At 44.7% G+C, this 60948-nt stretch overlaps 1 protein-coding gene and 1 non-coding gene across 2 annotated transcripts; one reads left to right on the top strand and one right to left on the bottom strand.

The window, feature by feature from the left end:
• Nucleotides 1-3379: 3379 nt before the first annotated feature.
• On the bottom strand, nucleotides 3380-3507 carry LOC125358890. The gene has a single exon (XR_007212418.1). It is a non-coding gene; the product is annotated as a small nucleolar RNA SNORA40 (small nucleolar RNA).
• A 12102-nt stretch (nucleotides 3508-15609) lies between these two features.
• Eif4e3 (eukaryotic translation initiation factor 4E family member 3) lies at nucleotides 15610-53347 on the top strand. Its single transcript, XM_048356154.1, is given in 8 exon segments — nucleotides 15610-15802; nucleotides 29956-29972; nucleotides 29975-30027; nucleotides 38928-39022; nucleotides 40403-40463; nucleotides 43276-43342; nucleotides 47313-47468; nucleotides 51777-53347. Coding segments are annotated over 8 exon segments (666 nt in total). The 5' UTR covers nucleotides 15610-15632; the 3' UTR covers nucleotides 51824-53347.
• The last annotated feature ends 7601 nt before the right edge of the window (nucleotides 53348-60948 follow it).

Here is a 60948-nt window from a genome sequence, read left to right as displayed (position 1 = left end):
GCTCCTTGTGGTTTGTTGTGGTGGCTTGCCTCTTTAAGATGTGCAATAATGCAGGCAAATGCACACATTTCAGAATATATACAGCCCTTTAAGTGTGTGTGTGAGAGAGAGAGAGAAAGAGAGAATGGGAGAGAGAGATTTCTTACCTGATATTGGATCGTCTGCTGCCATGTTGTTCCTGTTTTTAGCCATTGTGGTTTTCCGTGTAGGGTCTGAGAATCTGGACTGAGCGTGTCACATACCTATGGTAGTAAATATGTCCACAGCCATTACTCATGGCAGTGTGTATTGGCAATGACCTGGAGAAGGGAGTTCATACAATGCTGGTGGGAGTGAACTATCCCACAGCTCCTTTAGGATATGTTTGAACGGCTCCTCAAAATGTTAAACATAGCCTTGCCTTGTAACCCAGCAGTTCTGTTCCTAGATATATACCCAAGACACATGAAAACATGTCCACACAGAAACCTGTGCATGAATATTCATAGAAGCCATAATCATACTAACCCAAAGGAAGAAACAGTGCAAGTGCTCATGAAGAATGAATGAGTGGGTGGCTCCATAACCCATGCTTGTAATCTTAGAGAAGCTGCGATCTGAGGATTGTGGTTCAGTGCCAGCTTAAGAAGGAATGTCCATGAGACTCTTTAATTAACCGCCAGAAAGCCAGAGTGGAGCTATGGCTCAAGTGATAGAGTGCTAGCTTGAGGGGAAAAAAAATTGCACCCAGGCTTTAAATTCAAGCCCCAGACCCGACACACATATGCACATGCACATACACACATACCCACATACACACACAAGTGAGTGAACAAAAGTCACCCATCCATGTGGTGTCATTCATAAGAAGGAATGAAGAGCTGTTCCATAATGTTCCAACTTGTGTGAACCTTGCAAATGTTATGCCGAGTGAGAGAAACAAAAATTTAAAAGTCTAGGTATTGAGCTGGGAACATGGCCTAGTGGTAGAGTGCTTGCCTAGCACTCTAGCACCAAGCCCTGGGTTCAGTTCTTCAGGGCCACATAAACAGAAAAAGCCAGAATTTGAACTATGGTTCAAATGGTAGAGTGCTAGCCTTGAGCAAAAGAAGCTCAGAGACAATGCCCAGACCCTGAGTTCAAACCCCAGAACTGACACACACACACACACACACACACATACACACACACCCTACAGTCTATGTATCATGTAAATAATCTATATGAAATACCCAGAAGCAAGTGGTAAACCCATAGATTCATATTTGTCAGTGATTGGAAAAGGACTGTTTAGGGGTATTGTGTTGGACTTGAGGTGCTAAAAATGCCAGTTAAAAAAAAAACAATAGGTGGTGGTGATAGTTGTGCAGTTCTGTAAGTGTCCTAAGACAATTTGGAATTGTACAAAATAATGCATAACCAAGCGAAGTGATGTCTGTGGCCTTTTGTGGTGCCTTTATTGAAAGGTGGGTAGGGAGTGAAAGTGACCCAAACTTCTGGCTGTGATTTTATAAGCAAACAGAGACCAGTGAGGTCTGTTTCCTTGCACCTTCTCAAGGGCTGGCTGCATGGTGTCTTGAGGCCAGGGGAACCCTGGGTGAACTTCTGCATTTCTGGCTTCAGGGCATTCCCGCAAAAGTGGGCTTGGTTAGAGGGATGAAAGAGTTCATATTTTGCCGATGCCTTTATACTGCAGTGTATTTACTAGAAAAGTGACTTTTTGGTGGTTTTGTTATTTTGGTAATACTAGAGCTTTAACTCAAGGCCTTGTGCTTGTTAGGCAAGCATTCTGCCATTGGAGCCATGCCTCCAGTCCCAGAGCCACTTTTGTTGTTGGTGGTGGTGGTGGTTGGTTAATGTGCTAAAGTAACTTGCATTCATTGATTAATGTATGCTAGGGCACTAGGGACCCCATGTTCCAGAGGTAGAACTTGAGTTGAGCACTAATTAGAGCACAGGGCCATGCAGTATAAAGTGGCAGGGCAAGGTGGAAATTGAGGCTGTTTGACGTGCAAGTCTGACTTCTTGGTGTGTTGGGGTGAGGGTAGGGGGTTAAACTTAGGGCCTGGATTCTGCACTTAGTCTTTTCAGTCCCGGCCAGCACTCTACCACTTGTGCCACAGCTCTGCTTTTGGCTTGTCTGACTTCTTGGTGAAGGGGTGGTATTGAGGAATACACGACAGAAGAAAAGCCTATCAACACAATTGCAATATAGCAAGTTGGGGATTGCCCAATTCAAGTACAAAATGGAGAATACCCACTCTGTCACTGGCAGTGTTTTGGTCGCCTGAAACTGAACACCTTCAGTATTAAAAAGAATCTAACCAGGAGTCAACATTAATCTATTATCACCACTTAAAATTCTGTTGTTACTTCGTTGATAAAATGTTTCCTGTGTCTTAAAGCCATAGCTCTGTGTGATGAACCGTTTTCTATTACACTCAGTGGCTGTTGGAGCTCCCTCTAGTGGCTGAGCTAGCTATGGTTGTGATCTCCATTTTCACGCACCCTCCCCCCAAACCCCCCTCCCCAGGTGCTGCTCTGAGTGTCAAACTAGTTATTCCAGGCTCACTGTGTGCCTGACTTAAAGGCGTGATTGACATGTCTAGGCTGCTGTTCTGTGTCCTCACTTCTGCTGCCGTTCTGCCTTCACTCAACAATCCAGTCACTATTGGTCAGTTGCCAAGATTTCCTAAGGTACAGATTTTCCAGGCCCACCCTTTTAAAGCATCCTGTATTATAGAGTGGAGGCCTACAACATAGGTCTTTAAGGATATAGCATCTGCTTCTTGACTTACCTAGTCTATTGCCTTGGTTTGGATAAGGTTTGTGTTCCCCAGACCTTCATGTATTGGGATGGAAGGAACCCTTAAGAGGCAGAGGCTAGGACTGAGGTATGGCTCAAGCAGTGGTTGGAAGGTACCGGGACCACTCAGTCCCCAGTACCATCAGAAGACAGGTAAAGGAAAGGAGGGAGTTTGGTGGGGAGTGATTAGGCCATTGTCTTTGCTATAATCAACCGCTTCATTTTTTAGCCTATTTTTTTCCATAGATAATAGATTTTCTTATTTACTTTTGAGAATTCTGTGTGCATTGTAGACTCAAGTTCTTTTCCAGCTGTATTGTTTGCACATATTTTCTCCTGATACTTTCTCCTTTTTGTTCTTTTAATGCGGATTTTGGAAAACAAAAGGCTATAATTTTGAGACCTCTGCTTTACCCATTTGGATTATTAGATAAATCATGCTTTTTGGAGAATTCTCATTTAACCCAGAGTCATAAAGATTTTTCTCCTACCAATTTTATTATCTTAGATTCTTTAATTTAGTGTTATGTTTCATTCTTAAATTTTATAAATGGTGTGAGATAGAGGTTGAAAATCATGTAGGGTTTCTTTTTTCATACTCTTTCTTTCATGTGCCCAAACCTCATACTCAACAATGAGTTCTGGGTTGCAAAAGAGGATTTCCTGTTTGCACCTATCTGTAAGGCGTTGTTACAAATTAAAAACAAATACACACAAACACACGTGCTATGTATAGTTTTTCAAACATGGATATCCAGTTGTTCAAGCCCTCTCCCTTTTTTTTGTGCCTGTACTGGGGCTTGAACTCAGGGCCTGGGCACTATTCCTTGCGTTTTTCCACTCAAGGCTGGCACTTTCCACTTGAGCTACCCGTCAACTTTTGGCTTTTTGATGGTTAATTGGAAATAAGTGTCTCACAGACTTTCCTAACCTGCTGGCTCTGAACTGCAATTCTCAGATTTCAGCCTCCTAAATATCTAAGATTATAAGCATGAGCCATTGGTGCCTGGCTTTGTTCCAGCACTATATAAAAATTTTATTACTCACTAAATCTTGTTTGTGCTTCTGTTGAGAACTAGTTTTCCATTTATGTGTGGATCTACTTCTCTAAGAATCTCAAAAGGTTGTAGTCTCAAGGAATCTGTTTGGTGTCATTGATTTTTCTCTAATGTTTTTCTATTTTATTTTTTTTTCCTTCTACTTAATTTGAATTGAGATTGCCTTTGTTTTTACTCCCTGTCCATTCAACTTTCTATACTGAAAATTGAACCTAAGTCTTTGCATATGTTAGGCAAGGACTCAATCCACATTCTTCACCCTTCAAAACTTTCTTGTTTTGACACAGTGTCTCACAAACTGGAAATTCTTCTGGCTCAGACTCCAGAGCAGCTGGGATTACAAGTGTGTGCTACCACACCCAAATTGGGAGCTGAGTTCATTGGGTTAATGTCTAGATTTCATCATGTGAGTTATGAATTGACTTCCAAAAATCCATTAAGCAACATCCCATAAAGTTGATACGTGTATTCTTAGGTTCACTCATTTCAGAATCCTTTCTAATTTCCCTTCTTATTTCTTTGTTTTTCCCCAATTGGTCCCTAGGTTATGTAGAAGTAGGCTATTCTGATATAATCCCATTGTGTCAGAATGTAGTTACATGCCCTGGATCCTGAGACTTGCACTACTGGGACAGACCGCTCTGGGTCTTAGGTGGAGTCATCTATGACTATCAGACAAAGTTGTTTGATAGTGGTGTTTAAAATCTTTCCTGTTCCCTCTGACTTTTTTCTCTCTGTGTGTGTTCTACCAATTTTTGAAGAGGAGTATTGAAATTTCTGGCTATAATTAGGGTTTTGTATGTTTCTCCTTTTCTAGCAATGTTTGCTTTATGCATTTTGGAGGGCTGCTATCAGGAGTAAAATGTGTGGGATGACTATTCCTCTATGTGAATCCACTCTTGTCTTACTAGTTAGCTCTCTCATTCCTTGCCATATTTTGTTTTGAGATTTACTGAAGGAGACTCTCCAGCTTGCTTTTTAATGGTATACTTTTCTCCATTCAGTTTTTAATTTCAAAAATTATTGTGGGCTATCATCATAAAATCAAACAAAAGATCATATTGTTTACACCAAATTCTGGGATTTCAGGGTGTGATTGTTTATGTTTGCACATGTGTACAAGCATGTGGTTTGGCACACATTAGAAAGTTTCTGCATGTTATGTGTAGAAAAATAAATACACACTTTGGGATTTACTTTTAACTCATATCTGTCTCTTATTTAACGTGCACTGCTTGTTGCAGGCAGCAGTATTTTGGGGCCTTGCTTTTTAATCCAGTTTAACAATCCTTAGCAGTGGGGTTATGGACACTGTTTATATCTAGCATGGTAAGATGTAAATCTAGTTGTTTGATTTTTGTTTGTCTTATGTGTCCTTTGTTCCCTTTCCTCTCTATTCATACTCTTCTTTAGATCATTACTTGTGATTGCTCTGAGTTCTTTTCTTGGATTATTAGCTGTTATTCTTTGTTTTGTCATTTTAGTGTTTTACTGAGGGTTTATAGCACTCATCTTTAGCATATGGCAATCTATGTTAAATTGATCTGTCTCTTCACAAACTTCGAAGGCTTACAATAGTTCATACAACCTTTGTGCTGTTGTTTCATATATTGCTTTTATTTGTGTTGTATTAACCCAGTCTGTGTTCTGACTTGAATATAAAATGTTTCTGAAAGCTTGGTCCCTAGTTTATGGACCAGTAAAGAGGTGACTGGATCACAAGGTTGCCAATCTCATCAGCCAATCTCATCTATTGGTCGGCTCACAGCTGGATGGGCTATTAGGAGGGGGAGCTTGCTTAGATGAAGTAAGGCCACATGGGGTGGGACTTTGCCCCTTTTTTGCCCCTTTTTAATGTCATCTTATATTTGGCTTATCTATAATACCCAAACTTTTTCACTGTACTCAAGGGCCAATTGTAAAAGTGTGTTTATGCTCTTTTTCTTGTAGATATTTTTTCCATTGTTTTTGAAAAGATATTTCACTGGGTATAGAATTTTAGTGTGGCAGTGTTTATTTTCTTCTTAGACTATCAAAGATAATACTCCTTTATCTCTTTATCTATTATATTTCCTCTGGAAAAAAGAAACTCTCTGTCCTTGTTTCTGTTGCTTTATAGTATGTATGTGTGCGCACACGCGTGCTCATGTTTTCCTTTCGTATGGTGCAATTTGATTTTACTCTATCTTGGGTGATTGATTTTTTTCATGTGTTTTAGTGTTTCGATTCATTGCAGTTATTACCAGAACTCTTCCCTAAGTCAAGGCTGACCTCATTTCTGAATGATAGGGATGCTGTCAGAGGGATGAACCACACCTTCCACAGACTGGGGCAATGTTAGGAGCAGAAGCACGAAAACAGACAGACAGATGAGGGCTGCACTCCAGGCCTCCTGCCAAGGGATGGGCATTTAACCATCTTGGCCCAGTATAGATAAGCTTACCTACTTTTAAGGCTGATGTATGGATTAGTATGGAACATAATTAGGGACTCACAAAATGGTAGCTATTATTTCCAGTCATATTTTTCATTAATTGGTTTTTACATTTTTTAAATTTTTGAGTAGTTGTATAAAGGGCTTTACCTTAGTAAGTCAGATTTTGAGTACAATGCATATTGATCAGCGTTGCTCCTTCTGTTGTTCTTCCCCTTCTCTCCTAGCTCAACCTGTCTTTGGCAGGACTCGGGTTTACCTACACTGGCTCAGCAAACAGTATACCACTTGAACCACATCACCAGACCTTTTTTGCTTTAGTGTTTTTTAGTTTGATTTTGGGGTGTTTTTTAAAATTTATCATTTTGTTGGTGCCGGGGCTGGGGTTTGAACTCAAGGCCTAGATGCTATCTCTTGAGCTGTTTTGCCCAAGGTTAGCACTCAGCACCACTTGAGCCACAGCTCCACTTCTGGGTTTTTGCTGCTAGTTGGAGAAGAGAGTCTCACAGACTTTCCTATCCAGGTTAGTTTTCCAGTGCAACCCTCAAATCTTAGCCTCCTGACTAGCTAGGATTACAAGTGTGAGCCAGCAGCACCTGGCTGAGTCTTGCGCTTTTATCTACCTAGAGCATCCCTTGGACTACAGTCCACCTACCCCTGTCTCCTTTTGAAACTGGTATTATTGCCTTATACTGCCATCCCTAGCTTGTTTTCTGTGATAGGGTGTGGTGCGGTGGTAGAGCACTTATCTGAGCATGTGCAAGGCTCTGGGTTCCATCACTAAGGCACCACAGGAAGTGCCTGCTCACCACTGCTCTGCCTTTCTTCTGCAGCTCTGTAAGAATCTGTGGACTTATGGGCTAGGGTGGCACATGCTTGTAATCATAGCATATAGGAGGCAAAAGTAGAGGATAGTGCAAGGCTAGCCTGGGCTAGACTAGCATAGCAAGACTTTGCCGCGATAAAAAAAAAAAGAAAGAAAGGAAAGGAAGGAAGGAAGGAGGGAGGGAAGGAGGGAGGGAGGGAGGGAAGGGAAGGAGGAAGGGAGGAAGGAAGGAAGGAAGGAAGGGAAGGGAAGGGAAGGGAAGGAGGAAGGGAGGAAGGAAGGAAGGAAGGAAGGAAGGAAGGAAGGAAGGAAGGAAGGAAGGAAGGAAGGAAGGAAGGGAAGGGAAGGGAAGGGAAGGGAAGGGAAGGGAAGGAAGGAAGGAAAATGAAAGAATCGGATCTGTGGGCTGACAGGAGTCTGTTGTTATCAGTGGAGACACTGAATTGGCTAGCCAGTCACCTCAACTTGCAGAGAACTCTCATGGCCCAGATCATTCTGTGGGAAGTAGTTGCAAACGCTACTGAGGATTGATATTGTCCCTCGTAGGAGACGGAGGTGTTATACCATCCCATTCCCCGCACGTCAGAGGATTTATACTATGAGATTCATTTTCATTGTGTGTCCTTTTATTTACACACCATTTCCTTCACAAGTAATTTTAATTCTCTGTTTTATGAGAGTATCTCTCTATGTGTTCCTATATAAAAGAAAGGAACTGATTGTTGTTAACGCAGATTTGAAAGGAACATAATGGATTTCAGCTACGACAATTTCACCTCACTTGGAAGAGATGAACACCTAGTCAAATGAAGAACGTCATTCCTCATATGATTTGAATACATCCTGTTTCCATGACAACTTGTAGTTATCAGCTAGCCTCCTAAAAGAAGTATTTCAGTTCCCTCCTTGATAAAAGACTTGACCAAACACTAGGGTTTCTGCTTCTTAATTCTGATTATTTCCATTTGGGGGGCTAGTTTTCTTTTTAAATATGGGCTGCTTGGGAAGGTTAGCCAATTAGAGGCAAATTCACCTTCAAAATAAAACAAGAGGATTCATAGGCCAGATGCTAATGAGCATAGGAAATGAAGATGTTCTTGCAGGTCATAATCATTCTCTGATATCTTCCAGTTTAATTAAATCAACAGAGATGATGCAGCAACTTATTAAGATGTGATTTGATTTGACAAAGAGTGATTTGGTTCTTTATTTCCATCTGGACATTGCAATCAGGCTGTTTCTTCACTGCTAATTTATATCTTGCCATTATGGGCGGTTTGTGTCTTCTCATAGCTAAATTTCTAGTCTTGCAAGGGATATGGCTTTATTAACGATTTCCTCTCAGAATGAAAAATTAGAAATTATTTGGATCATTAAGTATGCTTTTGCAAAATCTAAAAAATACAGTACTGCATTTTATTGACAAGATTATCCTTAATGTAACATCAACACTTTAAGTCCAATACAGTAAGAAGACAAGGCCCTTGGGCATTTTAGGAATGATAAGGACTTAGCCAAATTCAGGATGATTCAGAGTATAATTCTGAAGGGTCTGACAGGTTTGGAAAGGACAACAGTGATCAGTGATATTCTCTCTGTCTCTGTCTCTGTCTCTCTCTTTCTCTCTGTGCAAATACTGGGGTTTGAACTCAGGCCTTGTTTTGCTTGCTTCTTTTTTTTTTTTCTCAAGACTAGTACTCTGCCACTTGAGCTCACAGTTCTACGTCCAGCTTTTTGCTGGTTAATTGGAAATAGGAGTCTCACAACTTTTCTTCCTGGGCTAGCTTTGAATCTCCATCTTTAGATCTTAGCCTTCTGAGTAGCTAGGATTGTAGGGTGAGTCACCTATGCCCGGGCAAAACCAATTCTTAAGGATCTCCCACCTCACTGCCTGTGGCAGTAACTGTTTGCCATGAAACATTCAGGACAAAGGCACCTGAGGGGCATCTTATTTGTCAAGCCCTCCAGGAGAGCTCAGATTTTGTAACTGAATCATGTCAAGAAGTAAATAGCTTTAGCTCTGGAAACATGGTAGCATCTTACCACCAAGGTTAAGAAAGCTTAAAAGCAATTGCATGATATGTAACTTACCATTATATACGTACTAAGTAACAAAGGACAATGAGGAAGGAGTAAGGAGTTGGACCCCACCCTTCCTGGCTGCTCCCAGCTGATGTTTGTAAAGGAAAATGGACTTAGCAACTGCCATGGCTTCCCCAGGCTATGTGTGTTCTACATGTGTTGCAGAGTATCTTTGTGAATCTGAAGACAGCACTTTGCTTGAGTTATGCAGTCACAACTGATTTTGGAGAGCAAATAACATGGCTTCATTTCAAAATTTGCTTAATGTCTCTTTAATAATTGCCCATCTTTTGATAATGACTTCTCAAATTTTAGTGGGCTTAGCTCTCAAAAAGCAAATGATTTATAAGCCAGGCAAGCAGTTCCATGCCTGTGACCCCAGCATTTGGGAGGCTGAGGCCGTATGACTCCAAGTTCCAGGCCAGCCTGGGCTACAAAGTGAGACTGTGTTGAAGAACAAAACAATGGCAACAAACCCAAACAACCAAACAAGGTGCTTTAATTCTAGAAAAGTTTATTACTCAGATATCTTTCAAAGTCCACTCCATGATCATTATTTTGTGGTTCTCAGAACCTGCAAAGGGAAGCTCTCCCCCCATGCAGAGACCCCCACAATCCATCAGCAGAGAGCAGTTGGGTTGGCTTTCTAGTGGCGGGGGGGCGGTGAGGAAGCCACCACCAGCACCGCCTCTTGACAGCCCGGCCAGCTGCCCTGCTTCTGCCCTCCTGAGGGCACTGAGCACGCTCATTTTCCCCTTGACAAGGAGGCTCACGGAGCCCCAAGCATGCACAAAGCTCTGAAGCACAGACTCCGGCACACATTTTTAGGTTCTCCTTTGGTCACATTCCCTCCTTAGTGTTACTGCAGACCAAGCTAAGGCCTGCCAGCTTGTCTGTTAGCCCATTTCTTACATCTAGGCCTCTGATTGGCTGACCCCAGACATGTTTGGGTAGGATGCAGAGCTACATGATAAACACAAACCCCTTGTTGGAAAAGGAAACAAGCTGATCATTTGAATCACTGTATCTCTCTCAGTGGAATACCATGCAGCCTTATAATTTAGAGTTCTTAGACTAGTCATAAAATCCAGCATTTCTGAAATCAGTGGGACTTCTTGTAAGGAAGAAGAAGCCTGGTTTCTTTTCACCAGTCCCTCTGCCAAGGTTTCTGGAGGAAAGCATGAGTTTGGGGGTCCTGCTCTGCCGTGACTCCAGATCTCTGTATCTCGAGTCCCGTTCTGCAGTGTGCTAGAGATGGTTCTCCTGTGATGGTTCTTTTCCAGGCCCTTCAAGGATCATGAGAGAAAGTGGCTTGGCAGAGAGGAAAGGTTTCACCCTAGAATGTGGGGGCCAGGTGTGTGTGGGGGGGGGCAGGCCCGTCATTGGTTCAGCAGAGCAGATTGTTCCATGCCTGCAGACTGTTGAGAATGGAGGATCCGATGACTGGGGTTAGGCCTGTCCTCAGAAGCTCACATTGTGCCAACAGAGAGGTCGCCTCAAGGGATTAGGGGGCAATTCTGTTTGGATTTATTCATATAAATGTATACCTACACGTTCTTAAGTCTATGTAAATATAGCTATACACGCACACACATATCTACGTCTGAGCATATTTGGAAATAGACTTGCAGCTGTATTGGGAAAGGTGTGAAGGATTTTAGATGCTCCTCTGGGGATTTCAGACGCCAACCACTAGAAGCAGTTGAGGACAAGGACTGGAAGTGAGGAGAGCGTTACAGTAGCTGTCCAGGAGGTAACAGCCAGGAGTGGGGAACACCACTGAGGGTGACAGAGGAAGACCAGCCCCAGGGGTGCCAGGCAGAATAGGATGCAGTGGGCAGGGGTGAGGATGTGGAGGGTGGAACTACCTAACCCTGATGCCAGTTTCTAGGCTCAGGGATTGGTTAGACCTATTTCCTCACTGCAGATGCTTAACAAATGCCACTTCCTGCACCCTTCCCCTTCCCTTGCAGGTGTGGACCAGGCCTTCAGGGTCTTCTAGCATCTAGATAAGTGAACCAGCTGAGCCTTTTCTACTCACTGTTTGCAAAAGAGGAGCTGATGTTATCGTGCTCATGTCTCAGGCGAGGGATCTGAAGCTCAGCAAAGTTTGTACAGCTGGCTGGAACTTGGTGAGGTCTCAGAGCACTCTCAAAGAAATCAGCCCTTTTTTGGGGGGGGGGAGGGGAATAGGGGAGATTGGTGCCAATCCTGGGACTTGTACTCGAGGCCTGGGTGTTGTCCCTGAGCTTTTTCACTCAAGGCTAGTGCTCTACTACTTTAGTCATAGTTCCAGTTCCAGCTTCTCTGGTGGTTAATTGGAGACCAGCATCTCATAGACTTTCCTGCCCTGGCTGGCTTTGAACCGTGATCCTCAGATCTCAGCCTTCTGAGTGGTTAGGATTACAGGTGTGAGCTATGGGTACCTGGCAAGGATTCACTCTGGAACCACACTGCAGACTCCCCACATACCCGAAGCTTCTCAGAATAGTCGCAAGTCACCCCCACCCCCGCTCTACTGCCCTTGGTGGAGCAACTTTTAACACTTGGCATTGCTGGAGGCTCCAGGCAGGGGCTGTGCCTTCCAGTGACCTAAATCTGGGAGGCCGGGCCTCTGCCATCTAGTGGCTGTGACTTCCTTTTCCTTCTGTGCTTTAAACTGGAAAGGAAAAATGGAGTTCCCACAGAGAACACAGGCCGTGTACATATTTATAGCATCACGCCCTGTAAACAGGGAACTTCTCAGTCTTCAAGAAGGAGGCTGGCAATGTAAACAGCATATTTGCCAATGAGTTCCTGCACCCATTCAACAAACACTTAAAAATGTAAATACATATGTACATCTGTGTACACATACCTGCGTGTACTCTGCACTATCATCTCCCAGGATGGGGATGTCGTTGGTGTGTATTACCAGATGAATTGCAGGCATCCAGGATAGCATGTTTGTCTGTGAGACCCACAATGAGTAATTACTGAATGGACTAAGTGCAGGCCTAACATTTACTGCATCTGCACTATTGACTGGATCCCTGAGTGTGTGCCCCCTCCCAATTCTAAACATGAGTCAAGAGGGTGGATCATTGGGTGCTCCTTGTGCCCACATGGAGTCTCGGGCACAGAGAGGATAGATAACTTGCGAGATTTAGTGGTAACTGGTTTTGCAACTCAAGGGAGACCAGAATCTAGCTACTGGGCAGACTACCTCTACTGTATGCCAAGTTCTGTATTTAGCATTGGCACCATCTAGACGAGTGGTAGAAGTTCTCCTCTTGATGAAATACTTTAGGGGGTAGGTGACTCCCTTCCCACAATGCTGTGAGCTAGACCATCGGTGGTAGAGGGCTCAGCACTAGCTGGCTCTGTGGCTGCAGTTTACACTGTGTCCCAAAGCCCCTCATTGTTTAAAGGAAGAGATGGAATTAGGATCTCTGCCTTCCTTTCCAACTCCAACATTCTACTGCTCTTGTGATTCCCGGGGAGCCGGATGTAAGTGGAAGAGAGAGAGAACCACTTGTAACTAGGCAACCAGCACCCGCCTCACCCATGTTGCCATGGAGATGATGAAAGTTGGGCTGATGGGATTACCAGCTCTTGCTAATTGCATATGAGTGTTCAAGGTCTCTGTTTCTTGCTTTCTCACTGGCTTTGACTTTATCATTCTTGTAGTGAAATGTGGAAAGATTGTCTCTCCTCCATCTGAAGCCTGCCAGGCAGCCTTGGTACAATAGAAAGCAACTGGAAATGGAGCCTGGTGGTGCCTCTTGAGTAGCTGTGTGACCCTGGGCTAGTTACCAGCTTCTCTGGGCCTTCATCTTCTCATTTGAAAACTGAAGGTGTTAAAGTAGTGATTCCTCCCTAAGGTTCTTCCTGGCTCTCCAATCCTTTGATGTCTAGGGAGCACGTCAGGGGAACCGACCACACTGTTACTAGGCAACCACCAGGCACCCTGCCCAAGTTGCCTTGGTGACTGGATGCTGGAGGGGAGGGGAGTAGCTGCTGCAGCTAATTGCTTAATTATTTATGAGTGCCTCAAGTCCTTTTTGTTGTTTTCATTGCTAGGGGCTGTGGGGTCACCTCTTCCTCTCTCCTGGCACCCCAAGTCGTCTGCATTTTGTGTGGTACAGAGGATGAGCACCTTGGCCTGGACCTCAAGCTACCCACGTTCTAGTCCCACCTCTGTCAGGCCCTAGAGCTGTGGCCTCAGGTAAGTCACCTCACCCCTCTTGGCCTCAGCTTCCTCATTTGTAAGGTCACAGGGGTGCTTAGGTTATCTCCACACTCCCTTTCCACCTAGAAATTCTAATTACTGCTTTAGAGTTACCAAGCGGGTAGATGAGGGGAATCTGGGTAATTTGTTTGCTTCTAAGATGATTCTGAAGAGCAGTGAGAAGAATTGCATTTCTCACACGTGTCAAACAAGAATGAAATTCAAGTTGTTCTCTTATTCACTGCTTGACTTGTCCAACTTCTCTCCCCCTTTCTGACTTAATGGCTTTAAGACCACTTAATTTTTATTTATTTATATGCCAACAACTCCCCAAATATGTTTGGGGCTTCACGATATAAGATGCATCTGTGCACTGAGGTTGTTAAAGTAGCAAAAGGACTAATTATAAAATTAATGTTGCTGCAGTGTTTTAACATCAGTGTTGTGATTAAGCAGCAAATGCCATTTTGAGCATCCTAGGAGCCAAAGCAAAATGAAAGGAAGATATATTTGCTTTTCAATACAAATGACTGTCAGCCCGTTCCTAGGTCTAAATTCTGAATGGAATGAATCATGTGGTATACAATTCTTTTAATAGAAACCACAGATAAAATTTCTAAAATAGCCCTTTCTTACTGACAGGACTGTTAAGTGATATAAGAAAGAGCCAAACTTTGACAATTCAAGAAGTTCTAATCATTAGAAAGCATTCTGCCAATGCATAGAACTTTACACAAAAACACGTCACTTAGTGAATATACATCTTCACAATCATTCACCACCTATTGAAGTCAGTTACATATAAATTCATGTGCAACAATTTGGCAAGATGTGTCAGATTGTTTTAAATGCAGCCAGCAGTTCTATTTTTCTTAAGTTCTTCTGAGATAAGTTCGTACAGCTGAGAAAAGACATCAATATAAAAAGGCTTATGGCATCATTATTTATAAAAAGAAAATGTCTGGAAACTACATACATGTCAGAGCATAGCGAATTAAATATTACTTCTTTACAGCAAATTGCTTTGCAAGCCTTAAGATGCAATCTGAATGTTTTGATATGGAGAGCGTTCAAAGATACATCGTAAGGAGCATCCATCCGGTGCACCATAGGGTGGTGGTGCAGAGGTTGTGTTCCAAGTGTGGGTAATGAAGCACTTTGTTCTGTAATCACTGTGGTCATTTTATCCAACTTTGGTTACCTTTTCCGGAGAGCCCCTGCCCTGGATTGCTAATTGGCCTGATTGGATGTCCCGCGGCCACGGGCCCCATTATGATTGTGATGCGAGTTTCTGCCTCTCACCTCTGCTTGTCTTTAGAAAGAGAGGATGGAGATGTGGACAGGGGCCTTCCTGTCTATGAGCCCACAAATCTCCGGGCTGTTCCTTGGCTGGGTGTGCCCCCTGTCCTCTTTCCTCCTCCCTTCTTGCCTGTGGATTGGGGACAGGTTTGGAGAAACCTGACCCTGAGAACTTTGTTTGAAAGTTAGCCACGCTGTGTGCCAAGCTGAACCTCTCACGTGGGTACTTGGTGAGTGGAAAGAGGGCGGGAAAGGAGCTTAGAGGCCCTTCAATAAGCCTGGTTAGGCGATGCTCCCACCATGAGGAATGCAACCTGCCACAACCTCAGGCCCTGAGTCAGCGGTTCCCCGGCTCCACCTTCTGTCTGCCTGGCTGTAGTCTTGATGCCCCCAGGGCCTCAGAGTCTCTTTATCCATTTGGCTATTGGTTCCCCTCTCCATCTATCTGTCACATCCAACTGTGCCTCCATCTGCCCTTCCAGATCCCGCCATCCCTCCATCCCGCCTCCAGCCACCTGCCAGCAGTCCCACACATCCTTCAGACTGCTGGTACGTCTATCCGTCCCTCCTTGCCTCGCACCATGTGAGTCCCAGATCCCAGCCACTGGTCCACCCCTACCTCCATCTGTCCACAGCCTGCCTTTCCATCCCTCCGACCTCATGCCTGGCTGCAGAGCCTGCTCTCCGATGGCTCTTCAGCCCCAGATACCCCACGACCCGCTAGTCCCGGGTTGCCACCCCCAGCCTAGGGGCGGGCTCCCTGCCTGTCCCTGGCGGGCCTGGTTTTGTGCGGGGCCCAGCGGCCCAGCGCGCGGCTCGGGCCCGGGCGGGCGGCGGACGGGGCGGGGCTCGGGGCGGGGCGGGCGGGGCCGGGGTGACTCAGCCGCCTTCGCCCCGCGGTCCGCGCGTCCGCCGGCCTGGCAGGCGGGGCGGAGAAAATGGCGCTGCCCCCGGCCGCCGCGACCCCCGCCGGGACCCAGGAGCCTCCGGGATCCCACGAAGCCTCCGCCGCCCCCGAGCCGCCGCTCGGCCTGCCGGAGCTGCCGGCCCTGCAGCTCGAGCCGGGCGGGGTCCCGCTGCACTCGTCCTGGACCTTCTGGCTGGACAGGTGAGGGGGCACGGGGCCTTGCCGCCATCGCGGCCGCTCGGGCTCGACGCGGCCCGGAGACCCGGGGTGCGCTGGGCCGCGGCCCTCGTGCGCGCCGGGACAGGAAGCTCCCGCCCCGCGCGGAGGTGCGGACCCCGGCCCGCCGCGCGCCCCGCGGGCTCGGGAACTGAGGTTTGGGCCGCGGCGACCGGCGGCTGCAGGGCCGCCCAACTTTGCGCACGCTTCCCTTCCGTCCTCTGGCTGCTCCCGGAGAGGAGGGGCGCGTCGGGGGCCCGCGGGGGGTCCCCGCGTGCGGCCGAGGTGGTTCCCCAGACCCGCGCGCGGGGCTCCGGGGTTGCTGAAGGCAGGACCCACCCGCGCGTGGCAGCCAGCAGTCGGGAAAAGTTGACCAGCTCCCCTTGAGAAGTGCGCGGGGTGGCGTCGGCGCTGCGCACGGGCGTCTCTGCCCTCTGCGACACCCCGAATTCCTCCAGGGCCCCTGGGGGGGCACGAGTCCCGGCCGTGCTGACCGCTAGGCCACGCCCTCCGGGCGCCGCGGCTTTGCTGGAGAGGCTCGGGCACCTGGTCGCGAGGGGGACCGGCCGACTTTCCGGCGCGGTGCCCTCCCCATCCTCTCAGCATCCCCCGCCCTCCGCCTCCCACCGGGACATCCAAGAAGGACCCTGTTCATTTCCAGTCTGCCCCCCCCCCCCCGCCCAGAGCAGGGGTTGATGGTGGGCACTCGCTAAATCCCCCAGGCCGTGCCTGGCAGCCTTAATAGGACCACAGGAAATGTTCCAGGGATCAATAGGTGCTTGGGTGCCCAGCCGCTTCAAGAGTCTGCTCCGGTCCCTTCAAGCTGGCAAGGATTTTGGTAACATTGTGCCTATCATAATTTAAGAGTTAGGTGAGAAGAGAAGTGGCTGTTTCTTGAGAAATGTGCTTGGTAGCCACCGAGCTGCTTGTTTTTAAAGCTGGCATGAGATGCCTGCCCGAGTATTTTTTTTTTTTAGGTAATGGTCATTTTTATAAGTGAAGACACACTATTTACTTCCCGTCGGAACCCAGACCAGCCTCTAAGATGTTCAGAGCTTCTCTACTGTGGACCCAAGGAAGTTGGGGGTGGAGGAGATGGAATCTCGCTTCCAAAGCATTTTCACTTTCAGTATGAGATTCTGAGAACATTTGCTGTCATAACAGGGGTGGTTAGGGCAAGCTGGAGCAGATTGAAATAATGAACCTTTGTTTTCAAAGGTGTGTGCGGGTAGGCTGTAGTTTTCTGGCATCTTCTGTTAAGGTATTACACCTGGACCTGTTGTGGTCTAATTGTGGATGCTGCCGGTGAAAACAATACCCAGAGGTTTTCTTTTTCAATGTGTCAGTGTTTGTTCTGCTTACCAGACCATTTCTGAATCCTGTGAAGTGTCGATATTCATACAGCAAGCCCACATTTTTGTGGTAGTTGGGGGATTTAAACTCAGAACCTCATGTGTGCCAGGCAGGCACTGAACCATTTGAGCCTTGCTCCCAGGCCAGTTTGCTTTGTTATTTTCCACATTGGGCTGGTTTGGATTGAGAAGTTTCTGTTTGCACTTGCCATCTATGTGGAGTGACAGGCACGAATCACCTTTTTATTGGTTGAGAAGAGGTTTCCTGAAGTTTTAGTGGGGAGGGGGAGTGGTTGGCCTAGAACTCTGCACCTCCCAATCCCTGGCTCTGAAGTAACTAGGATTATAGGCATTAGCTATTGCTATTGTATTTGGCTACCAAAACTTACTTTAGTTTGGTACAGGCACTGGGGTTTGAACTCAGGGCCTTGCTTTTCTGTGTGCCTTTTTGGCTCTGGTGGTCTACTGCTTGAGCCACAGCTTCACTTTCAGCTTTTTGCTGGCCTTTTCTGCCTGAGCTGGTTTTGAACCGTGGTCCTTGGTTCTCAGCCTTTTGAGTAGTTAGAATTACAGTTGCGAGCCACCAGTGCCCAGTCCAAATCTTCTTTTAAAGAGCATCTAGTATCTTTTTAGGATAAATGTGTAATAGGGAAGTGCAGCTCAGTGGGAGAGTGCTTACCAAACTAGCATGTATGTATGCGCACACACACCTACATAGACACTTAAATATGTATTGCATCATTTGTAACGGCACAAACTGTCTTTCTTACTGCAAACTTGGATTTTATTTTCTGTAAAAGTCAGTAATAAAGTGAATTTTGCTGTTGTCATAGTGTCCACACCTTTAGTAGGAATGGCTATATTCATTGAGAAATCATAATTCATTTCAACGTTGTAGATTCAATTCCTTTTGCCTGATCAATCATCTTGTTATTTTTATTGAACTACTTTTATCTCTCTGGGAATCCATTTATACTAGCTCTCCCTTCCACTCAGGATTGTGTAATGACTTGTCCTAGAAGTTATTTTGTAACTCCTCCCCTTCTCCCCCCAGGAATGTTCTAGAATTATAAGGTTCTCAGGAGGGCCTTGAGGGTCACTGAAGCTAGCCTGTCTGTGCAGATGATATCAGCCTTGAGCTCCACAACATCCAAAGGCCTTCTACTTAGACCTCCCCTTTGACCCCCGTTCCTGGCCTGGTCTCCCTTCCAGCCAACTATTCAGTGATACACAGTCATACACCCTCCTCCAAGCTGTGATTTCATTGTTTGTGGACTAAGCATAGTCATATGATGTATCTCATAGTGCTGTTCTAAGGATTCAATGAGAGACTTGGCTGTGAATCACCTAATATGTGTACTTAGTGCTTAGTGAATTTCAGCTGTTACCAGTACAACCTTGCTCTCCGCCTGCCAGCACCTTCCTACATTCACATGTCCCGCCAGAAGTCTTCAGCCCAGTGTCTCTGCATTCACTAGTAAAAGATAATCAACTATATGGCTGTAAGGAGATACAATGAAGTCTTTTGGATTATAGCAGAGAATCGAGGGAGGACGTTTCTTCCCCCTTTTCTGGATACTTAAAACCCTGCCCTTTTTTGATTCTTGGAGCTACTCTAGCCATGTGTGTCTCGACTGCTTCACCTACATTGCATGGTGACCCTCTGCCCTGCGAGTTTTTTGTAGGGTGTGCACAGTCCTCCGGCCATTCCCTGTCCCATCCAGGCCCAGGGCTTGCACCTCCAGCTGAAGCTGATGACCCCTGAAGGTAGATCCTGAGGAACAGATGGATCCCATTCCTCTTTCTTGTCTATGCACGTCTCTTCAACCAAAGATGTGCTGGACCACCTTAGCTGCCTGGCACACATACCTGCTCCCCTTGTGTCATCTGAGCTCAGATGGAACACTTGACAGTGAGGCTCTCCTTCCAGTTGCTCAGGCCCTAAACCCTGGAGCCATCTGTAACCTCCCAGCACCAAGCAGAAAACAAGGGCTTTGAGTAGCCAGAAGACTGTGCTCTTCCCTCCCACCTACTCTTCTCCTCCCTGCCCATGTCTTTCAGTTCCTTGCTCTTTTTTCCCCCCGAATCCCAAGCATGGGTTAGCCCAGTCTGCCTGGAATACTTTCCCTGTCATCATCTGCACTGTCTCTCCTCACTCTCAAGTCTTTATTCACGGGCCATCTTCCAGGCAAGACTTTTCCTAGCCACTGATGTGGAATGATGTGTGCATCCTGACATGCAAACCCAAGGTCTAGATTTTATTTTATTGGTGTGTCTGTTCCACAGTATCATCACAATTTTCTGGTCTTGTCACTGGAATGCAAGTCTCATGCAGATTAGGGTCTGGTCTCTGTTGCTGCTGAGTCCTACACCAGAGCCTGATACACATTGGCTTGCCAGGTGTTTCTGACTTCCACCTAAAGCAAGTTGACTTTCCCCTGCGGAGTCTCCTTTTACTCTCATGATGCTTTGCAGACCTCCGTCACGTTATCTCAGCTCTCTCCTGAGTTCTTTTTTTTTTTTTTTTTTTGGTCTTTTCTTTTTTGGTACTGGGGACCGATCCCAGGAGGTTGCGCTTGCTAGGCAAGTGCTTTGCCACTGAGCTACACCCCAGCCCAACTAGAGCTTTTTTGCTTTTTTTTTTTTTGTCCTGGGCCTTGGACTCATGCCCTGAGCACTGTCCCTGACTTCTTTTTGCTCAAGGCTAGCACTCTGCCACTTGAGCCACAGCGCAGCTTCTGGCTGTTTTCTAGGCCATGTCCCCAGCCCCTCTCCTGAGTTCTTTCTGGGCCCATAGAGCTGAGAACACAAGACACTGTCAGCACTATCTGATTATTCTGTAACCGAGCTGGTTTCTCTCCATGACATTCCTTTTCTGCTCACCATTTCACTACCCTGTTTTTGTAAAGACACAGTGAGATTTCACTTTATTCTCTAGACTGGTGAAACTAATTGTTGCGGATGGCATAGAATGAGAAGTTCATAATCTATAGTCCTCAGGCCAAATTACATGACCCTGACTACCAGTGTTTCAGAGTTGGAATTTGTTTGATCCTTCAATCTCCTTTCCCATGTACCCCACTCTGTCTAGCTCACACTTCATATGTCCATGATCCTTGGGAAATTTGCTCTAATTCTGGGCCATCGCCTCTTCTTTATGACCCTCTCTCTGTGGGTGTGGGTTTTAGGATCTTGTCCTTGCATCTCTGAGTGATATTGGGTTGCTTGTAGAAACAAGTCAATTTGCACAATGTCCCCAGAGTTTTTAAGGAAAGGAAAACCACAGGCGTGTAGATTGCACTACCTTTTCACTATATTGCTGTTTTCACTTTTTAACCATGTCACTTCCCACTGCCCAGCCTCAAAAATTGCACTTGGTCTGTCTGTCCTTCCTTTCTAGTAGCAGTAGACTCCTGTCCCTTTTCTTGGATGAACTAGAGACTTGAATGCTAGTCAGATTTGTCTTCTGAGATTCCTGCTGCTGGGAATTCTCTTCTTCCCTTTGCTTACCCGAAAAACTGTCCTACAGCCTTCATGCCCACTAGTGCATTAGTCCTCTGTAGCCTCTGCTTTCCTCTATATTCATAGCATCTTGTTGCAGGCCAATGTCTGTTTTATAGACAGTGGCTTATTGCTCTGTCCCTCACCCTTGACTGTGAGACTCTTTAACTTTCATGTCTGTGACTCCCAGGGAGTCCATGCACTAAGCACACCGTGGGTGCTTATTGTTTGATCACAAAAGTGAGCCTCATATACATCTGCCACTGTCCCTCCTCCTACCTGGCATTTAGCTACCCCAAGTTTGTCTGGAAGTATAGTCACATTCACTTACATCAGAATCACTAGGCACTACTTTTGAAAGCTCAGGCTCTCCCACCCCTGATGAATCAGATCCATGGATGGAAGATGGATTTGTCACAGATGCCTGATGTATCCAGCCTCAAGCCACTGCTCTCCGTGTCGTCATGTGGGTTGAGCATGTTGTATACAGTCCCCATTGTGGGTTGACAATGCAATAGCCACTATGCTGTGGCCTCCCCGACACTTCAGAGCTGTCTCACAGGCTGTGGGCTTCAGTGGCATCCATGAAGAGTTCAGAGTGATATGGGGTTCCCACATGATGGGGTTCAATCTTCTCCCATGCATTCTGGTGGTGTGATGTACAATAACACAGTTGGTACTGGGAGGTGCAGCCAGGCCCGGCAAAGAAGATTCTTGATCATCCTTGTTTATAGAGTGGCCTCCACGGATGAGGTTGGGTGGAAGTCGTGAGGAAGAGTTGTGATGGACAAGGAGAGAGTTGATGGAATCGGTGCTTTTCCTCTTTCCCCTCATTCTTGCCCTTCGAATCCCAGCAAATCTTCATACATGGCCAGGGATTTTTTTTGTGTGTAAAGAAGCTCTGGGCAAATCTACATGGCAGGAAAAGACCCTTTCCTAGGAGGACTCAGCCTCTCCAGCTGTGGGCCAGTGGCTGCTTCTTGCAGCGTGTTTCAGACCCTTGAATATTCCTTGCTCGGGAAATACTTTGCCGCTCAAAACATGTGTTCCTGCTTTTAGTGTTACAGGTTTCCTCTCCTGATTCCAAAACTTAAGGCTGTGGGCAAGACTTCAGCAATCTGACATGGTGTTTGTAAACTTGAACACAGTTATACCATCCTCCTACCCGGGCCCTCTATACTTGTAAGTCAAGATGACGATGCCCATTAGTACTGGCAAGGCGCTGTGGGATAGACCAGTGGTGACAATAGATGGAAGAACAGAGAAATCAGACATGCAGAGCTAAAACGCTTCAATTATATGGATAGTTTCAACAGATACATTATTATTAACTGTCAATAGTAGACCCAGACCATTTGTGTGTGTATGACTCCTCTGACAGGAAGCCGGTGTAGCCGCAAGCCACAGATCTATATAAAAGTGATTAAAATGAAATCATCTTTAATGGAGTGAATGATGGTCGCTGGGCATACTTAATCATGTCACAGGGGCTGGGCAGACTCTCCCTCTGACAGCTGAGCCTGATGTTGATATCAATTGCACAGGAAAGCTGGCTGTGGGAGGCAAGCCCCTGGCTTTAGGTTGGACTTAGCTGAATTGAAATCATCATATGTGTTAGGTGAAATATTGCCATCATTCATATTTTCACAAAATATGTGCATGTATTACTAGGTATGTGTGTCCATTTATTAGATACCTCTGCACTTACTAGGTAAAGATTTAAACTGTCTTTTCCCAGTTCAACATTATTTTAACATTATCAACACGTAAAGCCCACATTACTCCTGTTTAATAAGCACTGGACTCAGTTCTGTCCAGACGGAGGCATGGAATCTTCCTACAGATGTAGGATTTGTCAGAAACATTTTTTATAACTGAAGCCCAGAGAAGTACCTTGCTTGAGATTACCCTACAGTATAAGGAGAAAAAGGATTTGAACTGAGAACTGTGACCCACACAACCCTTCTTCCCTGAGACTATGAATGATGACTAGGACATGATTCTTTCCTGTCTTATAATTTAACATGGCAGGTAGTCAGGACTTCGAGATAGTCTGAGCTTTTTTTACCTCATTTCACATGTGGAGAAACTAAGGTCCAGTTTCATGCATGAGACATAACGAAGCCAAGGGCCCCCTTGCTTCAAAATCTGTAGAGAAGACAGCTCTGCTCAGCAGCCTGTCTTTCAGGCCCTTTGCAGGATTGCTCTGCACACGTATTGATGGTGCCGTGTGGGGCTTGCCTTTGAGTGATGGCAAATGCTTCTGTGAGCATAGTAGGGTTTACATGTTTCTTCCGATGCTGTCACTCACTAGTTTCCTGAGTTGTTAGCAATATCTCATGGTGACTTGATTCAGATGACACAAGCCAATGTATCTCACACTTTTATGTATACAGGAATTCTGGGGGATTTAGTGTGTCGGGGGTCCTGGAGACTGTATCTTTAATGAGCTCCCGGGTGATGCTTCCCATTGAATAATCACACCTAAAGTGACAGGAATTCCGGTCGGGGAGCAGGAAACATTTCCAGCATCTTTGCTTTTTCAGAAGGGCCCACCACGTGTCATGACCTGCCAAGAACTAGTTGCAGTTCAGCTGACTTCCTCAGGTGCTTAGGAAGGCCTCTGTCCCTGAGTACTTTCTTAATGAGCTGAGACCACAGTGTGGGGATCAATGGAGAATGCACACTTGGGAATTCTGAATTAAAGATTGCAAGGTGCAGGAGAGATGGGACTGTGTGGGTTTGTGGGACCATGCACAGTGTTGGTTTTGTAGGAATCACTTGTTTTAGGCCCAGCTCTGAGGGCAAGGTTATCAGGCAACCTATAGTTTGAGTTCCAAATCTACCAGCAGCCAGCTGTGCATCTTTGGGCATGTTACCATACTACCTTCTATTTAGTTTCCTTGTCTGCAAACTAAGAGTGAAATGCAATGAAGATGTATGCACATATGATAGGACCCGTCTGTTCATTTATTGGCACTCAGTATTTCCGACATAGGAAACAGGATAAAATGCTTTCAAGCATTTCAAATTTCATTTAAGCTAAAAATGAATCCTGGGAAGATTCTTAGGGGCCTGCCGTAATGAGTAGATAAACATGATTTGTAAATAGCATATTAAATTTCTACATGCAAATAGTGCTCAGGTGCCTGAAAAGCATTTAAGTAGGACTCATTGCTTCAACTTTATTGGATTTTTCTGCCTTCTCCTGACTCTCCAAATGAAAAGGAATTCCCACCACTTTCACCTAGAGAACCTTAAGATTCTTTTCTTATTATCCTGTTAGATTGGAGAGCCAGGAGTGAGCTGGGAATTTAGCCTTAAGTAACGTAAGAATCTCTTTGACATCTTTGCATTAGCTGTTTATTTGGCAGACTGGAGTCCCTTCCCCCTTCTGCCTTAACTTAGGGTAGTTCCTGAGTGAGCACATCTACGTGGAAAGCAGCCTTTCCAGTGGCTATGGACATCAGCCCAGAGGCACTGGAACCTGATGGGCTTCTTTTCTGAAGACCTGAGTAGGAGCTGACAGCTGCTCGTGTGGAAATCTTTTACTCTGTCCCTCAGGTTAGAAAACATGCTGGGTGTCTCTCAGTGCTAACAACTTTCACCTTTGTACCAAGCTTATCTGTCCATCACAGCAATAACGGTGATCTCAGAAAGAGTTGCTTCTGAGATAGGTTTATTTAGTTTAGATGCTCTATGTCATTGCCTTCTATAGCACCGGTTTATGTAGCCTAAATAGCAAATCCATGGGATGGAAATGTTTCTGTAGAGGGAGGTCCAAAAGGTGATGTTGAGGGTCAGTCTTGTCACATTGCTGGCAGGTGGCAGAGCTGGGACTTGAACTGAGATGCACTGATGGCAGGGATTGTCTTCCTCATCCCTGTGCTTGCTTTCCTGCCTTTTTTTTTTTTTTGGCCAGTCCTGGGCCTTGGACTCAGGGCCTGAGCACTATCCCTGGCTTCTTCCTGCTCAAGGCTAGCACTCTGCCACCTGAGCCACAGCGCCACTTCTGGCCGTTTTCCATATATGTGGTGCTGGGGAATCAAACCAAGAGCTTCATGTGTAGGAGGCAAGCACTCTTGCCACTAGGCCATATTCCCAGCCCCTTTCCTGCCTTCTTGCCACCTTTGTTTGGATCATAGTCTGCCCTCTGTGTCCAGCTGCCCCAGAGCAGTAACACAGAGATGTGTTCTTCTAGCATTTTGCTACTTGCATCACTTTTGCAGAATTGTTACTGCTAGAGGTTCTGGTTGTATCTGGTGCCTCTCCTTCATTTCTGGCTTCCCCCTTCCAACTGTGCGGCATGGTCCATGGTGGGAGAGAAAGAATGACAGGCAGTAGCAGCAGGTGAACCCGGGGGTGGGGGGGGGGTGTGGAGTTGGGGATTTAAAAGGGAAGGGAGAAGGACCTACTGCAAGGCATGCTATATGTGTCCACCATGCTGACGGTGATGGCTCATTTTTTATTGGGCAGCAGCGTAGTCCAAAGGGGTAGGTAGGTCATGGGCACCTAAGCCAGACAGATGAAGAAGAATCTAGAGCTGCTCCTTAAGCATAAGCTTTCTGAACCTCAGTGTCTCAAGTTTTGAAGCAAGGGAATAATATTACAGTGGCAGGATTGCTGTAAGCATTAGCGCTAATACATGCTCAATAAAAGGAAGCTGTTGTTACATGAATATTGTTTAATGGAGGAGGAAATCCTGGGGAGGCAATTCAGATTCTTTAACTGATCCATGATTGGTGGGGGGGGGGGGGTAAGGTATGCAGGGGTGGGGAGGGCCAGCACTTATCCTTTCTATTGCTTTGTAGCTCTTGCATTCTACTGTGGGAGGAGGTAACGTTGAATTCAGAGAGTAGGAACACAAGTAGGTCCTGATTCCTGTGTTCTGTGATGTCTCATAGCACTGGCCCTGTCATTTTCAGATGTGTATTCTGCTCTTAGCTTCCCACCGCTCCCCCCCCCCCCCAATCTCCTATCTCCAAAGCAAGTTTGGAAAGCTCTGAACATAGTTTCATAGCCTTTGGGAGCCTGGGGCACTTAGAGAGCATGGGTGAAGATTCTAGAACCTCAACTGCAGGAGACAGGTGCTTTGCATAGAATGATCATCACTGTATTGCCTTGGTTGCTTGAATGTTAAATCTGCTGAGACTATTCTGTTTATACCAGGGTTCTCTGCCGTGGTACTGTGGACATTTTGGGCTGATGTTTCTCTGTGGTGGGGGCCACTGTGTGTGGTGATTATGGGATGGATTTCAACAGTATCCCTAGCTTCTGCCCATCAGAGGCCGGTAGAACCTCTCAGTGCAGTGGTAACTCTGGAGGCACCGTCAGCTCTAGCACCCTTGGTCTGCAGACAAAGGGTATTGATTGGGGTTCTGTTGAGAGGTTAAACTTTCTAACATGAATGAGCTAAAAGGTTGTAGTTTTAAGGTACAGAAATGTGCTATATATGTGATTGGTACCAGTGAGAAGGTTTCTAGCATTGAGATCTATTACAAACCTTTGCCTTCCGGTGGCTACAGTGACTACAATTGTCTGTCAAGGTCAACAAAACAAGGGATGGCCGCTGGCCACAGGGCTGTGTCTTGCTATGAGCCGTCCCTTTAAGTAGCACAACCAGAAGGTAATGGGCCTCTGGTTCAGCTTTGAGTCAGCAAGTCTAGCAGATTGACCTGTTTACAGGGCAGATCACTTAAAAAAAAAAAAAAAAAGCCAGGAAAACCTCAGCTCATTTCCTGTTTTGAAATGGATTTTGTAGCCAAGGCCCAATTTTGACCAAACAAATGGCCGAAGAACTTAAGGTTCCAGCATGAGGATTCGGCATATTGATGTATTCCATTGACACTGGAATCAGATTTGGTGCCAGCCAACATAGGACTGACAGAGTTGCTCTGTTCTTTTGCAACCTGGATTAAACCAGGGCCATGCATACACTAGCCACTGCCCGACCACTGAGCTACACAAGTACCACGCTTCCATTTATTTCTTTTTTTCTTTTCTTTTGGTGGCATCAGGATTTGAACTCCTGACCTCCCAATTGCTTTTAGCTCCTTATTTTTGAGATAGGGTCCTAAACTTCTTAACAGGGTGACCCATCTGTGTTAAGCATCTCAGTAGCTTGTGTAACAGGTTACTCTACCCTATGCAGCTCCTTGTGAGTAGGGTTCTCAAAGGGAGGAGGTAACAAGTTGGATAAGGAGTGTATGCACTGGGGCTGGGAATATGGCCTAGTGCTAGAGTTGCTTGCCTCAAATACATGAAGCCCTGGGTTCGATTCTTCACCACCACATATATAGAAAAAGCCAGAAGTGACTCTGTGGCTCAAGTGGTAGAGTGCTAGCCTTGAGCAAAAAGAAGCCAGGAACAGTACTCAGGCCCCGAGTTCAAGCCCCAGGACTAACAACAAAAAAAAAAAAGAAAGAAAAGAAATGTATGCACTGCCTTATGTATGAAACTGTAACCCCTTTATAGCTCACTTTGACAATACAGAAATGAAAACAAAAAACAAACTTGTCTGCCCAGGCTGGCCTTGCCCCACAATCCCAACAATCTTGGCCTCCCAAGTAGTTGGAATTGTGTGTGAGCCATCAGCCACCAGCTCCCACAGTTTCACTTTTTAATGGTGTTTTATGGTGGACTCTGTGTGTTTCCACCAGAGCTACCTTTCTTTCCTGACTCCCATTTCTAGTACAGGATTGTATTCCTATGATTCTCCTATAGGAGGCAGTGTTAAAATAATCTTTACCTTGGGGATGAAAAGTCACTGCAAAAACCAAGGCTCCTTCTGAGTGCAGGTCTCCTGATTAGCCTCTTAGGACATGGATGCATAGAGGTTGAAAAGGAAGTGTCAGATTCTGCGGAAGCAGTGTCCCCAATTCTTCATGGAGGGAGGAGGCTGGATTCTATGACCTTAAAGGTTCCTGCGGAGCTCTTTCCTGCCCTAGGCCACACGGGCTCGGCGTGCTCTGTGCCTTCAACAGCTTGACCCATGGAACAGAGGGAACCTAAATGACAATTACACATCATCGTTGTCTCCTGCTTTGGAACACAAGACTGTAGACAGAGGCGTTAAAAAAGAGGCACGGAAAGTTAATGTTCATCATTGTTCTCTGTTACATGGTTATGCCTGCATGTATTTACATAAATCATCATAAGGTTGTAGGAGGTGAGCACTCAATATTCTCAACTATCCTGAATTGAAGGGTGACTTGAAGAATTGGTAAACAATTTTGAGGGAATAATTTCAATAATGGGGGGAAAAAACAACCCTGCTTTCCTCCCCCTGGGCTCTCCCCTGACGAGCTCTCCTGCACACAGCTCAGAAAGGAATCCCCGGGTCATGTCCTTTGCATCTCACAATCCAGGAAGGTTTGCGGGTGCAACGGTCAGCCAGCAGTTTCCAGGGAAGAAAAATTAGTGTTGGGATAAATGCCAGTAGGTTTTCATGTGAAAGTAGTAGACTTTTCACATAACTATCTATTCAGGAAAAGGTTGAGGATCTTTCTTGAGTTAGTTTCCTTTTATTTATTTATTTTTTGTACCAGTACGGGAGTTTGAACTCAGGACCTGAGCACTGTCTCTGAGCTTTCGCTTTTAAGGCTGGTGCTCCTACCATTTGAGCCACAGCTCCAGTTCTACCTCTTGGCAGATTGGACATAAGAGACTCATGGACTTTTCTTGCATGGGCTGGCTTTGAACTGTGATGCTCAGATCTCAGCCTCTGGCACCCAGAGCAAAAAGGGCTAGTGGTATGGCTCAAGCAGTGGAGAACCTGCCAAACAATGTGAGACTGATTTCAGAGCAAAAGTTTGTAAAGTTTATCAACAACTAAGCAAGAGTTGTAAACACCTGCTGAGGACTAGGAGTCATATCTGTCTCCACACTAGTTCATAATGTTGCTTCCTTAGTGACCTCCAGACAAAGGAGTTGTATTCCAAAATGTCTTGTTGGTGTATTTATTTAGTCAGTCATGGGACTTGAATTCAGGGCCTGGGTACTGTCCCTGCACTCTTTTGCTCAAGGCTAGTTCTCTACCACTTGGAGCCACAACACCACTTCCAGTTTTCTGATAGTTAATTGGAGGTAAGAGCTTCACAGACTTTCCTGCCCAGACTGGCTTTGAACCTCAGTCCTCAGATCTCAGTCTCACGAGTAGCTAGGATTATAGATGTGAGCCACCGGCACCCGGCTTGATGTGTTTATTTTTGAGTGTTTGTTGGTTCATCATCATGCAGGCCAAACTTTTGCCAATACCTCCATCTCCTCATTCATGTGAGTTTTCCACACGAGTCTAAGCTACTATGGCTTCGCTGTCTAGGAAGCACCACATGTTGAAGGGGCCTGGGGACTGTGTTTCTAGGGGTTCGGGGCTGGTAAGATTCCAGATCTCAAAATCGCTCCCAAACCCTGGTGGACTGGCTGTGAGCGGGATACTTTTTCCTCATTAACAAACAGACCTGGGCTTTTGAGCAGTGTTTGTAAAACATCATATCGGGCTTGATGTTCACAGAATCCCGACACTCCTAAGCATGGAGTCAGTAGAAAGAAAGAAATTGTGACTGGGAACAGGGAATCTTGGTCCTGAAGGACAAATGGGTCCCAAGAAACTGGGGTTGGTAGAATTAAATAGCATGGGGTTTTCTGTTGACTAAACCTGTGCTATGTTGCCATCTAGTGGAAAATAGAGCAAACTAACGATGAATGTATTCTGACCATACAGAACGGTCACCAGAGCTCATTGAGTCAGCCAGAGAAAAGACCATAGACTGTTTTCCAAAGGCACAAGTTTGAGAAACACATGTAAATTCAGGTCAAATAGCAGTTGGCTTTTAGCTATATTTTCTTGTCTTGCTTTTTATTCTTCTTTTTGGCAGTACAGGGTATTAAAGCCAGGGCCTTGTACACCTAGGTACTAGCAGGGCCTGTGGCAAGTTTTCAAGACAAATGCACTGCGCTTTTCTAAAGGCGAGGCAATATGCTTGCTTTTTTTTATTATTAAACTAAGTTATTTTCTTGTTTTAAAAATGTGATTTTAAAGTTTTAAAGTTGCTTTTCTTACGTGCTTTTACCTTTTCCCATCAAGCTTCCCTTAATAAACGCACTGATTATGTAGGAGAAAGGAATGTATAACTTCACAGAGACAGGATTTCATGCTTTAGATCTAACATGCATCCTGCAAATGTCCAGACTTTTCAGAAGCCTTGCAGAATTCCATGGCACAGCACTTCATAGACACTGACTAGTTCTGTTTGCTTCTTTGTTCTTTGGCCGGTGTGTGCTTAGATCGCTCCCTGGTGCCACGCTGCACAGTGCGCCTCCAACCTGAAGAAAATCTACACGGTGCAAACGGTGCAGGTAAGATGGCAGGGTGGGGCTGGGCTAGCCTGGCTTGGGTTGGATGCCTGGAGGATGTCCCACGTATCCTCTCTATTGGAACTCCAGCTCTGTCACCCCCCTCTGCCTCTCTAGACTCCACCTGTGCAGGGCAAGGTAGGGCAGGGTCACCCACTGATGAGTTAGGGGTTACGTAGGTCAGCCAGGGCAGTGTTAAGCCTGAAAGCTCTATACCGGCCCCCTCCACCACCTTACACTAGGACTGTGGACCATCCCTGTGCGTTTCTGCGCATGTGGTGTAATCATGGTCCCTACCTCCACGGGGCACTGTGAAGAGCAGGCGGCTACATGCTCACAGGATACTTGGCGGAACACCTGCTACGCTGCCGCTTCTCAGCAAGGCCGCGTTCTTAGTTCTCTTAGTTTTCTCTCTATGCGACTCTGAAGGCAAACTTTCTAGGCACTGATTCATTTAATTCATCTGAATTCTAGTTTTTTTTGTGTGTTTTGTTTCTGTTTTGTTTTGTTTGAGGAGAGTACTGGGGTTTGTACTTAGAGCCTTGTACATGCTAGGTAAGTTTGCCATCCCTTGGATTATACCTCCAGCCCTTTTTACTTAAGGTTATTTCCCAGGTTGGGGTGCGTGCGTGTGTGTGTGTGTGTGTGTGTGTGTGTGTGTGTGTGTGTGTGTGTGTGTGTATACCGTCCTAGTACCGTGACCTTCTACCTACACCTCCTAAGTAGGAGTTGTAGGAATGAACCTATAGTTTTCCTGTTGTACCCCCTAAATCTTGTCACATCATAAAATCTTAGAATTTTCAGCTGGTTGGTATCTAGATTGCATCCTTCACCTGTGCAAAAACACCACAAACATCTTTTCTTCAGACTGACCCTGGTGTCAAACATCCTGTTTGAAAAGTGCACATTTGTGGTGGCACAGCCCCAGGACTGATTTGTAAGGTGCCATGCACCGCCACTAGGGCCGGTGAGCTGGCATAAAGCCGGGGTCCCATCCACAGGCTGTTTTCTCATCCATCTGGGAAAGCCACATAAACATCCAGAGAGCAAAGCGGTGGTGTCTGTGCATCTTGCCCAGCGCCAAGGCAGTGTTGTGGGGCAGGGCCTGAGCTGTGCTTCCAGAGAAGTGGACACCCATAGAGCATGGACACAGCCTGTTCCCACTCCCCTTAGCTGAATCCATAGGTGTTGTGACTTCAAGTAGTAGCCCCTTGATGAACCTCAGAGCACTTGGTTTTCAGGCCTGTGGTCATGAGGAATCTCCGGGCTGCCGTTGGGCCCGTCAAGGCTCACTAGACCTCCCATAGTCCTATCAGACAGACAATGGGATTGTGGGCAGACCTGGTGAAGCCAGGTGATAAGAAATGGACCTGTTCTCCTGGCCATAGCAACACAGAGCATCTGGTTGGGAGTTGAAGCTGCTACCATGCTAGGAACTTTAGGGGCCAATTGAAAGGCCTCTTGCTGGCACATACTAGAAAGTACTAATTAAACAGTTACTTTCTTAGAGCTCATATCTGTAATCCTATCTACTTGGGAGGCTGAGATTGAGAGGATCAAAGCTCAAGGCTAGCCTAGGAGAAAAGTTCATAAGACCCTTCTCAACCAACATCTGGGTGAGGTAACATGCACCTGTCATATCAGCTACATGGGAGGCTGAGATCAAGAGGACTGCTATTCCACGCCAGTCAGAGCAGAAAAGGTCTGTGTGACTCCATTTCAGTGGAAGGATGGTGGGCATGGTGGTATATTTCTGTCAGTCCAGGTATATGGGGAATGAAAAACAGGAAGATTGTGGTCCAGAGGTATACCAGGGAAGGAAACAAGAGGACCCTATCTCACAAATAACTAGTGCAAAAAAAAAAAATGGGGATGGGGTGGTGTAGGCATGGTTCAGTGGTAAACACTTATTTAGCAAGCACAAGTTCAAACCTCAGCACTACCAAGAAAATACTCTGTTGGTATGTAATTAGTATACCGTCATTGTAGAGTTGTCAAGTATAAGTTAAGATAAACAACTTACACCTCAGAGTTTCTTGGTGCCCTCTTCCCATTAGACCTTTGTCTAGATACAGAAACAGCTGTAAGTAGTCAGGTCATTCTTCCCCAGTGTCTGATGTCCCTGTTCACCTCAGCTTGCCTTCCTTGTCTGTAAAACAGGTCATCAGATTGCCTGCCTTCTGAGTTGAGTGAGTGGGAAGTGAGCCTGTTACTTGGTAAGCCCCACACACCTTGCCAGGTCTTACTAATATGCTATTGAGATCTGCCCTTTGCATGAACAGCTAGAGTATGGTCTAGGGCCTATGTAGTGCCACTGCCTAGGTTCAAATCCCATAGCTGGCTTTTAGTAGCTTGGACACATTCATCACCTTTCTGTATCTCAGTTTACTTATCTATAAAATGGGAGCAATCACGGCAGGCATTTTTCTCATGCAACTATGGGAATAAAATGGTCCCATGAATTAAGAAGTGCATCCTAAATGTCCAGGAATAAGATCATGCTCCTCCACCATCACTTCTCCTCTGTAGGAGCCTCCTTTCTCTCTTTCCTCGGTCATGTTTGATATAAGGATGCCATACTACTTCCTCTAGACTATTTATTTCAAGCAGCGCTGTCCTGTGTGGCATCACTACTTACATCTCACTATATGAAAACATTTAACTTACCATAACTGAGGGGTTCAACTTGTGAGGGTCTGTAACGTCTCAGAATAGTCCCTCATACTTAAGAAGCAGCTGGGGTGCTGAACTTAAAATCCCTAGCGACATGTTTTTGTCTCAGTCTTTATGTGGTGATGCCCTGAGCGTCCATGGACCAACTGTAAGAAATCCTCTCCCTGCTCAGGCCCGTGTTGCATGTTGGCCCTGTGCATGTTGGGTGAAGTGTAAGTGTAAGAATCCTGCTGCCAGTGACTATCTGGTGTAATGAGTATCCATTTTTAATACTCTTAAGGCCCTTCAGCAAGTCCAGGGTGCAGAAGGTGGGAAAAGAGGGATCATTATCTTGTTTATTAACTGGGGAGACTGAGGCTGGAAGGTAGGAGAACCAAGTTGGCACTGGAAACAGCTGGTCCTGCTGCAGCGGCAGGGCTGGAGCCCTGCTTACCCCCATCCCCACCCCGGGGTTCAGTCCTGCCTTTCACCTCCCTGTCTGGTGCCGGAGGAACCACGGCCGAGGACACTGTCATCACAGCCAGAAATAACTGTCTCTCTGCCTGGAGTTAAGTATCTGTGACGTTCCCATCACTCTGGGAAAATTCCATTTTTCACTTAGGTGTACTTTCCAGACATATATTGATCCCTTTTGCTCTTTGGGACATATAGAAACTTGGAGCATTCCTCTGGTGTGTGCACGCTCACTGGCACAGAGCAGAATAGTGTCCCACACTTGTCCCCCATGGTTCTACGCTCAGTCCTTTCTTTCCCCCCCATAATTGAAATTTTATGTAAATTTACATAGAACAGAGACTGTACTTTTCCTCTAAATGAATTTCAGCAGCACTTCTCCTGACCTGAAGTCTTCACACATAGTTTATGTAACATATTCGGTTAAGAAGATTCATTCATGCTATGTGGTACCCTGGCATCAAGCCCGCTCCCCTACCCCAGTGTCAGGCCGACTGATTGTGATGTCGTGCTATTGTAGGCCATTAAGTTAGGGCAGCCTGTGCCCCAAACCCTTGCCAAATAAAGACTGTTCTCTTGAAGGAAACTCTTTCCTTTATTTTCCCTTCATTATTTCTCTCTTTCTCTATGTGTGTGCGTGCGTGCGTGCGCGTAAACGCCAGTACTCAGGCTTGAACTCAGAGCCTGGACACTGTCCCTTAACTTCTTTGCTCAAGGCTAGTGCTTTCCTGCTTGAGCCACCACTCCACTTCCAATCCTGGGCTTGAACTCAGAACCTGGGCACTGTCCTTGAGCCCCTTTGTGCTCAAGGCTAGAGCTCTACCACTTGAACCACAGTGCCACTTCTGGCTTTTTCTGGGTTATTTATTGGAGATAAGAGTCTCACAGACTTTCCTTCCTGGTCTAGTTTTGAACCATGATCCTCAGATCTCAAAGATTACAGGCATAAAGCATTGAGCCAGAAAGAGGTTTTCTCAGTATCAGTGATGGAGGATGATGGAGAGACTGGGTCAGGACCCAGCAAGAAAGCCTGTGGCAGATGGCATCCTGTAAAGGAAAGCAACCACTCTGGTGAGGGAAGAGACAGGGAGAGTGAGGACCTGAAGCCAGGTCTGCGTCATACTTCTGTCAGTGCAAAGTTAATAGCAAGTGCAACAGGAAGCTTGCCCGTTATTTAATTTATTCATTATACACGAGAGGGGACTGACTTGTCTGTAGTCACAATGCTGTTATTCAGAAGCAGAAAGGAGTCAGGTTGCCCTTGTTTACTCGGGTCAGCCGAGGTCATTCATTGTGTGTTGTTGAGGTAGGGGGAGGGTGAGTCAGACTTCATCTTACAACTTGAGAGTAACCGAGTCACCACAAGAGGAAAGCTTGTTGTCTTAAGCAAGCATTTGCTGGCCTTCTTCCCCATCACTGCCTGCAGAAATGCACCTGAGATCTGACCTGGTCTTTGGCATTATGTTGTGGCCCAGGTCATGGAGGAGGCATCTATAGTGTGTACCCACATCCAGACCCTGGGCCCTTTCCTCCATAGGCCTTGTAGCAATTTCCTGCTCCAGAGGGGATTAAAAAAAACAAACACTATTAGCTGCCCTTGCCACCCCCACCAGCACAGCGGGAGCTCAGTAAGGTTGTGGCAGCTCTCCCCCACCCGGTAAACCCCGTCTCCAGCTGTTCTCTGACCTGCCACCTGCTACTCACACCTCATGACTCTGTGGCCAAGTGTGCCAGGCCTAGGAAGCAGGCAGAGCTCTGGGTTCCCCCAGACTTCTCTAGGGGAGGGACTCTCTCTACCCTCTCAAGATGTGGACCCTATTCTTCTCCAGGCTGTTAACTCCCAAATCCAGAATAGGTCAAGCTCTTTTGGCATTCAAAGAGAAGTCACTTTTCTCTGGAACTCTTTTTTTTTTTTTTTTGCCAGTCATGGGGACTTAACTCTGGGCCTGAGCACTGTCCCTGGCTTCTTTTTGCTCAAGGCTAGCACTCTACCTCTTGAGCCACAGCGCCACTTCAGGCTTTTTCTATATATGCAGTGCTGAGGAATCAAACCCAGGGCTTCATGTACACGAGGCAAGCACTCTACCACTAGGCCATGTTCCCAGCCCCTCTCTGGAACTCTTGCGAATCAGAAGCCCTTTGCTTTCTGCCTCTGTGTCGGCTGTGAGTTAAAAACATCCATTAAGCTCTTCAGTTGTCTTATCTGTTCTGATCTCTTGTCTGCCTGGAAACCCCTGGCAAGTAGAAATACCTAATGAGCAAATTATCCATTGAGTATCCCGGATACATTCTCCTCTACATATGCACCAACTTTTGGAAGGAAATCTAAAATCTGAATTTTGTTTTGTTTTGTTTCTGAGGTGCATCTGCTGGGCTTTTTTTTTTTTTTTTGCTTTGTTTTGTTTTTACCAAACAAGCATATCACCATGTCTTCTGTCAAGTTAGAGGAACATTCAGAACATCTTTCAGAATATTCTTTATTGCTTTTTCCTTCAGAACATTCCAGTGGGAAATGAAGGAGGAAATTCACCAGTTTTCTTGGCAGTGAATAACTATTCACTGGCAAAAGATTTTCAGGTGGGGCATAATTGCTCCAGTTAGAATGAATAGGTGGGAGATAGATCAATGTGTCTGACCATACCTCGCTTCCTTACTCAGGCCTCACGAGCGATTTCACCGAATTCAGTCTTGAAATCCCCTGATGGGCTTCAAGGTCTGTGTGTCTTGTTGAGGATAACCCGAGAACCAGAGCCTTTAAGTCTATGTGTTAGACTCCATTAGACAAGCCCTCTGTTCCGCACAGAAGGAGCCAGAACGATGCCAGGAGCTTACCAGTGTGTACCCTCTGTGGCCACTGGCTGTCTCCGCGTTCTGCACAGTTCCCCAAGGCTTTATTCCCCCAAACGATGCCCAGCTTTGAGACCTCACCTTGTCCTTGTGTGTTCATGAAGACTTTTGAAAGAAGGACTTAACCATCGCTAACAGAAGGGGCTCTGGGAGCTGGTTCTTCCTTTCAGCTCTTTCACCATCAGAAGCACCCAACAGCTGTCCTAGTATTAGGCGAGGTTTGTGAAAAGGAACCAGAGCCCCTTCACAGTGGCGCTCCTGGATGTGTGCTGTCATTTTGTCTTCATGTACAAGGGCGTGAATATGCGCTTTAATAAACATGTTTAGCCAGGGAGATGTCTCTCACGGTATTTTGCTGTATCTGATCACTTCCTGCCAGGTTTGTCAAGGTAAAAGGCTACAGGATCCTTAGACCATTTCTTTCCTTGGGAAGGAGAGAAGCATTTTGTTGTGTCTTCCTTAGTATTTCAAGTGCTACATAAAAGGTCGACTCAGAACCTTGGCTGGGATGCGCGAGCAGGAGCTTTGGTATGGGGTGCCATACAGGCTTGAAATTTCCTGGTATCAAACTCCTCTTGGTTTTCCATTAGACAGGCTTTTCCCTTTTAGCCTCATGCAGTCTGTAAATCTGCAGGAGTCGCTGCCTCATTGTAAGCACTGTTCTCAGGCTAGAGTTAAGAGAGTCATTAGACTTGATGGAGTTCTAGACATGACTGTAGGAAAACATCAACAGGTGTCCTCTTTCCTGTGACTACATCACCTGTCCCTGGCTTCTAAGATTATGAAAGTGATGCAGAAGATATACAGATAGGGTCATGAAAGGAAACAGCATGGGGTTTATGAAATAGGAGATTTTGAATTACAGTGCCCAGGTTCAAATTCCAGCTCTAGCTATTCATCCTGACAGCCAGATAGAAACCCTGAGTGTTGAAATGCTTTCGTAATCTGCACATGTAGCAAAGCACTTGTGTGCCGGGTTCCCCCAAGAGGCCCAGCAGCTGTTGGAGGACCGGTAATAACTGCAGTGCCACTTTTGCTATTTCCAAGTAGCATCCTTAGAGTAGAAGGGGACTGAAGTAGATTCCCCAGTAATAAATCTGCCACCATGTTCTTTTGCCTTCAACTTTCTTATAGTTCATCCTTACTACCTGTGCAATTAATTCAGATTCATGTTACTTTTTTTTTTTTTACGACAAACAGCCTTGAACAACCTGTCAGGATTGTCATTAAACATAAGTAGAATCCCACTTCCCCCTCATCACTCCATTCATGATGCCCCAGGATTCATTTCCCTAATTGTTCATACTATTTTTTTAAGTCAAACCTCCTGAGATTACCACATAGCATGGTTCTTCTCTTTTGTATGTAATTCTATGCACAGAATACAATATGGTGATTCTGGAAGTCCCCATCTTTGTCCGCATCCTAAGATTCATACTGGACAGTCATGTCTGGACCAGTGTTTTTGTGCCTCATTTTCCTTGTCTGTGTGACAAGGATAATCTTATAACGTTGACACTAGAATAAATTACATAAATGTATAAAAATCCCCAGACATAGAACAGCTCAGTATGTATCACCTATCCTTTTTAATGTTATTACTTCACATGACACTGTTAGTCTATACCATCTGTTTCTGCTGACAGCTGCTATATTGCTCAGTTCACTGTAATGGAATGTCATATACTGGCTATTTTTCAGGGTTCTAAAAAGTCCAAGATGAAGGTACCAGATTCTGGGAAGGATCCTCTTCCTGGTGTACAGACTAGTAGCTGCCTCTTATATCCTGTCCTAGAGGAGGAGAGAGCTGGTTATCTTCTCTCATAAAGACATTCATCCAGCTTGGGTGCTTCACCACCATAGCTGAAGGGCCCAGCTCCTAGAACCATCCCACTTAGGCTTGGGTTTCAACATGGGAAAAATTTCAGGACACAGGCATAAAATCCATCTATTATGCTGCACTTGGGTACCCTGTTGCTTTAGTGACTAAGCAATCCCTTGCTTTTTCCAGGAAGATAAAGGAGGACAGAGCCTGAGGTGTGACTGGTGCTTCCTTTATTCCCCCAGCCTCCAAGCCTATACCTCATAGACTCTTTCCATTCAGAGTCCATTAGAAGGTGTGTGGTTCAGTACATCTGGTATACCTGCCAGTATATTAGGTACATCTGCCAGAAACACCAACAAGATCCTTTCCAGTTTTGGAAGGGGGGGTGTTTGTTTTGGAAGAAGTCAGTCACTTTATTTACAACAGAATGCCCCTGACAATAAAGAATCTTTATGCATCACAAAATTAGTTCCAAATCTGTATTACAAAGTATGTAATCTCTCTTGAGTTTTGTAGTCAGATCTTCAAAAAAAATATAAAAGATTGCATTTCCATGCAGATTAAGGTTTACCAGATATATTTTGTTAAGTGTTTACAGCACCAAGAAATGTTTTTCCTATGACAATGGGTAATTTCATGTTTTAAAACGAAATGTTATATGCATCTGAAGTTTACAACATAGTGTTATAGGATGCTGATAGACAGTAAAATGGTCACAGTAGAAAAGTAGATAATACATCTGCCGTCTCCATTTGAGCAGCCAAGCTTTACATATTCACAGAAACCCCTAGCACAATGTAGTTTTATTAATTTTAGTGCTGACATTGTGCATTACCCCTCTGGTTTTCTATGTAGATAAGTTGCTTGCTTAATCGGGAGAACTTCCTGGAAGATGTAACTTGGCCCCCAACATCAGCAAGCAACATGTTTCAAGTGTTGTATTATATTTTGTAGCAAAAGAAAATGAGAAGGAGTACTGACAAATCATTTTGAATGGATAGGACTTAGGAAAGATCAATTTTTTTCCTTTAATGCATTAATTTTATAATCTACTGGCATAGTAAATCAATACTGGGTATTTTAAACAAAGTGTTTTTTTTTAAAGATATTTTGGAGTGTGTACAATAATATCCTACCTGTGACCAACCTGCCTGTGAGATGGAGCTACCATTTAATGAGAGGAGAGAGGCGACCGCTTTGGTAAGTGTCTGATGTGTAATTTGAGGTTAAAGGTGGACAAATGGTATGAAGCTCATGAGAGATCTTTTCTTTGGGGCGTACAGCTTGATGTCTGGACCTGTAGACTGTCTGATGAGCATGAGCGGAGGCTAAAAGAAAGGGTGGTATCCGCTTTAAAGGCTCAGTGAAGTGGCGGGTGTATTTCTTAGTTCATTAGCTCAAGCTGGAGTCTCAATTACTGACATAGCTTGCTATCACATCATTCAACCTTTGGAGTTATTTACTCACTAATAAGTGAGACTAGATCATGGCTTACTGAATAGCAGGTGAAAACTGGAACATTTCTCGGATTCTGGAACTGAGAAGCCGCACACGGTGTCAGGATTCCCTTGTTCGAGTTTCCTTTCCTTTCTCTGCACTGGCTCAGTTTTCAGACAAGCTTTCCCATTTGTGGGCATGTGGCCTTCCTAAGCTCCAGTTTTAACTCTGCAAGTCTAGCCATGTCACCAGCGTGCTTCAACCCCTGGGGAAATTTCCAGGCTGACTGGATGCCCCAGGCCAGCCATAGATCAACCTGGGAGCCTAAGGAGAGGTAGCATTCTCATAGGCAAGCCTGGGTAACAGGCCCATTGTTAGAACTCAGCAATGTACTTCTGTCTGAGTCTGACTTGAGAAGCCATCTGGCTTCTCATTTGGAAATTGGGGTGTGTTAACCAGACAGCAAGCAAATGCTAAGCAGAGACACAATGCAGATGTCCACCCTGGGACCATGTGTGTTTGCCTGTGGCCTGAGGGGCAATTAAGTGGGATGGTGTCATGAATGAGTGTACATATAAAGATCTTCATTACCTTTGAAGCAGTTGCCTTAGTTATCTACTACTGGAGATAGACAAACGTCACATCCTTGTGATATATCCTCCCCTTGCCCTATCTTCTCCCTCCCCCTCCCTTTTTTTGTCAGGGTAAGACTTGAACTCAGGTCCTGGGTACTGAGTACTGTCCCTGAGCTCTTCTGCTCAAGGCTATCACTCTACAACTTTCAGCCACAGCTCCACTTCTGGTTTTCTGGTGATTAACTGGAGAAGAGAGTCTCATTGACTTTCCTGCCCAAGCTGGCTTTGAACCTCAATCCTCAGATCTCAGCCTCCTGAGTAGCTAGGATTATAGGCATGAACCACCAGCACCCGTCTCCCCTTGCCTTTATTGCAGCTGAATTCCTTTCCTCCTTCCCCATTCCATCTTCTTTTTGTCCTCCTCCTACTTCTGTTTTCAGTCAAAGGGCTAGGGGAGAGTTGATTGGAAAATGTCTGATTGTTTTTGTTTTTAAGGTCACCTAGTTTTAAACCTATGGAGAAATCCTTAGTCATTGGGCATAATTCTCACTGTTGGTCTCTGCTGCAGGGAAGAGGAGAGTAATGCAAAGGGTGGCGTGTGGAAGATGAAAGTCCCGAAGGACAGCACGGTAAGCGCCTTCTGGCTATGTCCCAGAAGCATCGTTGCGGCTTGGGGTTGTGGGAGGCTGTGTGCATTGAGCTGAGCATTTTGAGCTGTTCAGAGAAACTCCTCAGAAGCCTCCCAACAGGCCTGGGGTGAGATTCATTTCCGACTTTCTCTGTGCCCTTTCTTACATTGCCTCCTTGAAAACTGTCTCTGTGGCAGCCTTGTGGTCTGTATCGTGCTGTCTGATGGGACAAGACAGCTCAGGGGCCTTGTATAGGCCTTTCCTCACCCTTGCTCACATGACTAACACCGGCAAGTTGGTTTTCCCTGGCACAAAGTGGAATTCTTCCCACTAAAGCCTCTCCCTCCTGCCTGGAAGGCAGCAGCACTTCTGGGAAGGACAGTCTTGGAGCAGGAGGAGGATGAGTCGTCCTTAGGGTCTCTCCAGGGGCCAGCCAGGCCTCTGAAGCCCAGGTTTCCCCAGAACGGGTTCTTCCTCATATGTGGAGTGAAAATAAACTTGAGCTCTAACACCAGGGACCTTAAGCCCTGAGAAACCACAAGTCCTCTTCAAAAATATCCATGTCTCGCCTTTTTAATGATTTCTTTCACGTGGCTACATTCAGGTAATTAAAGTGTCTCCAGGAAGTCATGCCTGAAGATAGGACCAGATTTATTACTGCATAATCAAGAACATCAGAGGAAGAAATAACAAACCAGGCAAGGCAAAGAAAACACCTCTACCCACCTCAGAAAGAGGATGTAAAAGAATGACAGGATTAGGTCCCTGCATCCTTTCTCTTTCCTCCTTTCTTTCTTTCCTTCCTTCCTTCATTTTTTCTTTCTTCCTTTCCTTCTTTCATCCTTTCTTTCCTTCTTTCCCCCTTCCTCCCTTCCTTACCTTCCTTGCCTTCTTTTCCCCTTCCCTTCCCTTCCCTTCTTTCCTTCCTTTTTCCTTTATTTCTTTTTCATAAGTGAGATTTGAACTCACTGCCTTGTACTTGCTACACAGGTAATCTACTACTTGAGCCACAGTTCCAACCTCTTTTGCTTTTAGTTGTTTTTCAGATAGAGTCTCACACTTTTGTCCAGGGTCAGCCATGGATTATGATTCTCAGGCCTCTCCTTCCCATATGGCTTGGGATTAAAGATAGGAGTCACCAGACTCAGTCTCATTAACTATTTTTTTTTTGTCCTGTGCCAATCTTGAATCACGACCTTGTGTCTGCCTCCCATGTAGCTGGAATTACAAGCATGGGTTGCTATACCCAGTGTTTTTCCCCTCCCTCCCCTCCTCTTTTTTCCCCCTCTCTCTTTCTCACTCCCTTTCTTTGTTTTTGCAGTGGTGGGCACAGCACCAGGGCCTTGCATGTTTATGTGTTTTGCTTGCTTGTACTAACTTTGTCTTCTGGGGGAGCTAAGCTTATCAACGTTCACCGAGTTTTGTCCTTCCCTACTTTGTTCACTTGACCACATTTGGTCACAAATACACGTCTGTGTCAGGGCCAGTGCCCTCATCCCCAAGCCTCAGGCGGCCCGTCCCAGCTGCCCAGTTGAAGTCTGGTAGGCTAGCTCTGCCAGCATTCAAAACAGGAGTGTGGCGTCTCCCTTGTCCCATCACATCTCAGCTTCATCTCAGACAGAGGACAGACACAAAGTGGAAACAGGGGTCCCTAGAGGGACACTAGGAGATGAGCAGGGAGGGTCTAGGAGAGAGGAAAACTGCAACCTCCCCAAGGGTGAGGGGTCATCTGTCAGGTCCCTGTTGACTGCCAGGGCCTTGGGTAAAAGATCAGCCCAGCTGCCATGAGCTCTCGAGACCACAGCCACCAGCATATGTTATTACTATGAATGTGTACAGACTGACTGGGTGTGGGCCAGGGGCAGCTATTCAGAGGAGGCTCTTCAATGTTGAGCTGCCTTGTTGTAAACACTGTGCTGAGCCTGCCCGGTTCATTCATTGACTGATTTCACACTCAACAACAACCTTGGAGGTCAGCATATTATTCCCATGTGCACCTCAGGAGAGCAATGTTCAGAGAGATTGCTTAAACCTGCCCAGATCACAAAGAATAAACAGATTCTCAGGACTCAGTGGTGCCGGGAAACTTTGGGGCATGTGATCTGTGACAAGGAGGTGAAATGGCGCTAAGAACTCTTAGATCTCCAGTGACCCATGTGCAGGTTCTGGCTGATTGTGGGTGGTCCCATAGAAGGATTTCCGATGTTTCTCATCAGCAGGAGGTGATCCTGAGTGGACCAGCCCTCCAGAGAAACTGTACACAGTCATCCATAAATCTACCACTTTACATCAACAGCCCACCTTCCATGAGTGCATTCTTGCAAGCCTCTAGTATTCAGGAAACAAGAAATCTCCGTAGCTTGCTTGGGCAACCTTGTCCGTACCTCATCAGCTGCAGGAAACGTGAAGAGAAGGATTTTACTAGTCGCAAATATAATCTGTTAATGCATTATTGAATCAATGACCGTGAGAGGTGGGGAGCCAGGAAACTTGGTCATTTGAGCAGCTCCCTCCCATGGCTGTTCTGGTGGAGCTCACCGGGGGAGTTACTAGCAATTAGCGCTCATTAGACTCTGGACTGAGTGCATCTATCTGGGTCCCATAGATGCCACTATTGTGTTTTATGGCTTGGAGAGGTCTGTAGGCTCCATATGTGGGCACAGAATGTGTGTGTGTGTGTGTGTGTGTGTGTGTGTGTGTGTGTGTGTGTGTGTGTGTGTGTGTGTGTGTGTGTGAAGTCCAAGAGCTTCTTTAGCTCCTGATTGAAAAACATGTGTGTTCTGTTTGTGACATTGATTCTTGTGTCCTTCAGTCCACAGTTTGGAAAGAGCTGTTGTTAGCCACCATCGGGGAGCAGTTCACTGACTGCACAGCCGCAGGTAAGGATGCCTCCGTCTGTCTGTCCGCGCCTCCAGGGCCTTGGCTCCTGCTTGTTCTTTGCAGAAGTTTATTTTCCTCTAGTCAGCTCTTTGCATTGTTTGGAAGGTGTTTGTTTTATAACTAAGAAGTTAGGCTTTTTTTTTTCATGTGATTGTAGTGTTTGATGATAGACATGTATGTATGTGTACTTGTGTATCTTTGCATATTGTACAAGCATGGGTCCTGCACTTGTTGATTCAAGCAACCACAGATAAGTAACTGAAAAAGAAAACCTATCTCCAGACTAAATGTGCACATACTTATTTCTTGTCTTTATTCTTGAAACACTGTAGTATAATTTTTATAAGCAATCTAGACATGATTTAAGGTATAAGTTGGCCATATGTAAATATTATGACATTTTATTTTATTTATTGCTCCAGTTCTGGGCTTGAATTCAGGGCCTGGGTGCTATCCCTGAGAAGTTTTTGCTCAAAGCTAGTGTGCTACCACTTGAGCCACAGTTCTGCTACTGGCTTTTTGTTGTTTAATTGTAGATAGGAGTCTCATGGGGACTTTTCTGCCTGGGCTGGCTGTGAATCGGGATCCTCACATTGCAGCCTCCTGAGTAGCTAGGATTACACGCATGAGCCACCAGTGCCCAGCTATGCCATTTTATATAAGGGACTCAGTGCTGTCTGTGGATTTGGGTATGTGGTGGAGCCTAAAACTAAACCCCACAGACACCAAAGGACACGTGAATCTTCTATTTCTGTAAGCACATGTATCTATAAGTTTACCTCTATTTTCCTTTATAGCATAACTTAGTAATGCCCACAGCCATCTGTCCAACATAAATAGGCAGAAAGAAACATCAGTCAGACTCTTACTGTAACTTGTAGCAGGTTTCCTGTACCTGTGGCCTGCCATGTCTAGTGGCATTGAGGTAGGCAGTCTGGGTCCCTCTGTCCATCTGCATTCCTTCCTCTTCCTTCTGTTCAGCTCCTGGCCCTGCTGAGAGGATCTCACAGGTGGCCAGAGCTCCAGGCTCCCTGCTGAGGGACAACTGAGGCCAATACCAGGTCTGCAGGACCTTGCATGGAGACCACGGTTGAAGACCTGGCGGCTTCCTGGAAGCCCCTGTGCCCTTTGGGTTTTGCTGGGTTCTTTGTGAAAACCCTTCAAGAGGAGAAGCTGACTCCTCGTGAAAAGTTCTGTTTTCTTCTTGGGTAGTGCCTTCTGCGTGCTTCAGAGGGCACATTAAAAACAACAACACTATTTTCTGTTCCACTTCCAGTTAAGGGTTTTGCTTTTTCCTGTTTTGATATTATTTTCACAAATTAGTGTGGCTCTTTAATTGGCCTTCAGACTTTTGAGACAGGGATGTCTCTGAGACCCTTGCCAGTCCCATGGCAAGTTTCAAATTCACCTCTGTAAGTTTCAGTAATTCCGCTTGTGTTTTGTCTCTTTCATTTTCATGGATGACAAAGCTTAGATTGAGATTAAAGCGTCTTAAAAGTATAGGTGCTTTCTCTTCTAACAGGTAACTTTATAATATACAACCCCACATGCATCCTGTGCATAACATGAAAACTGGGAGAGGAAGGCATTCCAGAACCTGCAAAAATAGTCCTAAATGAAATGAGTACCCAAGATTGAGAAAGGACAGCCAGTTATTCTGTGGTTCCCTAAGAAGTGACAGCCCCACGAGCCATCAGCCAACTAGCTCTGCCACTTGAAGCAGGTTGGCTAATCTTTCTGGGCCTTGCTTCTGTCATCTTTAAACAGTGGCTGCTCCTGGCTCTGCCATGGTAGGCTGCCAGGTTTTGCTGGTAGATTCTGCTATGAATATCACATGTGTCTGATGGACCTGCCTTTGCACAACAGGGTTGATGCTTGTGCCACCCTGTATTTGGACAGGCTGCATTCTTTGCTGTGCCTTCTTATCAAAGCCAAGCCAAAGTGAGAGGGTATTCTCCATTACTTCACTCGTTGGCTGGGAGTGTAGGAAGGGGTGATGGCAAAGGACTGGGGAATGCCAGTGTTCCCCACAAGGCTGTGAAAGCGACCCGTGGCCTTTCCTGAATGGAAAACTGCAAATGCTCCTTTGGTACAGGATGCTTTTATTGTTACAGAAAGTTTAACATTGAGTTCTAGCAAGTGTAATTTTAAAGCACAATTAAGAAGAAAACAATCATACCTACATCATCCTATCTTTTTCCGTAGGGTTATAAGTGTGTGTGTGTGTGTGTGTGTGTGTGTGTGTGTCAGTGTGTCAGTGTCAGCACTAGGGCTTGAACTCAAGGCCAGGACACTGTCTTCTAGCTTTTGTGTTGCTTAAGGATGGTACTCTACCACTTGAACTGCACTTCCACTTTCAGCTTTTTGCGGGATAATTGGAGGTAAGAGTTTCATAGACTTTCCTGACTAGGTTGGCTTCAAAACACATTCCTCGGATCTCCTGAATAGCTGGAGTTACAGGTGTGATCCACCCGTGCCCTGCCTGGCTCATAAATTGCTGAAGTGGGCTATGACCAATTATTTTGGAAACTTTTTGTTTTAATATGACATTTGTAGAGCATATTCACAACATGAGCATCTGTCTATAACTAACAGACTAAAGAATACATAGGTTGTTACCGGGCCTGCCAGTCTCCCTCAACTTCCCTTCCTTCACCATGGTCTTAATTTTGTTTGTTTTGGGACATTTATGTAGATGGAGCCATTTAGTGGCAAATTATACACATCCAGCCAAGATCACATTCATTTAAAAAAGATGGAAGGGAGAGGAAAGGGGAAAGTGAAGGGAGAATAAGAAATTATTTCACTGAAGACGATTTATTTGAATATATCAGACATGCCATTATTTAAATCCGACTCAAGTAACAAAATGCTTAACCTCCGGAAAAACTTAGGGCACAAATATTCAGACTTGGCAAAGTTGGGCAGAGGGTATTAGGTAAGGCAAAGTTTCCTGGTTTGGGTAATGCTGTTCTTAAAAGTATTACTGATTGATGCTGAGTTTTTCAGTGTGGAGGGCTACCTTGCTCAATTCACGTGTCACGAACCCATAAAACCAGGAGGCACAAGTCTGCACGCCTCCCATTTCCTTGCCAGTTAGCGTAAGCAGAGCGGCTGCGGTGGGCGAGCACGCAGCTGTCGGGTAGGCTGAGTACCTGGCACCCATTCCCTCCTTTCTGTTACGCAGATCCACGTCTGGAATTTCCCTTAAGACACAAATGTCTGCATTAGTCAGTGTGTGTAGAGGCTTCAGTAGCCATCTACTGGCAGGCTATAACAGCATAGGCTCACTCGGAGGACAAGGGTGCTCCTTCTTTGCCCATGGTGCTAACAGATGCGTGCTGGTTTCCTAGCCCGTGGTTTAGTACTACCAGGATGATTGCTAGAAGGAAGCAAAGGACAGGAAGAATTCATAGAAAATCGACAGACCAGCAAACCACGAGACACAGATGAGCAACGGGGCCCACACAATATGGGGCAGTTACTGGGGTCAGTAGTACCAGCTGCCCCCAAGATCTCCAAAGCCTTGACAGGAAGTCTAGAGAGATCCTCGGCATTCTTCACAAAGACAGTGAGCATGGAAGCAAAGTTCATCTGAGTTCACTTGGCTCCCAGAGGGCAGGCAATTATGCAACCCATTTTAGAAAGAGTCTCATCCAAACAGAGTAGGAAAGAGGGAGCTTTAGTGACATGTTACAAAGGGTAAAATGACTTATCTGGAAAAGGCATTTGGCTGGAACACACTGCATCCCTGGATAAATGTGGTGACTCCTTTGGGCTCTGTGCACTGACTTGCTTTTCTCTAGCCATTCCCTGGGGGAAAGGAGGGTTTGAGTCCAAGTTTTACTGTGCCCTCTTCTTTGTTCCCTCCTAGCTCTAACTTTTAGATTGGACGACGAGGAATTTAAAAATGATCAGACTGACCTGAAATTGTCACTCATTTCTTTGTTTTGCCCGTCTTCCCCTCAGATGACGAAGTGATAGGAGTCAGTGTTAGCGTTCGGGAACGTGAAGATGTCGTCCAAGTCTGGAATGTAAATGCCTCTTTACTGGGCGAAGCGACTGTGTTAGAAAAGATCTATGAACTCCTGCCCCGCATATCTTTTAAAGCAGTATTTTATAAACGTAAGTGCTTCATTTCCAGTTACTACTCGCTAGCTTATTCTATCATACATTTCAAGACAAAAACTGTTGCAAATGAGGGTAAAAGCAGAGTCACTTGAAACTCTGTAACTCGGAAAATAATTCAATAAAACACAAGTGGGTTTCTTTTTTTAAGCCAAGTTTAGTCTCAGAAATTAAAAGGAGATTTTTATTCTTGCTTAGCCACATGGATGTGAAATGGAAATATGCATTGTGTTTTGTTATATTGAAACTTTAAGCCTGAACTTAAAATTCATCATGCTCAGACAAACAATTACGTTCTGTTGGAAACAACAATAACAGAAATGTCACTCTATGAGCTGGCAGGTAGAGATTCAATCATCCCTTCATAAACAGGAATTTATAATGTCCGACATCTGTATTTGTGGAGGAAACTCATTTTGAGCTCAGCATGATTGAATATTCTCCTGAATGCTAATACTTCCTCATTACTGGGCGACTGTGACAGAGAAACCAGAGCGAATTCACGCCTGGTGGTAAAATGGGAACAGTATGAATCGGTGTGTGGACCCATTGTTTCCATCATGATTCATGTTCATTGCTTTTGTGTGCTCTTTTGAAAAAGTCATCTCTTTTCATAATGAAAACATCTTAGTGCTGTTAAATCAATGTCTGGTAGGTCTAACTGCAGGATATACTTTTTTTTCTAAAGCTATTGACCAGCCCTACACATAAGTGATAAATTTCCTAAGTCCCAAACAGTTCCTGGACTTCTTATTGTTTTTTTAAAGAGTGTATTTTTATAGAAGCAAAGATGCTCTTGATAATAAGATGCCCTAGTATTTTAATATTACCAAGAAGGATTTTTTTTCTTAAAGTTCTTAATGAAACTATGATGCCTTCTAATATGTGTGTGGGTTGGGGGCATCTTAAAATTGCTGAAACACAGTTTATTATTGTCTCACACTTCCCAGCTGCTTGCCACAAAGGATAGAAAGATCAAATTTTGTTTCCTGATTGTCCTAGTGTGACAAGAGATAGGAAAACTCAGGCCTCCCCGCAAAGACTTTTGCCGTCACCGGCAAATGAGTCAGGCTTGGCTCAGAGAGACTGATCTCACGCTGCATATACTTGAGGAAGAGCAGGTCCTTGAGTTTTCAGATGTAAGTTTAAATTAAAAAAAAAAAAGACAGCACTGCAGAAGTTGTATATGGGCTGTGCAGTGTGGAAATTGGAAACTTGCTGACACTATTTTTATTCATCAGGGATACATTAATTATATATCACCCTATGTATAAACTGGAAAGTGTTCTGAGAATTTCCACCCCACACCCTCCTGCCCCAGATTTCCACTCCCCAAAAATAACTAGCAGAAACTATGAAAGGAAGTGTGATGTACCTTGACTAAAGCCAGCTCCAACATGATGTCAGGCACTCTAGATTTTTGTCAAACAAAACCGATCACACAAATCCCATCTCCTCACTGTTTTGTACTTCCTCATCTGACTGTCAAGGCAGTTGGTCCAACATGATCTCCAAGGTTCCTTCTACTTCAGAATTCTATGAACAAATTGGTTAGCAGCAGCTCAGCATGATGTGTTGTCTTAGGTAAGTAGGCCACAGAATGATTGGGCTAGTTCTCCTGGACTATGGCCGTAATCAGGCAAGAAGGAGCAAGGCCTTACCTCTTATCTAGGATATCTGTGGGAGGAGGAAAGGGACCTAGCTAGAGGAAAGAAAGGTTGCTCCTTGGCCAGCTGAATCAAGCTAAGCAATGCCCTACAGGTAACTTGTTTTTGTCAGTGTGTGAGTAGTTGAGAACCAGTAGCAGTCCTCAGCAGAAATAATTTAATGGTGTACATTCACATTTAAAAACTCAAAGACCATTGAAATAAAAATTCGAATTGGAAGGAAAAAAAACACCCAAGCCATTCTCTCTATTTTATATGAAGCAGGCAGTCCTTTACTCAGTGGGGTTACATTCCATGTCCCACTTGGGAAAGTGAGCAAAAAGCTAAAGCCGTGCGATGTGGGGTCCCCAGGCGGGCAAGGTGGGGCGTGGCCATTCCTGTTTCTGTTCTATCTCGGGAATGGGGATCCTGCCTTAAGGACAAGTCACAAGCTTCTGGAAGTGAGGTCATGGCAGACTTTGATGGCAGTAAGAACTCAGGCTAATTCAGTTCTGTCTCGAGTGGGTGGGTGAGGTTCTGGGCACTGCTAAGTTAGGTGTGAAACAGCTGATTGAGAGAGTTACAGTGTGCATAGGCCCCCACTCCCACTCTTAAGCTTTTCAGTGCTGAAAGGCAGGGGCCACTACCTAGTGAGTATGCTTCAGAGCAGGGCAGACTGGGAAACTGAAACCAAGCCTGCTCCCATCTCTTCTCTCCCCTCTTCACCTCGTTTATTTTTGTATGGTGTAGCAGAGAAGTGGTTTTACATTTTTGTATAGTTTGTGGGGGGGGGGATGAAAATAAGAATCATTTTTTGTAATCTATGAAAAATATCTAACCCATTTCAGCATCCATGATTAGTTTTATTGGCACATGGAGATGCTTGCGTGTGTCCACATTTTCTGTAGCTGCTTTAGTGCCATAAAAAGTATTATTTCCGGCAGGGTTTGGTGGAATTTTCCTAGAATCTCAACACTCAGGAGGAGGAGGTATTAGGGTCTTGAGTTGAAGGCCAGGCTGATCTACATACATAGTGAGTCCCTATCTCCAAAAAACCCCAAAATGAAAAAACAAAAACTGCTATCTCCAAAGAAGTTTATGGACTCCTGGCTTAGCTAGCAGTTCTTTCGTACCTTTCTGCCTACCAAGGCTCTTCTGAGGCAGGCAATAGGCCCCCTGGAGTCTAGGCATGCCAAGTTCTGCTTTCTTCTGCTGTCCGCATTACCCAAGGACCTGGCAGTGTCTCTTCTGCACCTTTTAGACTCTCCCTCCCTGGAAGTCTTTATAAAAAAATCTTTGGATAGTTGTCTGTCCCGCAGCTCTTGGATTTGATGCTGAAGCATAGGATATCTCATAGTGAATCACCATTTTCTTTGGTGGGTGCCCTAAAAGCTCTTTTTTATAAAGAAAACAAAAAGTGAAATATTTTAAAATGTTATAGCCCTGAGAAATGTTCAGTTAGGTGAGATTTCGGGCCATCCTTAGGAATTGAGCTGAGGTAACCCTTGAGGGTTACAAGGCACATTTTCTCAGTGTTTTACCCATGTGAAGAACAGGTTGGAGTCAACATCAAAGACAGTCTGAAAGGACCACCAATAGTCCTGACATCGCCTCCCCCCTTCATCCGTTGTAGTTAAAGTCCAAAGAAGCCAGCCCCTGTTAACACAAATTGCAAGAGGCTGCCGAGGTGAGGTGGCCTGTTTCCTCCCTAGAGGCCAAGCACTGATGGAGGTAGGGTTGAGGGCAAGCACCCAGGACCCCACCCAAATACGTGTTCAGATCACTCCCTTTATAATGAGGCTCCACCAAAGCCTGGAAGTGGATTTTCAAACTTGGCCTTTTGCCTCTTTTTTCTTTTTGGCCAGTCCTGGGGCTTGAACTCAGGGACTGGGCACTGTCCCTGAGCTTCCTTTGCTAAAGGCTAGCACTCTATCACTAAGCCACATTCCCAGCCCATCTTTTACCTCTTGTTAAGGAAATGTGAGGTATTTTACAGGTCTCCCATTTCCTGTCTTCCACTTCAAAGATGCTTTTGCTAGACTATTGATTTAGTCTTATTCTAAAGTTCCTAATTATGACTAGTAATTCTGCACATCAAACAAGTATAGGGCTGAAAGTCGACGAGGGGTGGGGGTGGGGGAGAGGTTATGGTGGGGAAAATAAACAGCCTCATCCATCTGATGAAACTTCATTTTCCACGAAAGGCGCGGAGTGGCGGGGGAGGGGGCACGCTATTCCTGTCAACCCTTGTGTGATTCTTGGTTTTGTGTTATTTTATTCTTGAAGATAGGCTTGTGAGTGGCCCTGTCCTGGGTAAGTTAGGTTCCCTTCCCAGTGTATTTTGTGGGGCCCATTTTTCCTGTGGTATGTGTCTCGTCAAGGCAGGATGAGTCATCCCCTTAGGCACCACAAGAAGGAACAGGCAGCAAGCCCATTGCTTGTTTATTCCTTGTTTTAATTTTCACTATTACGTTTCTCAGGAAATGTACGCCTTAGCTAACAGTTACTGGCACCAAAAAAAAATAAATAAATAAGGGTATTTGAATTCTTGCCAACTATTGGGGAAGCTGAATGAGATGCCTCAGAGAGGAGGGTTGGCCCATCCTTTGCTTAAAGTTTTCTTTCCTTTTTTTCTTTTTTGTTTTTTTCTGTCCTTTAGCCCATGAAGAGCATCATGCTTTTGAAGGTGGACGTGGAAAACACTAATTGCACTCTGTAAAGAATTCTTTGTCCTTTGCTGATTGGTTTTGGAAACGGTCTTAACAGGAGGGAGAGTGAAGGAAGAGAAGACTTGCCGGAGCCCGATGCTGGTCAATTTAGAGTGGGTTTCTGTGCTTGCAGACTGGGCAATTAGAGGACTCCCAGTAGCAGGTGGGGTGAGGAAGATGCTGGGGGTTTCTGCCTTCATATCACTTGCTTGGTTTTGTTTTTCTTTCAATTCATCTTTTCTTTTTCTTTTTTTTTTTTTTGGCTTTCTAAATTGTTTTTTTTTTCACTCCAATTATTATTATTTTTATTAATTTTTGCCTTGAAAATTCCCCATTCAGGCTAATTATTGTTTTCAACACTCCCCTTTCATTAAGGCACAGGAACTCAGTTTCCCTTTGAGTAGCTCTGCTATACCTAGTTAATGAGAGCATACATCATCGTGACAATACTGCTTTGAAACCACACTGTAAGGGAAGGAATACTAGCTTGGTGCGACCTGTTTGTTGTGACACATTCCTTCAAACTGTGAGCTGGGCATTTTTTGTTTGTTTTGTTTGTTTTTTTCTTTTTCTGTCCCAGAGAAAAGAGAAAAATCATACTTAATCCGGAATTTGCAAGACAGCACACACATCTTCTGTTTTTCCTTCTTAAAACTTTCTTGAAGAGATTAAAAAAATAACAATTGGTTTGCCGATCACAAAAATTTTTAATCACAGTTCAGTGTCAGGCTAGAAATTATACTTCAGGTTTTTGGGCTCTCTGTGCAAATACTTCTAACCAGAATCTCAATCTGGTCTTTTCATTGCAAGAGAAGTCATAGCAGGCGATTTTACCCAGTGGTAAACATGATTTTTGTGACTTAAAGAGGAAATGATTTTTTTCATGTGTTTGAATTTCACTTCTTCCATAGCATAGAGGTATTTATTCACTTAGGACTTTCCAAATGAATTCTAACACATTTTTTAAAAAGCGATCCCCTTTTCCCTCATATTAGGTCATTTCTGATACTCAGCAGCCCTCTAGCCTGGGAGCCTTCCCTCTGTTTTCACGCAGGAGCAGTAAACTTAAGTCTCACATCCAGGCTGCATGGAAATGCTCACAGAGTTGACCTTTGAGTGCATCCTGTTCATATTAATGATGAGGATGGTTGTGATGTACTGCATTGGACTGCCAAAGAAATACTGGTTTCAGTAGAAGGAAATCTTGGAGCACTGTGTGAGACCCACTTGGAACACGCTGGTTTCCCTGTATTGACTTTGTGCCCAGCTTCTTGGTGCTTTTACCAGAGAAGGAGTGGGGCCTTTTGAAAGCCCGCAACAGGCTCCCTCCTGGTGGCTTCTTGTGGGAGCTACGGGAATTAGTTTGCACTTATACCTTTCTCCAAAGGGTGGTGCCTTGGAACTCCCTGGAACCTGGGATCTTTATACCTCTTGGAAGTGTTGAGCAGCAGAGAGAGGCAGAACTTCTCTACGCCTCTCACATGTATTTTGTCAATAAAGTTTCCCATTCAAATGTTTCAAATGACTTGCGGTGATAATCTATTTATCAAAGTTGTTCCCTCCCCTTGCATTACTAACCACATCAGCCATGATAATAGTCATCATCATCATCATTGTTTTTAAAAAGTATTCCCCCCCCCCCAAATTGGGTTTCTCCAGAAATTTCACGTTTGGATACTGGGACCTGTTTTTCTAAACAATGTGCATTTCTTTAAACATTGTTTTAAAATTATTCCTCAAATTATTCTGGACCTGAAATTGCTTTTTATTATATAGGCATTTTTCTGATAGAGTAGAAATGATATAATTGACTTTATTGTGTCATCTATATTTCCATCAGTCACTGAGTTTGGAGTCAACCTGATTTTTTTGAACTTTAGTTAAAGCATTTGTGGTGACATGTTCAATTTTTGCCTGTGTATAGCTTTTGAAGTAAAAATAAAACACAATAAATAGGAATGCTAGATTGATGTTCATGCTTTTGGGTTTCTGTTGTTTATGATCACACATGGAAGACTTTTTTTTGTCCCAATGAACTTCTGCTATTTCTGACCTTTTAGAAAATACCAACCATAAGAAGGATTTAATTTGCCTAATGTTACAAACCTATCACCTAAATTACTCTCAAGAGTGGATTTTTGTCAGATTTTGCTTTGGAAATTGTTTTAATTGAATATTTAGTCATAATAGACTTTGAACTAAGCTGATTTAATCAGTTTTAAAACCTCTCATTACCTCCTTAGATTAAAGAAGCTAATACTCTTTGGAGATAGAAGGAAATATCTGGGCGACATGTGATTTTGGGGGTAGGGTAGTTCAGCCATCACGGCCAGTGCCGGGGAAAGTGGCAAGTTGGGTAGAATGAATCCTTTCAGCCAAGCCCTGCAGGTGCAGCCTCTGTTCTCCGCAGAGAGCTAACCACACAGAAGCCAGGCCAGGGGCTTGCTTGTCTGCTAATTCCTCAGTCTGTGAGGCAGAGCCAGGAAATTTGATTGAAACCAGGATGCATTCTTATTCCATCCCTCCACCCCCATTATTCCCGATTGGCCTATCCCAAGCACTTCCTTCCACTGAGACTTAAGTAAGAACTAGTAGCACCCACTTAAGACTCATTCGTGCGGTCTATCCACTGACTTTGCCTAAGTACTTTCTGAGATGTTAGCCTCCTGGTTAAGATTTCCTCTTTTTTCAGAACTTTTCCTCATTTCAGGAATGATAATGGCAGTTTACAGCTACATTTTCCTTGGCTGTAATGTTGCTACTTAATTCACGATACGAAAAAGCAGCATGCAAATGAAAATACAGCTCTAGTCAGACTGTCAGGTTAATGTCTCTACCCACCCCTCTCCTTGAGATCAGTTCATGACTCCACTCTACACAGTCACAGGTTTTACAGTCAACAAGAACTCTAGATAGAAGGGAATCCCGTAGGCATGCTACCTACCAGCTACCCGCTGAGCCTGGACTGAACTTGCCCCCTTCGGAAGTATACAGATGGAGTGAGTGACAGAGCTAGGCCTTACCATCTGCAGGCTGCATCCGGGTGCAAGTCTTCTCTGTGAGAAGATCTGTCAACCTAGCTCCCCCAACCTGCCACCCCTTCACACCTGACTTACCCTGACTGGGGACCTTTTAAATAGCTGCTGGTTTTCTCCTGCTCTCTCCCAGTGAGTGACTGATGGGCACTGGGTTTGGAATCTGGAAGTCGCCCTCCCTCTGGTGGTGGGAGGAGTCTCGGGGCCTCTGGCCTTTGCATAAAAGCCAGCATCTGTAGTGCTCACACGGTGGCGCTGTCTCCCAGCCAACGGTTCTGGACCTGCAGCAGGCTGGATCGAGCCTTGTTGTGGGGTTGTTTTAAGATCCTGCTGCATTTTTCTTTTTACAATTTGATTAGAGAGTGTAAAAATCATGCTTGGTGGTGACATTTAGTTCTCGTACACCTAATAAAATAATGTGTCAGAACTCTCCAGACGTGTTGTGTAAAAAGAAAACCCCTTCAAATCCTAGTCATTCACGATGTAAGCAGTTGTGATAGGAAAAGAGTAAACTTCCATGTAAGAAAGATGAGAAATAGGGTTATCAGTAGTGTGAGCAAGACAAAAGTACTCTGATGGTGTTTTTGCTGTTCTGCTTTCTGTAAGAGAACTCCGCTTTAAACATGTCCATGGATCCTTTAGCTTTGGTATGTGTCAAGTTAGAATTTCACTCATCACAAATGTAAATAGAGGACTGCCTGTTTCATTTTTTAATTGCATAGAATGTTGAAATCAATTAAAATTATATATACAATGACATCTACAGTTTGGTGGCTTAGGACTGGAAAACTTAGTTGTTTCAGAGCCTAGAGGAGGCAGAGGGCACCAGGGAAATAGACAGGAACCAAGTCAGAGGCAAGTCCTGAGTAACAGCTAGTGGGTTCTCTTCTACTGCTTTCAAGAGGCAAAACCCCAGGTAGACTTCCATCTGATTGTACTCTTCTGGGGTTGTTTCTCTTTGTACATAAACGTCAACAATTTAAGACTTGTAACAGGCCCAATATCTCCATCTTTCCTGGTGCTGATGGGACTTGAGTTTTGAAAGAAAACTCAGAGACTTAGAATCTGAGAGTGGAAGAGACCTTCGAGATCATCTACCCCTTGTCATGTACAAGCATCACCAGAGTGCTTGTTTACTACACAGATTTCTCTGCCCCTCCCTGGAGCTCAGAGCCCAGAACTCTCTATTTGTAGTTCATGCCTCAATGACAGAAGTCCATGGCCCTCTGACATCACTTTGAGAACTTCTGATTTTATGCAGCTCTTGCATTGGACATGTGAGGGAAGAAAGCCCTCAAGCCCTCTATCCCTCAGCTCCTTCAGATACCCAGATTTGAATGTGTAACACCAACAATCTTATGAGAGCTGGAGAAAAGCCTTATTACTAAGAACTAAGTGGGGATACTCATAAATAAAAACTTTATGACTAGGACCACCGCAGTCATAAGTAGCCCCTCCCTGGAAGTCCATAATACAAACCCTTTCATACCAAGCAGTAGCTTTTCTGTCTTTATAAATACCATTTCAGCCTGTTAAGAGAAACAAAATTAATGGTCAGAAAAAGTAGCTGCTCCATATGCAGTAACTACGATTCTATAATGTCTTAGGGCATCTGGGGTTCAGCATCATTGAACACGATTAAATGAATGTTATAGAGCTATAAAATGGCATGTAAAAGAATGCAAAACTGTTCAGATGACGATCAGGGTAGCCTGGGAATGAGTTTCCACTAAAATTAATTGTCACTTTCTAAATGTAGCTTAGCAAAGCTGTTACTAAACTGGAAGGATTCACTAATACATAGGAGTGTCAAAAAAAAAATCAGTTTTCCCCAAACCACGAGAATGGTAAGCAGAAAGAAGTCACTGTGAAGTCAGTGTTTTTGTTTGTCATTGCTTCTAAAATGCACAGTCCCATTGCATATGTGTGTTGAATGTGCTTTATTAGAATATCCAATAAACCTTTGGATATTCTATAGTCTGTGTCTCCCAGAAATTGTGAGGTTGAGAATCTACGTTCAATGTTTAAATGTTTGCTTGTTGTCTGAAAAAAAAATATCAACTCCTTAAATGAAATGCAGTGAATGAAATCCAATTTCAACTTCTCATCTTGAAGTCGAATTTTTCTTTACCCTTTATTCTGGAACAAATGTTTGGGGCATTTACCAAATTGGCAATTTTGCATTACACAGGGACAAGCATGAAGCAAATCTACATTTTTTTTTATTTTTCTATACAAAAAAAAGAGGTATGTATTGTCTTTGAATACAGAGAAGAGATTTAATAAAAGCTTAAGCAGGTAAACTTTTTTAGTTTTTAGTACTGTTTATAGTTGAATAAGGCTGAAGACCCTTGAATATTTTAAGGAAGTTATAGGCTTTCTGTCTTCCAGTGGAACTTTTAATTTGGTAATCGATGATTTCAATTTTCCCCAAATTTCTAACTTTAGTCAAGTACCATAGCTTTCAAATCACGGTTGTGTTTCTAAAAAGTACTCATTTACAGCAAGTCACCATAACTTTGCATGGATACTGGGGGAGCCTTTAGTTTCACTTGAATTATTACACACACACACACACACACACACACACACACGCGCGCGCGCGCGATTCACGTTGCAACTTACAAGCACACTTTGAGCTTAAGATATATCTAGGACCACTTGTCTTGAATTTAAAAAATCTTATCAGTTGCCTTGAAAGTTCTTCCTTTAGAGTGGTCTCACCTGTGTAAGTTGAACCAGGTTTATTTGCCTGATGTTTTGGATCTGCTCAGACCCCACTCCCCACCCCATTTTATACCATCTGTGCCCTGTGCAACCTGGGCCCCCCTCACATCTGGCGACAAGCTGGTGGAATGCCCTTCCTTTTGATCTGGTCTCACCTAGTGATTTGCTCAGTATTTTGAAGGTCAGACCGAAAACTTTCTGTTCTAGTTATTTTGGATTTTATATCGTGTGTTGTGTTTGAAGTTCAGATACATGTGAAAGTTGCTTCTATAAATCCGTCATTTTTATTCCACCCTTTTGCAGCAATAAGGTAAGACTGGCCTGGACTCTTCTTTCTTGAAAAGTTAATGTGTGGAGTGCAAATGTTTACTTGTGCAGGAGTGGATTTTTTTTTTTGGCACTTTTCTAATTTGGGAGTTGTATTGTCATAGGTTTATGTTCCTTCTTCCCCCCCCCCCCCCAGTTAAAATTATATGAAGTATGTTAAAGGGCTATTAATGGACAGAAATGAATTTTGAAATCTTTTCTAATCTGTTGCACTAGTTCTCCTTCTCTGTAGCTGGGTTCTTATAATACAGAAATGTCCTTCCTACCTACCAGGCTTAAAAGTCTCACACAAATGAATAAACCACATTGTGTAATCTTTTAATTTAATTTAATTTAATTTTTTGCCAGTCCTGAGCTTGGACTCAGGGCCTGAGCACTGTCCCTGGCTTCTTTTTGTTCAAGGCTAGCACTATGCCACTTGAGCCACAGCACCACTTCTGGCCGTTTTCTGTATATGTGGTGCTGAGGAATCGAACCCAGAGCTTCATGTATACGAGGCAAGCACTCTTGCCACTAGGCCATATTCCCAGCCCCAACATTGTATAATATTAATTAGGTCCCGGGTACGTGTGCGGTGATGATTATAACCCTGCTGATTCCAGTGTGTTGCAATTTATTACCAGCAGCTCTAATATGTGTGAGGTTTCCAGCCACCAGGCACCCGGCTCTCTGTGAACCCTGACAGTGTAGTGTATCTATTTTGCATCTCTCATGGAGCACAGTTGACCAGAGAAGTGGTCTTGGGCTCTCGGGAAACACATCACACTTATTTTAATACTTCTTTACCTTTCACTCAGTATGGTTTCATCTTAGAACCGTCAGTTATTCTTGTTTATCTTTGAGGCTGCCACCAACCCATGTGATTTCCTTGTTCCCCCATTTAACTAACCAGCCAACTTATTCTACACTGTCTCAGATGTATCCCTTTAAAAGCAAACAAAGTACCAGCGAGCCCTCATCCCTTCCCATTCATCTGCAGAAGCTCCCATCTCTCACTGTAGAAGCAATTCACAATTCGTTGTGAGATGCCCAATTAATTTTAACACAGCAAATTTAATGAAATCTGTGAGGGGCAGGACTTAACACACTGAAGGCTTTAAAATTTCATAATACCTCCTTCTCCTATTGGAGTCTGGTTACTGCCACCCTACATTCTCTGTGTACTTTATCATCTGGTGGTTATTGATGCACTTTTCAGAACATGTTCTCGGTTGTTTTATTAGCATAGGCTTTGCTTTCCCACCTCACATGCAGGGTTTTGGAGGCCAAGACTATGTGTGCCTTTTCTTTCTCAGTAATTCTTTTCATGCAGTAATTGCCGTTTAAAAAAAAATTAACTGCTTTCCACTAACGAATGTATTAAATATCTCTGGAATTCTCCAGGCTGATAGGTCTTTTGTTACAGGAAGAAAAGAAAACAGTAGCGTGTACAAGGCTCAGCAAGTTCAAATATATATCATCTGAATGTATTTCTAACTTTCCATCATCTGGCTCGGTGATGGTGCTGACTAGCTTATTTCTTGCCAGGGAAAATAAGTTTAAATCATAAGCATATATTAACTAGCAGACATAAATCATAAGGCTTTAGAACCCTTAGCATGTTGAACTCTGTACAGTTTGTACAGATGGTATGGCTGAATGGGTGCTCCTCCCAACACACAAGATGTGGGTAGGCCCCTACTCCCCAATTTCCTCTTCAACTCAGGAAACTTCAATCATTTGCTTACCCCCTCTGCTCAGCCCCACCCTTCCCCTTCCCTCCCCCCTCCCCCCTGTAATACAGGATTCTATAAAGTATCGACTGAAAGTGAGGTTTCAGGTCTTAGGTAACACTTGCAGTGCTGGGATTCTGTCTTCTGGAGAAGAGTAATGAGAAGGGACGTAAAACACCACAGGGACACTTACTTATTCAGGCCAAAATAAGTGACGTTTGGTGGAGACTGTCAGGACAGTCTAAAGGATACTAGCTGTCTGAACATACTCTTTTAACAAAAGATGAAAAAGAAATCACAGGATGAAAATTTAACAGGAGTTCATCCACTTACAAAAAGCATTCCCCAGAAGGCTGGTTCTAGCAGAAATACTGTTAAGATACTTCCAAGAGGTGTTAAGATACGCTTCTAAGCTGGGTGCTGGCGGCTGTAATCCTAGCTATTCAGGAGGCTGAGATCTGAGGATCTCCAGGTAGTCACCAGAAAACCAAAAGTGGATCTGCGTTTCAGAAGCAGTAGAGTGCTAGACTTCTGGGAAAAAGCTCAAGGACAGCACCCAAGGCCTGTGCTCAAGTCTCATGACCACCACCACCACCAAAAGATAAGCTTTAAAAACCATGTTAAAAAGTGCCATAAACACAAATACACTTACAGTCCTGTGCATCCTGTGGCAAAATTTTAACATTTCTAAAGGCAGTAATCATGGCTTATATACTCCTTGATTTTTATAAAACGTTGTTTCAAAAAACAAAACTTTTTAAATTGTAAAATGATGGTACAGAGAACCATGCAAAGCAAACATGTAACAGTGAATTGGTGCAAGGAGAAAAGTCTTTGACCGGATAAATAGCCTTTAGCATTTCTCTACACTTTTGAGAAACATTGTTTTTCTTTTTGTTTTTATCATTTTACTTATAGCAGCTCTTGCACTTATGAACATTTGACTCATAAAAGTTAATCCTTTAAGGGATTAGTGCAGAATGGTGCCCTGTAGCACCTGGAAGCCCCATAAATCAGAGGTGGGTAGAGTTCCAATGTGCTTTCTCCGTAATGTGTGGCTCTGTTCATACTTACAAGATCAAAAGTGCTGTTGGTAACCTGTGATGGCTACATCTAGGTATGTAGATTAAGTACTCCCCCAAACCCTAGGAGGGCAAGACTATTAGTGTTCCCGGTTTCTGTATGTGGGAGCTCAGAAACGTCCTTCCCAAGGTCATACAGTGACCTTTGCCAAGTCAAGGTACAGCTAAGGTTTCTAATGTTCTAATGCACCTAATGCTGTAAGCTATCACTGCACTGATGTTAGGCCATCTGTAGGGAAA

Source organism: Perognathus longimembris, chromosome 10, assembly GCF_023159225.1.
Source record: "Perognathus longimembris pacificus isolate PPM17 chromosome 10, ASM2315922v1, whole genome shotgun sequence".
Taxonomy (NCBI): Eukaryota; Metazoa; Chordata; class Mammalia; order Rodentia; family Heteromyidae; genus Perognathus; species Perognathus longimembris.
Note: the sequence above shows the minus strand (reverse complement) of the source record. Positions and strands in the feature narration are given on the sequence as shown.